Source organism: Anolis carolinensis, chromosome 4 (assembly GCF_035594765.1).
Source record: "Anolis carolinensis isolate JA03-04 chromosome 4, rAnoCar3.1.pri, whole genome shotgun sequence".
NCBI classification, from domain to species: domain Eukaryota; kingdom Metazoa; phylum Chordata; class Lepidosauria; order Squamata; family Dactyloidae; genus Anolis; species Anolis carolinensis.
The window spans coordinates 19,005,709-19,077,797 of record NC_085844.1 but is presented as its reverse complement, the minus strand read 5'-3'; the positions used below and the strand labels follow the sequence as shown (position 1 = coordinate 19,077,797).

The following is a 72,089-nucleotide window of genomic DNA, read 5'->3' as shown; positions in this document are numbered from 1 at the left end:
CGAATCCAACCTGCATGTCCCAATTGCCTTTATTTTCTATCACATTAGAAATCTTTGTGCTGTTTTCCTTCATTCAATGTGTATACAGCATACATCTACCGGATTTGTACAATTTTCTGCTATTGACTGAAATGTCTTTCTGTTGCCCATTGTAGCAATTCATGTTTTAAAATGCACATTGTTTGGGCCACGCTTTATTTCTGAGAAGGAAAATGTACGCCTTACCATCAAGGCAAACTCTTCACAAGAGTGCACAAGCTTTATCACAATAAATCTCAAGAGGTGTGAGGTTTTACATTTTACAATGGCTTCAGCAGTGGAACTCTCTGCCACAGAGTGTAGTGGAGGCTCCTTCTCTGGAGAGTTTTAAACAGAGGCTGGATGGGCATCTGTCGGGGGTGCTTTGAATGTGATTTTCCTGCTTCTTGGCAGGGAGTTGGACTGGATGGCCCAAGAGGTCTCTTCCAACTATATGATTCTATGATTCTATCCCATACAGATATGGAGATCTGCCTGCCTTTCATTGATACTGATGTGAAATCCTGGAAAAATTATAAACGAATCAACAGAATTTCTGCCCACATCAAGATTCTTCAAGTCTAAAACATTTAAGGCATTGTGAGGCAGAATACTATATTTGCAGAACATAGCATTATTGGGAATTAATACGTTCAGTCTATGTTTGCATAAGCTCATAGCAGTCAGAAACCTTTGTTCATTATCTGTGCTTGAAAAGTAACAATGCTAGCTGAATTAAAAAAAAACCTTTTTCAACCTCTCCTTGTGCCATCTGTATACAACATGTCGATTGGCACAAGCTAGGCTTTACAAGAAAGAGGACATATGTCAAAACTGACAACCCCAACTCAGGACAGCTACTGATTGTTCTTCATGAAAACCTGTATCTGTGCTTCTGTACACAAATGGTGTGTTATGATAAAGAATGAATAGAATTCCAGTGTGTTAGAAATGTTTGCCAACAGCAAAAATTCTTTGGCTTTAAAGAAGAGCTAGGGAAGTGGTTGTTGACCTACATTGATAGTGTTACTATAGCAACTGCAAAGGCATAAAGCAAATAACCTGAATGTAACTAAGGCATGGCATTTATTGAAAATTAATATTGATTCTATCCAATGCAGAGTCTTTAAAAAGTTTTAGAAAATCAGAGTTATCCTTGAAATGGCATATTGGCCAACTGGGTATTGATAAAGGTGTCTACATCGGTGCATGAAAGTCCAAGCTAACAACCAATTAATAAGTCTCAAAATGTGGACCACAGAATATATAAAATCTTTGAAAAATGAATGTATGTGTTGCCAAGGCTTGTTCAGTAGTGCCACATACTAAAATAATGTATGTTGGATTGTGTTAAAGGAAGAAGCCACATGATTTCACATGACCAGTCTCTTGACAAATGAATCAGAGCAATGAGTTTCATATGGCATATAAGCTGTTTTTCTGGTTACCATTGTATCACCTTTGACAGAGCTAAAGAAGTCATTGACAGCTGATTGCAATATACATATTTATATAGAATCAAAGAGTCATAAGAGTTGGAAGAAACCTTAAGGGCCATCCAGTCCAACCTCCCACCTTGCAAGAACACACAGTCAAAGCACTCTGGGCAGATGTTGATCCAACCTGTTGAAAAACCTCCAGGGAAGGAGACCCCACCACATTTGCAGACAGCATATTCCACTGTTGAAATTCAACAGATCTCATATCTTGCAGTTTGAATTCACTACTCCATGTCCTAGTCTTTAGAGCAGAAGAAAATAAGCTGGCCCTACCTTCAATACACTATGTTTTGAAACATTCAGATATGGCTATCATGTCACTTCTTAGCTTTCTCTACTCTTGATAAAATATGTCCATCTCTGTAAGTCATTCCTCATAAGGCTTTGCCTCCAGATCTTTGATTTGGTCACCCTGCTAGGAACACATCTCAGTTTGTTAATACTTTTCCTGAACAAATCCAAGATTATGTAAAGGTAAAGGTTTCCCCCTGGCATTAAGTCTAGTCATGTCCGACTCTGAGGGTTGGTGCTCATCTCCATTTCTAAGCCGAAGAGCCGGGGTTTTCCGTAAACACCTCCAAAGTCATGGGCCAGGATGAGTACATGGAGCACTGTTATCTTCCCACCAGAGCGGTACGTATTGATCTACTCACATTTGCATGTTTTCAAACTGCTAAGTTGGCAGAAGCTGGGGCTAACAGCGGGAACTCACTCCGCTCCCCAAATTCAAACTGCCAACCTTTTGGTCAGCAAGTTCAGCAGCTCAGCAGTTTAACTCACTATGCCACCAGGGGCTCCTAATCCAAGATTACATATTTAAAAAACCCAAAGAAAATGAGGTTAGACAGGACCATCATATTCCATTTATTTAGTCTGGGGTTTTTTTCTAGGTAGATGTCAGTTTCATGTCTCAAATTGTATTAAATACCAGTGGGAAATTTTTAAGTGAAATTAAACAGCAGAGAATCAAAGGACAGAAACATTACAGACCAGATTCTCTGGGACTTACCAGCTGCACAAGACTCCTGTCTTAATGCCCAAAGCATGTGTGTATCCAGATTAATTGCCCAGTTGGGACAGACTCACAGCTGCTGTGTGCTACCAGAACACCACAAAACAGCTGCCTGCCACCTATGAAAGGAACCTGTCTGATGACATTCCTCACTTCTCTTTATGTTTTTTTTAATTAAAAAAAAAGAACTTTGAACTTGATGCAACAACCATTATGGCTGATAGTAATGTGGATACATGGATTAGCATTCCATTAGATTCTCCTCTTGCAAAACAAAACAAAACCTTCACTCCTGGCAAGCAAATAAACAAACCCAAATCATGAAATGGATTGATGGGATTAAACTGCAGAAAAGTACTGTGAAAATATCCACCTGTTTGTCTTTCTGCGTTAGGAGTATTGGATTAGGATTCTGGGTTAAAATTTTCATAAACCACAGAAACCGATAAGCAATAGTGGATAACAACTACCGTTTCTTTCAGAAGAAGCAAACACAAGAGTAAATCTCAATGGATAAGGTGATCAGATAAAAATGAGGATCAGGCTCCTGCATGTTTACTAACTACACAAAAGAGAGATTTCAGCAGCTGTAATTTGCATGACAAGTTACACCTTTGAAATAAGGTGGGCCCGGTCTGTGGTGCAGGTGGGAGAGCAAGCCAGCTGCAATTAACTGCAATGAATCACTCTGACCAGGAGGTCATGAGTTCGAGGCCGCTCGGAGCCTATGTTTGTTTGTCTTTGTTCTATGTTAAAAGGCATTGAATGTTTGCCTATATGTGTAATGTGATCTGTCCTGAGTCCCCTTCGGGGTGAGAAGGGCGAAATATAAATGCTGTAAATAAATAAATAAATAAATAAATAAATAAGGTCATCTGCACAACTGGGCATGTAAAGATTCAGGAGCCCGGTCCTCCTTTGTATGTGACCATGCTACCAGTAGATTTGACCATATGACAGAAATATTTCTGTCTTTCGGTACATCTACACTGTAGAATTAATTCAGTTTGATATCACTTTAATTGCTATGGCTGCATGATATAGAATCCTGGTAGTGGTACTTTTACAAGGTTTCTAGCCTTCCCTGCCAAAATAAAAATGCTGGTGTCTCATCAGACTACAACTCCCATGATTCCAAAGCATTGAGCAATGAAAACTGAATTGGTGTCAAACCACATTAATGCTGCAGTATAGATGTACACTTTAGCAATGCCCCAAACATGCTTCCTATGTGACAAAATCCAAGATATATGTACAGAAATGTCTTTCCATGCCTTCAATTGAAGACTTTAATGTCACAAATAAAAACAGCATAATGATGTACAATAGATCTGAAAAGAATGAGATGAGAAGAAATTATGAGGTGAAAGAAAGGACTTTGAAATTTCACACAGCAAATGCAAACTCTATTTTTGAATCTCTCCCTTAAAGTAAATATTGCCCATCAAAACGATAGCTTCAAATTAAGCTTGTTCCCTGTTGTGCTGTCTTCTGCATCTTCCTTTATAAGATATTTTTAATTAGGGGAAAGCATTATAAAATGTGATGCACACAGTTCTGCAACCTGAAATGGTACAGTCTGCCCTACTCAGGTGCAGGTTATTATCTTCGTGACTGCATCTCTTTCTATTCCAATCTGAAAACATTGTTTTAAAATTGTATTATTCAGATTTTATGCTATATGTGTTGATGGGCGTTGGTGTTATACCTTGTTATGTGACTTGTTTTATACTTTTGTACCATTTTTACCAGATGTATGTTATATATGCACCCTGGAGTGCTTTGTAAGCAGCCCTGAGTCCGTTCAGGGAGATGGTGGCAGGATATAAATAAAGTTTATTTATTATTACTCCTCATTCCTCTGTTTGTGTCAACTACACCTAGCATCTCGATCAGGATTAATCAGGATTCTGATACAGATGAATGAATCTTAAGGGTCATGCAGGATGAGACCAAAGATCTATGTAAGGGAATATTTTTTCCCCTTCGGTGGCCTATCAATTTCTCAATGAGAAGTCCAACAGGAGGGCATTAGTTTGCCTGCACCCAACAAATGATCCATAGATACATACTGTCTGTGATACTAGAAGTGATGCAAGAATTTGTCCAGTCCTCTATTAAAACCAATTCAAGTTGACAGTTGCAAATACAGCTTATTGCAATGAACTGCTTCTTTTTAACTGTCCTGAACCTAACTACTTTCGCTTAGGGCAGTGATGGTGAACCTATGACACGCATGTCAGCACTGACACGTGTAGCCAATTTTGCTGACACGCGGTGGTCACCTCTTGGGTTGTTAAGTGTTTTGTGGCCAGACTTGGTGTCATTTCATCCAGTTGTTTTTTTGTTTACTCCGTCCTACAAATGAACAGTACATATATATATATATATATATATATACACACACACACACACATATATATATACACACACACACACACATATACATACATATATATATATATACATACACACACATTATTATTATATCTTATTATTATATTATCCTATTAATATATTTTATATCATTATATTATATTTTTATATTCTATTATTATATCATTCATTCTATTATTATTCTATTATTGTAGTATATTATCATATTATTACTATTATATTATATTATTATTATATTATTCATTATTCATTATCCTATTAATATATTTTATATCATTATATTATATTATATTTTTATATTCTATTATTATATCATTCATTCTATTATTATTCTATTATTGTAGTATATTATCATATTATTACTATTATATTATATTATTATATTATTCATTATTCATGACTATATTGAAACTAGAATAGAGAGAAATCAGTGTGGAAACTTTGTGAAGCTTAAATCGCAAGATTGTTGTACATGGAAATAACGGTAGTAAATAGTTTTTGATTTATTAAATACAGTTATATATTACACTTATACATTTTTGTTATTTAAACTATACATATTGCAAAATTATGGGTTTTTTTTTTCCTCAAAGTGACACACCACCCAAGTCGTGCTAGGTTTTTTGGCGAATTTTGACACACCAAGTGCAAAAGTTTGCCCATCACTGGCTTAGGGTATACCTGCATGTTACAATTAATGCCATTTGACTTCACTTCAACTGTCATGGGTCAAACGCATACCTATCTCTCAATAAAGTTCATATTTTTCCTTTACATAATATGTACATTTTAAAGCCAAAATTCCTTATCACAAGAAAGTAAAAATACAATGGATAGCTCTGTTTCTAGTTTGCATATTATTCCTGGAAATAATGGGTTTATTTAAACAGTTGAAATTGTTTTTATTTGAGATCTTATGATATCAGGTGGGATATAAGAATCTTAATGAATAATAAATGCTTTTTCTATTTCAAAAACTCAGACTAGACAAAAAGCTTCCATTATTCCACACCAATGCCTTTCATCTGAGAAATTATTCCTGCATCTTAACTATTAATACACTGTCATCTTGTATCCACTAGTAATCAAAAGAAAATATTTCCTCTAAATTGTAATATTATTTCATTACTAATAAGGTACCAAATCCAATCTGATATTGAAAGCTAAGCAGTGTTAAATTTGGCTAGTATTGGATAGGCTATTGTCCAAAGATCTTAGGTGCCATAGGCTATATTTCAAAGGAAGAAAATGGGAAAACTGTGTGTTTTGGAACAATTTCTCTCCATAAAGATGTTCAATGACCATGTTCCTCACAACCTCTGAGGATGCCTGCCACAGATGTGGTTGAAATGAGGAGAGATTGCTTCTGGAACATGGCCATACAGCCCAGAAAATTCACGGCAACCCAATGGGAAAACTGTTTTTGAGTATTCCCTGCCTAAGAAAACCCTATGAAATTCATAAGGTTGCTAGAAGACAGCTTGAAGGTGCCTTAATATAACCCAAATCTCCCTCTGCAGTAAAATTCAGAGCTTCTATTTCAGTTTACATCCTAGTTCAGAATGAAAGCTGTGTCCTATAGTGAATTATTATTGTATTATCACATGTCTCCTTCAGGCGTATATCGTGCAGTATCAGTCTTGCCTGCATTCCACTGTGGGCCAGATACTGCTATGCAGTCAAACAAGAATGTACTGTCCTGGTTTGGCACAGTAGGGAGTAGGTTGAACACTTTTTAAAAAGGCTCATGAAACCTGATATAGTCATAGATGCTCATTATAGCCACACCTACGAGGGTGTGTGAGCACCCATTTGAAGAGAGAGAGAGTAAGGTCTGTGGGAGGCACTTGAAATCTTCAAACAAGACTGGAGAACAGGCATTTGATTCACTAGATTGTTTTCTCTTTAAACACCTACAAATCTCCAGATATATCACTGACAGCCTCTCCCTCTTGATACTGAAATATAAATACAGTACATGCCCCTTATCCAAGGATTCAATATGAATAGCTTCACTTATCCACACTCCAAAAGATATCCCACCCTGGGTTTCTCTAGGTTCTCTATGGGGTGCTTTTAGCCCAAGTATGATCAAATACATACTTGGTCTATTGTATTCAGCCCAAATACAATAGACTCTCAATTAACCCGTTCCCATGGCAATTGGTAGGTGTTGGATAACGTAGTTTCTGGTTGCTTGAGACTTATTATTAAAAATAGGACTATCCCGTGCTATGCCACACCATAACCATTGCATTGACTTGATATTAATATTGAAATAATGCAATTAAAAGGAAATTAAGACAAATAAAGTCTTATTGTAATGCAGATTTTGTGCATTGCAAATACAGCTTTATGAATGCATATACATTATTTATTCATTTTTCGCTGGTTATTTGAGAGTTCTGGTTGTTTGAGTTCCAGTTAACTAAGAGTCTACTGTATAGGGTTCACTGTTATTTGTAGTTTCAAGTATCCATAAGGCGACTTAGAAACTATCTCCTAGGGCTGTGCAAAAAGTCATTTGTGTATCATATGTCAAATCTATATTGTAAGATTTGTACATACGACAAAATATTAAAAAATGTGGGCAGCACCCACACAAAAAACCTAAGAGTTGAAAGGATGTCTGGTTGGGTAAAGAAGAAGCCCTTCCGCACATGGCCAGCACAGGGAGAAAGATGAGACCACACTCATCACATTGAGGCTTTAATGTGGGCAGCCCCAGTATTCTGAAGCAGGCAGGATTCTGGAAAATGTAGTTTAGGATGGGTCCTTTTGAATTTTCTGCCACAGCAGTCCTCGTATTCCCAAACTACATTTCCCAGAATTCCTCTCTGAAAATTTTGGTGGGGAAAAACTGTGTTCATTCTCTAAAGGGATTTGAAGATAAAAGGGGATTGTTGGAAATTGGATCAACACTGAGAAGTAGGCAAAGTTGAGAGGCAGTAACTCCAAAGTTTACCTAATAGGTTTCCTGTTGTTGTTGTTCTTTCAAAGGCTGGATGAGCATCTGTTGGGGGTGCTTTGACTGTGCTTTTCCTGCCTGGGACAAAAGGATTGGACTGGATGGCCTCTGGGATCTTCCAGTGAAATAGTACTATTAAGTTTATTTTGATTAAAATTCCCTAAAAATCAGTGGATGTGAAAATCTTTCTGAAACTTGCGGAAAACTATGCCCCGGTTATGTTGTATCATTGAAAATAGAAATTCAAGAAGATTGCTCTTGAATTTTTTTTAAAGTTGTTTATAAAAACTTTTTTAATTTCCCAAAAATCAGTGGTTGTGTGAAACATCTGAATCTTGGGAGAAGGGGTAACAGTAGTAAATGTGTTCTACAATGGTAGCAAGTTTCATCCTGATGGCTTTAAAAATGAGGGAGGGAGGAGCCCTGGAAGTTTGCACAATAACATAATGAAAAAATAACTAAAATTTCATTACATTGTAATAGTTATGATAGAGAACCCACTCTCCTAGTGACCTAGTCCACAGATAATGCCATACATATTCTTAGTAAATCAAAATGATTTGCTAAGTCACACGTTTCCCCCATGAAAGCTCACTTCGATGTTGAAGGGCAGTCCTGCAATGATTATTACCTGTGCTCTCATTATTTTTGGCCATGGCCGCTCTGTTATTTTTTTCTACCCTCATGTATGTGAATATACTTATGTTTGCATAATATACAATGGCTATCCTATTTTGTCCTCTTCATGACAAAAAATGACAAATAGCACATTGTTTTAAGTACACCTTAGGAGAAGCCAGTAATTCATACCCATTTCCATGCCAGTCTAACAAATTTTGCCATCCAGATGTATCCAGACTTTTGACTTTAGTTCTGCCCACCTTTTTAGCTATTTCATTACTCTACTTAAATGCAAAGCTAGTGCAGAAGCATACAAACAAGCAAAGCAATCAAACCAGTAAATTTTACAGACCATGCACGTGCATATGTTGTATTTACATACCAAGAAAAACACTTATCTTGATGAGAAGCCAGCTTCTTCAGGTTTCACCACTCCCAAGTGTCCTCCAGACAACATTCCACCAATCTGAGCAACCTTGTAGCATTGCACATAAACCTACATCTGTGTTTTCCTTTCCTTTCCTTTTCCTTCACAATCTTCCTTTCCCCTTTCTGTGCTGTTTCAGTCTTTCAAAAATACCACCATCTAAGAATAGTCTACCTCTGAATGAATACCTGGAGGAAGTTATAGCATGGATAAAACTTAATCCAGGATCCAGGCAAGGTGGAGGTGCTTAATGTCAAGGGTCCTAACCTGGATTTGGATGGGGTTACACTTCCCTTGAAAGATTGCATTCACAGCTTGATAGTATTTCTGGATCTGTCACTGCAATTGACAGCATACATAAATGTCACAGCCAGGAGAGCTTATCAACTTTGGCTGACATGTCACTACCTAGTGTACTACTTGTTAAACTGTGGGCCTTGGCCCCAAATGGTGTCCCCTTAGCTCAATGTTGGGGGCCTGAAAAGTTTGGTAAGAGTACACATTTTCTGTACATTTCCCAGTGGGTGTATCGGACATTTACATGAATCTGTTCGAGCAGTATTTACAGTTATTCACTTTAGCACACACTAGTAATCTCAGACTAGACGTCTGTGCCAAAAGTTTTTCAGAGAAAGGTGTTATTGAAAAATCAGACTCCTCTCCAAAAAGATGGACTTGACATGAATTCCAAAATCAAATATTAAATTTATTTTATTTTACTTTACTTTTTATAGAGTTGTGCAATTCTGTAGTGGCATTCTTCCTCCCTGCCTTTTGTCTTATTTGCAGTAATCTTGCCAGGAGGGGCAGGAAAACTATATATTCCAAAAGAGATTACCTCACCTTTCATAAACAGATCACCTCAAGAGAGCTAGACAGGAAATGCGCACCCACTAACCCCAAGCTGAAACCTTTCCTATGTCTGTATTAAAAGCCCTTTAACAAAATGAGCTTGCCCACACCTATCTCAACATATATGTTTATTAACAAAGATAATTGGATGCGCTGAAGCCGGGTAACCATATCTGCGCTCATGCAATTCAGTGCTTATCTCCTGGGAAACTAAAATAATATGATATGCCTATGTGTGTAATGAGAGGTTTTTCTGGTTTCCCATCTAATGTGAGACTGAGGCCATCAGGAAGGGACAATGCCAGTCTGTGAAGGTAATGCCATGATATAAAATAGTTTTCCAGCTTCCTGAGGGGCTCCAGAGATGAGTTACTGCCAGGCATCAGTGCACAGATTAACACTATATACTTTTCATTTAACAGATTATATTTACATAAAAATTCATTGTGTTCTTTGAAGCTCACCCGTTGCGTAAACTGGACTGTGCAATTAATCTCATCATGGGCTGCTTTGCATATTGCCCCACCATATTCCAAAGGTTTGCACCTTTCTCAAGGCGGACCCTTCAAATGACTTCAACTTCAAACTCACAAATGATAGCTGTTTAATTTTCGTGACCACTGGTGACAATCAGGAGGAATTCCCAGCCAGCAAATGCCCAAATCCTAGCCTGGCCAGATCTTCAGCCAATCTGGGAAGAGTGTGGGTATTTTGAATGGCTGTCAAAGTGAATTAAATGTTCTGTACTTTACTATATGCTTTATTTTGGATCTTTTGCGAGCATAGACTCTGCATCTAACATCCTTTTGGGCCTGAAAGCAATAAATCTCTGTTCTTGTTGCCTTCGAACCCATTTCGTGTCTTGAATCTGGCTCATTGGCAGTAGCAAAGGACACTGGGCTCAAACCCACTTTTTGCAATTAGCTGAAATCACTCTTCAGAGAGAGAAGGAAACAGGCTATGCAACATTATCTACCCAGAAGCCCCTCTAAGTGCAAAACAGCATGGACTTTCAGTGTAAAGAACTGCAGGTTTATCTGGCTGAGAATAAGGCCTTACCTCCTCAGCAGGCGAACAGAAAGATGCAATGACAAATTTGCCTTCTTATATGTAACTACATTTTTATCTACATCCTACAATATAGTAGAGAAAGATGTAAAAAACTGCAAGAATTATATTAGAATAGTGTCCACAACATCAGGTATACAGCATTTGCTGTCTATGTGTTGTCAAAGGCTTTCATGGCCAGAATCACTGAGTTGCTGTGAGTTTTCCGGGCTGTATGGCCATGTTCCAGAAGCATTATCTTCTAATGTTTCACCCACATCTATGGCAGGCATCCTCAGAGGTTGAGAGGTTTGTTGCAAACTAAGTAAGTGAGGTTTATATATCTGTGGAATGTCCAGGGTGGGGGGAAGAACTCTTGTCTGCTTGAGGTATGCGTGAATGTTGCAATTTGCCACCTTGATTAACATTTTAATGGCCCACAGTTTCAAGGCCTGGCTGGTAGCTGCCTGGGGGAATCCTTTGTTGGGAGGTGTTAGATGGCCCTGATTGATTCTTGTCTGGAATTCCCCTGCTTTTTTTGTAATCAATTTTTATTAAGGGTTTTCAAAAGTATAAAAAAGAGAAGTAGGGCAAACTTAGGGACAAGGCTAGGGAAATGGAGGGGAAAATAGGGGGTAGGTTTGTACTTCAATTCTTCTTCTATGCAGTGCAATAATATGTTTTAAAGTTCTTATATGTATTTAAGTTTTGTCTATCTTCACCCCTTTTCTTCAGTCTATTTCTGGGACCTTTCCTTCTTTCCATGTTTTGATTTTTTTTCAACTACCCTGCTTTTTGAGTCTTTGCTCTTTATTTACTCTTCTGATTTTAGAGTTTTTTAAATACTGGTAGCCAGATTTTGTTCATTTTCATGGTTTCCTCCTTTCTGTTGAAATTGTCCACATGTTTGTGGATTTCAATGGCTTCTCTGTATAGTCCGACATAGCAGTTGTTATTTATGACTTTGTTATCTATGATGCAAAGACAAACAAACTAAATACAAACAAAACTAATAAACAGGGCTTGTTCTTTGCTCTGTATTGGATATATGTATTTGGTATGAAATTGTCAAATATCAAACTAAATGTATCTAGATATTTATGCAGATAATGCACAATGCACTCACCTGTCCACACTTGCTTGTTTAGACCTGCTGATGGATTTGATCACTGATTGCATTTTGTGTCTTTATTTGGAAAAGTAATCACTACAACCTATGTTGACCAACAGAGGAAACATTCATGTTTTTTTAAAAAATTCTCTTCAACATCCCCCGCCAAAAAAAAAAATTGAATCCAAGGCTATCACAGCCCTTTTGGGAAGGACCAGCTTAGAGCAAGAAGTGGCAATTCTGGAAGCCTTTACATTTTTACTGCAGGCCTACTCAGCCATGAGGAGAGGTGGGTAAGGAATAAAATTATTATTGTATTGTCAAAGGCTTCCACAGCTGGAATCACTATGGTGTTGTGTTTTCTGGGCTGTGTTTTCTGGGCTTCATTTGAAGCTGGCATCTTCAGAGGATCCCCTGATGCAGGCGAAATGTCAGGAGAAAATGCTGCTAGAACACAGTAATCCAGCCTGGAAGCCACACAACACCCCATCATCATCATCATCATCATCATCATCATCATTATTATTATTATTATTATTATTATTATTATTATTATTATTTTGGTGGATTTCAGTCTCTAATATCCCCTGGCAGCTAGAAGGGATGCTTGCAAATGTAATGCAAAAACTGGAAGGTAGTGGGATTTAGGGAGGTTGGTGCTGGTAGGATTGGAAGAACAGTAAAACTGGGTCACTGTGAGTTTTCCAGGCTGTATGGCCATGGTCCAGAAGCATTCTCTCCTGACATTTCATCCACATCTATGGCAAGCATCCTCAGAGGTTGTGAGGTTTGTTGGAAACTAGACAAATGGGGTTTATATATCTGTGGAAGGTCCGGCATGGGAGAAAGTACTCTTGTCTGTTTGAGGCAAGTGTTAATGTTGCAATTTATCACCTTGATTAGCATTGAATAGCCTTGCAGCTTTCTGCCTGGGGTAATCCTTTGTTGAAAGGTGATTAGCTGGCCCTGATAGTTTCTTGTCTGGAACATGGTCCTACAGCCTGGTAAACTCACAGCAACCCAGTGATTCCGGCCATGAAAGCCTTCGACAACACAACAGTAGGACTCTTTCATAATATTTATTTTGAAGAAATGGGAAATGACAACCACCCATTGGTAAGCTGAAAATCAATTGTTGTTATCCCTTGCTTTTGTAGGTGTGTTTGTTGCAGGACCAGTAAGTTTGTCTGTTTTGCTATTGTATCCTTGTTCGCTTTGCTACTGTATTATTACTATGTATCATTTTTTCTGGTTTACGTTATATAGAAAATATAATATTGTAACATTTTTATTGAAGAAGCAAAGTCATCTCTTTTAATAATGTTTTTATCTCTTACTTTAATAATCATACATTTATTATTTAGGAACAACAACAACAATAATAAATTAATAATCTTAGGGCCCTTCCACATAGCCATATAACCCAAAATATCAAGGAAGAAAACCCCACAATATTTGCTTTGAACTGGGTTATCTGCCACATATCCCAGTTCAAAGTAGATTCATTGTTTATTCATTCAGTCACATCCGACTCTTTGTGGCCTCATGGACCAGAATTGGTCTAGGACAGTGATGGGCAACCTTTTGCGCTTGGTGTGTCAAAATTCACCAAAAAACCTAGCATGACTTGGGTGGTGAGTCACTTTGAGAGAAAAAAAAAACATAATTTCGCAATATGTATAGTTTAAATAACAAAAATATATAATTGTAATATATAACTGTATTTAATAAATCAAAAACTATTTACTACCCTTATTTTCATGTACAACAATCTATGGTACCTCTTGCAGTTTCCATGCTGATTTCTCTCTATTCTAGTTTCAATGTAGTCATGAATAATGAATAATATAATAATAATAATATAATAGTAATAATATGATAATAAACTACAATAATAATAGAATAATAATAGAATGTAATGTGCATAATTACCATGGAGTAAACAACAAAACCACTGGACCATATCACACCGAATTTGGCCACAAAAGACATAGTCATCCAATCAATCTGCATGCGGCAGCATGTCAGCAAAAATGGCTAGGCGTGTCAGTGCTGACACACATGTCATAGGTTGGCCATCACTGGTCTAGGGTGAGAGAAGAACTCTTTGTCAGTTGGAGGCCAGTGTGAATGTTGTAGTTCAGGGGTCCCCAAACTAAGGCCCGGGGGCCAGATGCGGCCCATCGAAGCCATTTATCTGGCCCCCATGGCACAAGGGCAGAAGGGGGTTGGGCTAAATGGCCCAAGGGGTCTCTTAATAATAATAATAATAATAACTTTATTTTTATACCCCGCCTCTATCTCCCCAAAGGGGACTCAGGGCAGCTTACATGGGGCCAAGCCCGAATAAAAACAATAGCAATATAAAACACAACAATAGACAAAAAACATGCACACGCTCCTCTTCCAACCCTTATTATTATTATTATTATTAACATTGAGGCTGGGTGGCCATCTGTTAGGGGTGCTTTGCTTGTGCTTTCGATGCACAAAGGCAGAAGGGGATTGGACTCAATGGCCCAAAGGGTCTCTGCCACCCTCTTTTGTTGTTGTTGTTATTGCTCGGTGGCCAACTATAGTCCGGCCCTCCAACGGTCAAAAGGATCGTGAACTGGCCCCCCGTTTAAAAAGTTTGGGGACCTCTGTTGTAGTTAATCACCTTAATTTCCTGGCTGCGGTCATTTTCCCGCCTAGAAATATAAAGTCTGTGACTGCCTCCACATTTCCTCCCTCTGCCTGAGTCCACACTGCCATATATCCCAGTTTGAAGCAGATAATGTGGGATTTTATTCAGTTGTGTGGAAGGAGCCTCGCTGCTAAATGAGCTGTCCCGCATTTTACTTTCTTCTTTGCAAGGGAGACCTTGTGACAAGCCTTCCTGAGGTCCAGGTGTGCAGAAGAAGGCCAAGGAGGGAGGGAGGGGGAGAGCAGGTGAGAAAAAGGGAAGGCGGCAGGAAAGGTGGCGTCGGGCGGAGCAGAAAAGGAGGCGGAGGAGGAGGAGCCCGACACAACGCGCCCCTCCACCTGCGCCTCTCCTCCCTCCCTCTTTCTTTCTCTCTCTCTCTTCTTACCTTCCTTCCTTCCTCCCTCGTCGGAGGCCACGTCCGGGGCTTCCTTCCTTCCCTCCTTCTTTCCCTGTCGCCATGCTCCCTGCCCGCGGAGGAGGGGGCTCCATGCCGCCGCCCCCCAACGCCACTGCCCACTACCCGCCGCCCCGCATCACCCTCCCCTCGGGCCTGGAGATCCTGCGCACCTACTCGGGGGCCTTCATCTGCCTGGAGATCGTAAGTCAACGCGGCAGGGAGCGATACAGACGCGCAACAAGTGGGAGAGAGCGAGAGCGCGCTTTGGGTGCACCCTCTCTGTGCATTGATTAAATCCTGCGCCTTTTTGGCACCGCTCGAAGTGGCGTGGAGTCTGGAGAGTGGTAGCTCGACGTGGTCTTCAGCCATGGCCGTTCAACAGAGTAGATCAGGCATGGGCAAACTTGGGCCCTCCAGGTGTTTTGGACTTCAACTCCCACAATTCCTAACAGCCGGTAGGCTGTTAGGAATTGTGGGAGTTGAAGTCCAAAACACCTGGAGGGCCCAAGTTTGCCCATGCCTGCTGTCTCATTGCTGATGAGGTCCTTCAACAGCCCTGCCTTAATGCTTTGTAATCCTGGGAGTTGTAAATTGAATAGGCTTTTAGCCTTTTCTGCATCTATTTTGACGCGGCTTTCACTGTTCTCTTTCTTCAATTGCACAATTATCTTCCCCCTGAATTTCAGTACCCATTACTCAAACTATTGGTAGTTGATGCTGCTGTTTTTATGTTATTGTCTCACTGCAATGTTGTTGATTCTACTAAGATATGTTTTAATCTATGTTTGGCTTTAATTTTTGTTGGGTCTGATTTATCCGCATGTAAGCCGCTCGAGACCCTTCGGGGAGATGGAGGCGGGATATAAAAATAAAGTTATTATAAAAAGGTAGTGACCAACTCTGGGGGTTGGTGCTCATCTCCATTTCTAATCCAAAGAGCCAGCGTTGTCCGTAGACACCTCCAAGGTCATGTGGCCGGCATGACTGCATGAAGCGCCGTTACCTTCCCGCCAGAGTGGTACCTATTGATCTACTCACATTTGCATGTTTTCGAACTGCTAGGTTGGCAGAAGCTGAGGCTAACAGAGGAGGAGTTCACTCTGCTCTTCGGATTCAAACCTGTGACCTTTCGGTCTGCAAGTTCAGCAGCTCAGCGCTTTAACATGCTGCACCTCTGAGGGCTCCAAAATAAAGTTATTATATGTTGTTGTTATTCAATGCCATAATATCACCAGACTTGTCATTTTATATTACCTTTAGGGTTCTTTACCAAACTACAAGTCTCTGTAATATTGAACCATGGCAATTAAGGTGGTGCCAAGCTTTATCATTTCAACAGCATAGATGCATCCTTTGTTCTGCTCCATGCCAAGCCTTCTTGTGTTCACCCAGGGAAAACTGTGCAAAAATTTATCATCTTGAGCACCTATTACTCACAAGGGATAGGATGGGTTGCTATGGGTTTTCCGGGTTGTATGGCCAGGTTCCAGAAGCACTCTTTGGCCGAGGGGACTAAAGATCCTGTAAAGCTATGATTCCATAGCATTGGGCCATGGCAGTTAAAGTGCTGTCAAACTGTGTTAACTCTAGAGTGTGGACGCACCCATAGAAATATAGTAACCACCTTGTTTTGTTTTACTTTGAAAGCAGGCATCCAAGTATTCTATCCCTTGTGTTGTTGAAGGCTTTCATGGACAGAATCACTGAATTTTCCAGGTTGCATGTCCATGTTCCAAAAGCTTTCCCTCCTGATGTTTCACCACATCTATGACAGGCATGCTCAGAGGTTGTGAGATGTTGGAAACTAGGCAAGTGGGGTTTATTATATATCTGTGGAATGTCCAGGATGGGAGAAAGAACTCTTGTCTGCCTGAGGCAAGTGTGAATGTTACAATTGGCCAGCTTGATTAGCATTGAATAGCCTGGCAGCTTCAAAGCCTGGCTGTTTCATGCCTGGGGGAATCCTTTGTTGGGAGGTGTTTGTCTTAGGTAGACAAGAGTTCTTTCTCCCACCCTGGGCCTTCCACAGATATATAAACCCCACTTGCCTTGTTTTCAACACCTCACAACCTCTGAGTATGTCTGCCATAGATGTGGGCAAAACATCAGGAGAGAATGCTTCTGGAACATGGCCATACAGCCCAGAAAATTCACAACAACCCAGTAATTCCGGCCATGAAAGCCTTCAATAACACAAGGGATAAGATACTTGGATGCTTGCTTACAAAATAAAACAAGAGGGTTGCTATGTTTCTATGGGTGCATCCACACTCTAGAGTTAACACAGTTTGATGGCACTTTAACTGTCATGGCTCAGTACTGTGGAATCATAGCTTTACATGCCAAACAGTGGTAATTCCTCAATGTATCTCCCAGGAATCCATAGCATTGAACCATGGCAGTTCAGTTGGTGTCAAGCTATATTATTTCTATTGCATAGATTCAATACTCAGGTTCTTGACTACTCACCATATTCTTCCTCCGGTAGCTAGGTATATGTTTTCTTCCTCCCTTCTCTGTCTTATGTAAAAGGGGAAAAGATACTACAGGGTCCATCAGACTAAAATTCTTGACGTGTTTTCTCATTTTCCTGCAAAATCTCTCTGAGCTCTTGACACATCTTCTTTGTTGCAGTTTCAATTGTCTTTTTCTGATTTACATGCTTAGACATCTTTCCATTTTTCAAATTAAGATTACTTTCCCGAAAGCATAGGTTGTGGATTTTTAAAAACTGTCTTGACAGTTAACAGATAGCTAGAGTGGTTTAGTCCTCATTGTTAGACTGCAGATTGACCTGGGGTTGAGATCTTAATTGGAGCCATGTCCTCTCAGTCTAACCCTACCTTACAAGGGTGTTTTGATGTTGTTTGGCCATCTGTTGGAGGTGCTTTGAATGCAATTTTCGTGCTTCTTGGCAGGGGGTTGGACTGGATGGCCCATGAGTTTTCTTCCAACTCTGTGATTCTATGAGGAAGATATGAGCTCTAGGTGTTTTGCACTGAGGTTAGTGGAGCAAAGCATGCTATGATCAATAAATAGACACCACTTTTAATAACTTCCCATTCCTGTTTTCTTTTCCAGCCAATCTACTTCTCTTTTCTCAGCCCCACAAATCCTACTTTGAGCTCCTAACCCAGAGGTGTAATTTATGCAATCCTCCAGAAGTTAGCAAATGGCAACTCCCAGCAGTCCTATCAGCATACTGGCTAGTAAAGGATGCTGATATATAGAGTTCACTAACATTTTGAGGACAACCCAGTTCCCATTCATTTGACCCTTCCCATTGAACTCTTTGCATCAGTCAGACTTCCGCAACCCAGTGACCTCCAAATGGGTTGGACTACAGCTTTATTCTTTGCAAGGGCAATGCTAACTGAAGATGATGGATCCTGTGGTTAGCCAATTTGGGTGTCAGGTTGGGGAAGTGCCTTTTGGACTCCCTCTTCTCACTGAAATAATCAGACCAAGCTGATTTGTATCAATTCCATAATTCGGCCATGAAGCCCAGTAATATAATTGTTTAATTTTTTAAAAAATGTATTGTACATTTTAGTTGTATTTTATTTTAACTCATATTATGAGCTGTCTTGAGTATCAGATTGGTACAATGCTGGGATATAAATGAAAGAATTCAAATGAAGCAGTGATCGGCACTCAGTCCATCATGTATGAATGGATCTTCTGTCCAAATCTTGCTATTTTATAAGTGAGAATCAATCTCACCACAGCAGGGGTCCCCAAACTTTTTAAACAGGGGGCCAGTTCATGATCCTTTGGACTGTTGGCGGGCCGGACTATAGTTGGCCACTGAGCAATAATAATAATAATAATAATAAAAAAAAAAGAGAGTTGGAAGAGACCCTTTGGGCCATTGAGTCCAATCCCCTTCTGCCTTTGTGCACTGAAAGCACAAGCAAAGCATCCCTGACAGATGGCCACCCAGACTCAATGTTAATAATAATAATAATAATAATAATAATAAATGTGCCATGCCAAAAGATCTCAGCCAGCATTTAGAAACAATAGACATTGAAAAATTACGATCTTCCAACTGCAGAAGGCCACCCTGCTGGGATCTGCGCGCATCATCCGAAAATACATCACACAGTCCTAGACACTTGGGAAGTGTTCGACTTGTGATTTTGTGAAACGAAATCCAGCAGATCTATCTTGTTTGCTGTGTCATACTTATAATAAAAAAGCGGGTTGAAAGAGACCCTTAGTCCAACCCCCCTCTGCCTCTGTGCACCAAAAGCACAAGCAAAGCATCCCTGACAGATGGCCACCCAGCCTCAATGTTAATTAATAATAATAATAATAATAATAATAATAATAAAAGGGTTGTAAGAGAAGAAGAGACCCCTTGGATCATTTAGCCCAACCCCCTTCTGCCCTTGTGCCATGGGGGCCGGATAAATGGCTTTGATGGGCCACATCCGGCCCCCGGGCCTTAGTTTGGGGACCCCCTGCACCACAGCATGCATATAAAGTGTGTGCCTTTCTACTCCCTACAAATCTGTATGGTTTTTTCCTACATCCATCTCTAACCCTTTTCTGCACCACATCTTCCTTTATCCCTTTCCACTTAACCTTAGCCAGTTTTGTTTACAGCAGTAATTCCCAATCTTTGGGCCTCCAAGTGTTTTGGACTTCAACTCCCAGAAATCCCAGCCAGCTTACCAGCTGTTAGGAATTGTAGGAGCTGAAGTCCAAAACACCTGGAGGCTCAAAGGTTGGGAACGACTGGTTTACAGCCTATTTTTGCGATCAAAATCTTGTATGCTATCAAAGATTCATCTCATGTAGGTAGAGCACCTGAGTTGCCACCTTTTTCAGTCCAGCAAGGTTCCTCCTGTGTGACCTGCAGAAACCCTGGGAGTTAAAGCTTTTGGAAGATATTAGAAAAGCAACACTTTCCAGTTATAGAATTGTTAATGCCACAAAATATTTAATGGGATCAACTTGGTAACTTAGGTTTTGTGTCTGAATCTCATTTCTTGCTTGAAGGGATGAAATCAGTTAGCCGCCCAATGTTTTTTGGACTACACCTCCCAGCATTCCTCACTATTGGCTATGCAGATCTGGGCTGTTGGGACCTTTCTTAAACACACCTACATCACCGAGACACCTCTTACGATTATAACTCCATCTGCTCCTCCCTGACTTGATTCTTCTTCTGAATCATCCATTCTTTTCTTTAAAGTTCATTATCTTCCTGTTATTCAGTAGTCATAGTAGCAGGATGCAGCCCTCCAGTCCCTATTCCTGAGATCCTTAGCTGCTGTACTATTGGAAAATCTAATGTAGAAAGGCTGTCTGGTGGCACATAAAATAGGTCAACCTGATTCAAATGTGGTCACACTGAGATTCCAGCCTATTTTCTTTTCAATTTTATTTTCAAGCAATCATTCTCAAACATGTGACAAGTACAGTTTCATAGGGTTTTCTTAAGCAATACTCAGGGGTGGTTTGCCATTGACTCCCTTTATCATCTGATATTCATTCACAATCCTTCATCCAAGTACTGACCACCACAATCCCACACCTGACTGTGCTTAACTTTCAAGGATCTGGTCCCTTCAGTGGGTGTTGGCAAAACTTCCCCTGCTACTAAGTAGTACCATATTGTACAAATGTAAGAACAGGCATTTTTAAAACCTTATGACAAGGCTGTCTTTTTACAATGAGTATGTTACTTGAACAAGTGTGCCATATAGAATGATTATCTTAAGAAGTAATATACTAGTTTCTAACCAATTAAAGTGTTTATGATGTATTGGAGACATCTAGCTATATACTCTTTTGCCTTGCAGGATGATACTGAGTTGGGACTGAGTAAGGGATGAGGAAGTAATTACGGACATATGTGATTTCTTTTTGGCTGCTTCTGTGAGAAATTCTGAATGAGATCATCTGCTTAATAAGTTGAATTGGCAAACCGAAGGGAAATTTCTGGGAATAAGCTTCAATGAATGCAATTGGATTTAGTACACAAGATTATGGTGTACATAGAATTTATGACATATCTTCCAACAGATGAAAACCAGGACATGTGGCCAAGCAACATAAAAGTAGGTTCAGATAGCAGATGTTATCAGTGAGGAAAAATATAAAATCTTAAAGGACTGCAGCAGTTTGCTTTTGCCTTAGCCTGTCAAGATTGTGTTTTCTCCTCTCTTTCCACTCAGGCCCTATGTAAAGTTAAAACTGCATTATATGGACAGTGTAAAGGTAAAGGTTTCCCCTGACGTTAAGTTCAGTCATGTCTGACTCTGGGGGTTGGTGGTCATCTCTATTTCTAAGCCGAAGAGCCGGCGTTGTCCGTAGACACTTTCAAGGTCATGTGGCTGGCATGATTGCATGGAGCGCCGTTACCTTCCCGCCGGAGCGGTACCTATTGATCTACTCACATTGGCATGTTTTCAAACTGCTAGGTTGGCAGGAGCTGGAGCTAACAACGGCCTCTCATGCTGCTCCCGGGGTTTGAACCTGGGACCTTTCGGTCTCCAGCTCAGTGCTTTAACACACTTCGCCACTGGGGCGAAGTGTGGATTCATATAATACAGTTTAACTGTGTTGACTACATTGACCATATAATGCAGTTTCAAACTGCATTATATGGCAGTGTATATGGGTTCTTAGTTTTTTTAATGCAGATTACTTGGGCCCTTGTAACTCTGTTAAACGGGGACAAATGTGGAAAGTGGAAGGAGGAGAAAAAAACCAAGTCAGTGGCTGAAAATGAAGGATAACAGAAGAGTAATTGGGACAGAAATCAGAACATTTAGAGGGAAGAGAGTAAGCTTCTGCTCATAAAGATCAGGACAGCATCTCTTCTGTGAGGTAGAAAATATTTTTTTCTTTTTGTTTGGTTAGTAGGATTGCACATACTCAACAAATGAGAAGCAAAGTTCAAATGTTTTGAGGGTACAAAATATAAGCACCTTTTTATGCATGGGAGTGGAGGTAGTTGGGAAAGATAGTAGGATCTTAATTAGGGCCAGGAAATGCAAAGAGAAGACAGCATTGCTACACCTGTGTTAAATGGGAATTTCAGCAGTTATAGACTGTTGGGTTTACATAATTTATAAGTGGAGGATTACAAACTGAAATAGGCCTAGTCATAAATCAAGTTGGAAGTTGGAAGTGCAGCTGTAAAGGAGCTAAATAAAGTCCTCAAGTATAGACATATTACTGAATACGAAAGTCAGAGCCATCCATATCACAATAATTCCAGTTTGTATGTGCAGTTGTGAAAGCTGTACAATAAAGAAAACTGACAGGAAGTTCAACTTATTTGAAATGTGATGCTGGAGGACAGTTTAGTATATTCCCTTCAGTGTCAAAAAGACAAATAAATGGGTCTTAGGGCATGTCAAGCCTGAACTCTTCTTAGGAGCAAAAGGATGAAACTGAAGTGATGTTGCTTTGAACATAGGATGAGATGATGTGAATCTTTGAGGGAAATCATAACGCTTAGTAAAGTGGAAGATAGTAGGAAAGGAGGACGATCACAACACAAGTGGATTGATTCAAGAAGTAAGCCATGGTTTGAGTTTGCAGTACCTGAGCAATGTGATCAGTAGCTGGGAGACTTGGATGTCTCTCATTCATTGGTTTCTTATAAGTTGAAGCCAACTTATTGGCAAATACAGTAACAACAAAGCTAATCAAGGAAGCAGCACCTCTTGAAAATCCTTCTGCTACACAACAGTTTAAGCTCCTTTTAAATTTTACTATTTGCTCATTGGTTACATTTATACCACTTTTCCTCCAGAAAGCTCAAGGAGACTTTTGTGGCCCTCTGCCTTCCCACAAATCTGTGAGGTAGATCAGGCTTGGGACCTGCCTATCTTCGTGATTGCATCATCCCCTACGAACCTCCACAATCTCCCAGATCTTCTGGGAAGGCTCTCCTCTTGCTTCCGGCCCCGTCACAAGTGCAGCTGGTGGGGACGAGAGAGAGGGCCTTCTCGGTGGTGGTCCCCTGGCTCTGGAACTCTCTCTCCAGGGAGATCAGGATGGCACCTACCCTGTCCATCTTTTGCAAAGAGCTAAAATCGTGGCTGTTCCACTGTGCTTTTGATTAGATGGTTCCCCAGAAAACTTTACCCCAGCTATGACCCAAAATCTAGTCCTGGAGTCCCAAACTAAGGCCCGGGGGCCGGATGCGGCCCATCAAAGCCATTTATCCAGCCCCCATGGCACAAGGGCAGAAGGGGGTTGGGCTAAATGACCCAAGGGGTCTCTTCTCTTCTAACCCTTATTATTATTATTATTATTATTATTATTATTATTATTATTGTTATTGTTATTATTATTATTATTATTATTATTATTATTATTGACATTGAGGCTGGGTGGCCATCTGTTAGGGGTGCTTTGCTTGTGCTTTCGGTGCACAAAGGCAGAAGGGGATTGGACTCAATGGCCCAAAGGGTCTCTTCCAACCCTCTTTGTTGTTGTTGTTATTGCTAGGTGGCCAACTATAGTCCGGCCCTCCAACAGTCCAAAGGACCGTGAACTGGCCCCCTGTTTAAAAAGTTTGGGGACCCCTGATCTAGTCCTTTCCCTTTACTCCTGTTTCCTACTCAGAGTTATAGTGTTCTACTTCATATTGCCCTCTATCCCTAATTTTTGCCATCTGACATTTGCACTTTATCCATCAGCTCTGTCCTCACAACTGATTTGCACCAGCCTGCTCGCCTGAGCCTAGAAACTGTTTACTGTTTCAGGCCACTAGTTGTTTATTGGATGGTTGTTTTATGCTGTGTTATGTTGTTGTCTGTTTATATTGTGTTATGATGCTGTTTATGAATTTTAAGGTGTTATATTTTAACTATGTTGATCGGGCTTGTCCCCATGTCAGCCGCCCCAAGTCCCTTCAGGGAGATGGAGGCGGGATACAAAAATAAAGTTGTTGTTGTCGTTGTCAGACTAAGATAAGTTGACTGACTCAAAATCAATTTTTTTTCATGTCAGGAGCGACTTGAGAAACTGCAAGTCGCTTCTAGAGTGAGAGAATTGGCCCTCTGCAAGGATGTTGCCCAGGGGATGCCTGGATGTTTTTACCATCCTTGTGGGAGGCTTCTCTCATGTCCCCGCATGGAGCTGGAGCTGATAGAGGGAGCTCATCCGCACTCTCCCCGGGTGGGATTTGAACCTGGCAGCTTGCAGGTCAGCAGCCCAACCTTCAAGTCACAAGGCTTTAACCCACTACTCCACCGGGGGCTCCATCAATCAATGATTGTATGGCTCAATGATGACTAGAATCTGTATCCTCCATGTCTAACCATTACGCTGCTCGTGCCCCTGTTTACTTGACCTGTTTCCTAACACAATATTGAGTCTGACTAATGGAATGTACAACTCTATTAAACCTGAAGACAGCTGTCAAATATATAGTTAGACACTCCTAAGAGCAGTTATCCCCGATTTCACTTACTCATGCTCAAGAGAGAATTGGTCTCTACAGGAATTAGCTGGGTCCTCCAGGCAGTGCTTCCTCCAGAAATTACCATAGTGTTGTGTTGAAGAACCTGCCAAATTCCTCTCTAGAAATCTCTAGGTCCTTCCAATGTAACTTGATGGTAAGCTTGGGCTAGAAGTGAGGTAATGTAAGGGCATTTGTTCATATACATAGTTTCCCATTACCATGATCCAACTGGGAACATATCTCTTGTGGAGATGGGTGTCTTACTATTTGTTGTCTGCCCAAGATTCTTAAATGTTGTGGGCCTTTGTGCACTGGGACCGTTAGAATAGAACTTGAAAGAGATACTTTGGAGGACTACAAAATCAATGAACCTTCCAGTCAGCATATCCATAAGAGTAACTAAAGGCTTGACATTTCAGAGTGGCAAAATAACCAATGGACAAGTATAAGGCTCACTTCAGTTGTGTCTAAAAAGATGATCACAGTTAAAGGCACACAGCCCCCTGCTTGCAATTTAAATATCTCACTATTGGCTTTAACTTCTCTGCTGTAGTTTCATGCTTTCCTTTTCTCCATTGCAACATAAACCTAACCAATCGGGGAACAAATAGTAAGCATTTTGATTTTCCAACTCTGTTCCACAATGTGATTTGGCAGTACACCATGATGACTGAGGGACAACAAAGTGACATAGCCCTTCTTGGCGTGGGAGGGTGAGGGCAATTCTCTGTTGCTGAGTCAACCAACCTAATGTTCCCTGCCTTGCTGCCATGATACCTGTTACAGTGTGACTAGGATCTCATTAGTCCTGTTTCCTTAGCAACAGGGACATGTCTTGTTTGCATATATCCTTCCAAGCCTTCATTAGAAAAAACATGAAAAAAATGTGCAGTGGCTATGAAGAACAACTAGAAAAGTGAGCAAGCATTACCACTGCAAAATCTGCCCAATTTCCTTTTCCTAACATTCCTTGTATGTAATTTACTAAAAGACCTAAGATTGATTATTACCCTACAGTCAGAGCTTACCCTTTCTCACAACATAGTTATAAAGTTAGGATTGCACTTTAATTGGCTCCATTCTATGCAGTCCTGGGATTTGTAGTCTGTTGGGGCACTAGAAATCTCTGGCTGATAATTCTATACATCTTTCTAAACTGTAAACCCCATAGGATAAAAACATGGTACTACAAGGACTAGGATCCATATTAATACAGTAAGATCACTGTAGCTCCAGGGAATATGATCCTGGTTGGATTGCAGTTATCTGAAAACCACAGATACAACTGAGTGCTATTAAATTATCTTGCTTCTGGTCCCAGGGTATCTGCTCAAGAAACCTTACTGTGTGCAACCCCATCCAGGATGGGCTGCTAGCTCAATTCCTAGACCTGAGAGCCACTGTCTTATCCAGGTTCAGCTTAATTTTATTAGCCCTCATCTGGCCCAGTACAGCATTCAGGCACTCGTCCAGCACCACATTAGCCTCAGTTGACTCCAACAACAAGGAGAAGTGGACCAGACTGTGATGAGCAGTTCAACATTCATTATGAATTCACTAATTGACTTCGTTGCTTTTCTTTTGTGTCTTCAAGTTGTTTCCAATATATGCTGACTCTAAGATGAACTTATCACACCATTTTCTTGGGAAGATTTGCCTTTTGTTCACCTTCCTTTGAGGCTAAAAGAGTCTGACTTGGCCAAGATTACTCACTGGGTTTCCATGGACAGGCAGGAATTCAAACCTTGCTTTCTGAAATTGTAGTCCAATGCTCAGCTATACCACGCTGGCTCCTCATGAACTTCATATGGAGAAGAAAAAAACCTATCTCAGGGTTTTCTCAGATTTGTTCAGAGGGGCTGAGAGAGTTGATCATATTTAGAAATCAGTAGAGTTAATAAATTCATAAACAAATCCATTATTACAACCATTTTCCCCATGAATTCTTGTGTCAGTTTTATTAAAACTTTGAATTAAGAGTTTATTGCCAACTTCAGTAAAGTGTAAGTTCTGATTAAATTTCTAGCACAATGCTATACATGTATATTCATGAATAAGTGTCATTAAATTCGCCGGGGCTTCCTTATAAATAAGTTGAAAACCTTGTCGCCTTAATCTTTTTCTGCCAAAGGGTGTGTTAATTTCGTTCTGTTTCCAAACCATTTATTTCATGATGCTAACAGGTGTACCACCCTTTGCCCATGCTGGAAACAGTTGTGTGTAATTTATAATACAAACATATTTGTCCCATATTTGCCAATGTGCTCTTTCTGTTTTTTATTTAAACAGTTGAACTAATTTGTGTTTTGTTTTTGGATCTCACACCTCCAAAGAAGGAAGAATGGCAATTAAAGACCTTCTTGTAAACAAAGAAGACTAATGCAGCTTGTTATGCCACCTCCACCCCATGGTTCTCCATGTCTATTTGTAATGTATGTGTTTAAGGCAAGATGCAGCTCTCCATGCTTCTTGGACTGTAGGTCCCATGAAGTCTCACCAGCATCGCCAATGAAATTACGACAGTTGAAGCCCAGCAAAATTTGAAGACCTGTGCTTTGCCTATCCCAGCTCTAATGCAGGTCTCAGGAACCTTTAGCCATCTAGATCAGTGCTTTTCAGCCTTTGGTCCTGCAGTTGCTTTGCACTTCAGCTCCCAAAATTCCTGACAATTGGCTATGCCAGCTGAAACACTTGAAAAATTTCAGGTTGAGAACAACTAATCTAGACTATAATGATTTTTATATGTACGTATTTGTATCCCACCTTTCCCCCAATTTGGGACTCAAAGTGATTTGTAGCAGTTAAAACATTCAAAAACTCTTCTCTTACAGACATTAAAAAGGAACTCAAACCAGAAAAATCAAACCAGATCAAAACATAATAAAAAGAAAACAAAAATAAACAATTCTGTACATTATGTAAGCCCTGTTCCTTTTGAACAATCAGTCTCCAAAACCATGTCAAAACAAGGACATCTCTGTCTACTTGCAGAAAGATAGAAAAAAAATGTGCCAATTTAATCTTACAATGAAAGTTGTTCAGTAGCCTGAAAATAACCACCAAGAAGCCCACAATATTTTTGGTTGAAAAAAGGAGGTGTGACTATTATGTGGTAAAAAAGGGTGCCTTTGTTCGCCGGATTCTGGATTGGTTTTTTAAAACTGTTTTACTCCTGGAACGAAAAGGAGGGAGGGGAGCTCAGTGTTTGTTCAAACTGTCTTTAGAAACGAATGGAGTTTCTCAGTTTTATAAACGCCTGCAATTTTATGCAAGGAAAGAAAAACCATTTTGGGACCCCAAAAATGGAGGTATGACTATTATGTGAGGAAATGCAGTATATCTACCAGATGTATCTTTTTGGGTGACAGTGTTGGAAATGTAATAACACTTCACTACAAGGAAGGAAGGATACCTCACAGCGGGCAGTGGTAATAGTTAGACACTTTGGGTGACCTGAAAAAAGTTCCTTCTATCCTGAATCTCTGTGATGTAAACTGATATTCTTAGGGATGTTTTCTCCACCTCTTCTTTTTCCCACGAGTTTATTCTCAACTTTCCATGATATAGCTAGCTAGCTTCTGTCATGGAAGATTGAGGGTAGACTATCTTAGAATGGAGATCCTACAACAAATCTTAGTTTCTTTCTCCAAGCCATTGGTGTGTTTGCTCCTCAAATATTATTTCTAATTGCTGAAGGTGGGGCAAAGGGAAGGTGCTTTTCAGAAGATCTCAAAACACAGGCAGGCTCACATGGGAGAATCAAGTTCTTCAGATTACTTGGACCTGAGCCCTATAAGGCTTGGTAGATCATAACCAGTACTTTCACTTGTAACAGAAAATTGAGCGGTGGGCAGTGGTGCTGTTGCAAGAAGAACGTTGTTTGCTCTTTTTAGATAACTTAAGTTAGCAATCTGGCTACAGTCCTTTGGACCAGCTGAAGTTTCTGAACACTCCTAAGAGGCAGTTCCACATATACCACCTCATCACACAGAGACAAGGAAGTACCCTAACATGCTGCTAGAACGCTTCCTTGACAGAGCCCACCAGAAGTCATCACATGATGTAAGGCTACTTCCAGCGGGGCTCCTTAGAGGAAGCATACTGGCAGCCTGCTAGGACACTTCCCTGAGAACACAGGAGGCTTCTCGTGTTCTCATTAAAAAGAATGGGGAAAGCTAGGCAGTGATGCTTCCTCCTGTGGGATAAGGTAAGGGGTGCAGCAGGTGATGCGGGGCATTGGTTTTCCTCTGCTGCCCCACAGATTTGGGCCTCAGTGTGATAAGTTCCATAGTCTCCCAATTCTTAGAAGACCCAGGTAGCACGGCCAAGGAAATTTGATTATTTATGTAATAGGATAGCCAAAATCTCTGGAAGACCTAAGCTCTTCAGATCTGCTCTACTGAAAAGCCTCTAACAACAGAGATAGGAATTATGTGGCCCTTTGGATGCTGGTGAAATGCAGCTCCCAATATCCCTAGTAGTATAGCTAAAGGTGAGGAATGCTTTGAGACCCGTATGATTTTCATTTCTATTACAGCAACAAAATACATGAAATTATTGTTGAATCCTATACTTCGCCCCTGTGGCGAAGTGCGTTAAAGCACTGAGCTGGAGACCAAAAGGTCCCAGGTTCAAACCCCGGGAGCGGTGGGAGCGGCCGCTGTTAACTCCAGCTCCTGCCAACCTAGCAGTTCGAAAACATGCCAATGTGAGTAGATCAATAGGTACCGCTCCAGCGGAAAGGTAATGGCGCTCCATGCAGTCATGCCGGCCACATGATCTTGGAGGTGTCTACAGACAATGCCGGTTCTTTGGCTTAGAAATGGAGATGAGCACCAACCCCCAGAGTCAGTCATGACTGGACTTAATGTCAGGGTAAACCTTTTACCTTTTTACCTATACAGTACATCTGTGTTATTATGTAACTTCAAGTCACTTCCAACTTACAGCAAGCATAAGGCAAATCTATCTCAGAGTATTTTTGAGGAAAAGAATATCTGACTTGTCCAGGTTCATCCAGTGGGTTTTCATGACTGAGCCAAGATTTAAACCCTGGTCTCCAGAGTCGTAATTCAACATGAACTACTAAATCATACTGACCCCCCCCCCCCCCAAATTATGGGGCTTACTCTAGGGTAGTGGTTCACAACCTGTGAGTCCCCAGATGTTTTGGCCTTCAACTCCCAGAAATCCTAACAGCTGGTAAACTGGTTGGGATTTCTGGGATTTGTAGGCCAAAACACCTGGGGACCCACAGGTTGAGAACCACTGATCTAGGGATAGATACAAAGCTTTCCTGCTGTGGAGTTAAAATGAAAGAGGAAGCACAACTACCTTCTTTATAGCATTCTAAAGGCAGCAGACAAGAGCTAGTAAAAGTAAAATAAATGTTTGTAATCTGTTTTAATTTTAGTTTTCTTAGCATGACCTTTATGTTTTCCTCAGCTGTGTGCTGAACAGAGGGGCTTAACATGATTTTGCTTCCTCTTGTGCAGAGAAATTGATAGGGAAGGTTTCAGTTACTGGATAATTTGCTGCCACCTGTCTATTAAAGGGACATGGACCCTTTTCTGTTACACCAAACAAAAAACAAACAAAACAAAAAAAAACCCACACCCAACCTGATGAAAGTGTTGGTCCAATTGCTGAAATGGAGACAAAAACATTTTAAAATTCACTGAAAATGCAAAAGTGTCATTGAACTTGCCAAATGAATCATCAAAACAATCTAGTGAAAGTAACTAGTAAACATCACATGTCTCACCCCAGAAAAGTTACTCTTTAATTTTTTGTTTTTTGTTTGAAAATTAATGTTAGTATCATTTTATGAAAAGGACCATGTTACAGATGGTATATGTACAAGCTTTGCTTTTGTCAAGGGTAAAGAACCGAGTCACAGTGTTCCAAATACAAACATTCCTAATACATTCCAGAAGATTTCTCCTTCTTTTATGACAGTATTCTTTGTGGGTTTTATACACACGTGCATAAAAAGCCAATTTATTTTCAGCTGTAAACAAAATTATTTCCTCTTCTCCCCCTTCCCCTTTTTTATGTTCCTTTACAGCTTTTTGGAGCCATAGTCTGGATTTTAGTCGCTGCCACCAAAGTTCCTTTACCGTTGCTACAGGGATGGGTGATGTTTGTGTCGGTGACGGCATGTTTCGCCTCCATCTCCTTCCTCTGTGTGTTTCTCTTCAGCTACAGAGAAAGAATTTCTATTGATTGGAACCGTGTGGTAAGCATTTCAAAGGCACTTAAAAAAAAGAAAGGGGGGATATATACATTGCAGTGCAATATGACAATATTTTAAATCTCTGGGTAGATTCTTGGTTTTGTGATGTTTGATTAATGCTGTTCTGCTCATTAAACTAGCTAGACTTAAAATGGATTTGACAAGATGCATGTTGCCATGATTTTACTCCACTCTATGCCTTTAATAATGGGGACATGAGAGAAGCCTCCCACAAGGATTGTAAAAACGTCAAACATCCAGGTGTTCCCTGGGCAATATCCTTGCAGACGGACAATTCTCTCACACTAGAAGCGACTTGTAGTTTATCAAGTCACACCTGACACGAAAAAAAGTTATCTCAAGTCCATTGTCAACCATCTTGGGATCTATAATTTAACAAGTTTCTGATAATTCTCTGCAAGGGAGTTCTAGTATCTTTGTCAGAGATTTCTAAACTCTCTAAACTACAGATTTCATAAATGGAGCCATGGCAACAGGAACAAAACTGTGCAGATGCATCTCCCATGTTGTGAAAAGGCTCTTTTTTTTTTTTAGTTCTGTATTTTAAAAAGTATCACATCAGAGTGGGCTGTTCTGGTTTTGTTTCTCTGGTCAGCTGTAAAGTGGGTTTACTACAGCTCTGTGATGCATTGACTTTCTTTTCTCTGCTTTGCACAGTACTGTCTTTCCTCCTTTCTGATTTATATCACATACCAGGGGAGGATAAGCAAATAAGGCCTTTGTTTATGATCCTTTTGCAAGTCTGGACCAATGAGAGGGACAGATATTTACAGAAGTGGTTTCATGTGTTTGATTTGGAATCACATAGATTTGGTGCAGTGAAATGACTACCGTTTTAAACTCTAGCATTTTGTGATAGAAAATGAGAGAATTCCACCTACAAATCAGTCGCTGTTCCAACAAATGTGTCAATCATCCCACTCTCTTTCACCAATGCCATTTGTTCTGCTTACTCAATCGACTAATTAATCAATTGACGTTTCTTTGTATAGTTCTGGGAGGCAAATGCAGCCCTCACAATCTATTAATAGGCTTTGGTAAATTCCTTTCATTAAAATAATAATTGTTTGTGTGTTTGTATTTCTCCCTTAATGACAAATCTCCCTCTGCTGAATATGTGCCATTTTTTTCTTGGAAAAAGGGTTGTTTTTGCATCGAGACTGGTGACATGCAAATTTGGTTTATGAATGTTGATTTGAGAGGTCTCATTCATGCTTATGCAAGCTGTAACAAGATACGTCAATCCATGACTATACACTGATCTTGGGGCTTATAAATGTTACTCTTTTGGACAATATCATGCCACCTCGGGAATTCTGAGAGCTGTAGGCTTTTCAAAAAGTAATATTTCCAAGTTATACCTAATGTGTCTAGGAGTGGGTCTGTTGGTCTTAACAGCTTTTGACTATGAGCAAACCTATGAGTAGTAATTTGCATACTGGTGAGAAAGGGGGCACATTTTGCCATTTTATGGAGCATTTCTTATTGTTTACATCGCTATTCCACCAAATACGGTGCCAATCTCTGACACACAGGGAGAAACACCTGTTCAGTCCCACACATGAAATAGTTTATTAAGACCTGATCTAATCCGTCAAAAAAGCCTTCTGTTTTTAAGGTGAGGCTTTGGCAAGAAGCTCTGTAGCAGACAGGTCTGGACAAGAGTACAGGATAGGCGTGGGCAACATATTCCTCATTGTTGCCTCTTCTGGCAAAGCTTGATGGGAATTGCAGTCCAACAGCATTCCTGATCTATGATATACCAGAAGTCTTGTGAGTGATTGTGGAGAGGAGAGGCCCACATGTAAAAGAGTTAAGAATGTTACAACACCAGTGGATGAGGAATGCCACTGGGAATTGATTTTCAGTTGTGGATAAGCTTGTCAACTTTTTATACATATCCATAATATTGCATTGGTTCTTGCCTGCATGTCCCTTTTTTGGAGGGGAAGCATTATAAGAGGAGAATTGGGGTCCATGTAGAATTCATGCAGTCTGACACCACTTTAACTGCCAAGGCTCAAAGCTGTGGAATCCTGGAAGTTGTAGTTTGGTGAAGCACTAGTACAATTTTTCAGAAAAGGTGAAAATCCTTGTAAAACTACAACTATCGTGATTTTGTATCATTGAGCCATGGCAATTAAAGTGGTATCAAATTACATTGATTCTATAGTATAGAATTAACGTAATACAGTAATTCCAAAGGGCCGCAGAACCTTACAATAATCCTGTACTTAAAATGTTGTTGAAATGTAGGCATTGCATTCAGGGTTGGATTCTTTTTTAAATTAAGCCTACAGTTCTTTCCAGCTTAAATATGAAGGCATTGGCAGGCTGAAATGGATGGAGGCAATTTCTTTTGCCAGTTCAAAAACAAATTGGTGCCAACTCCTAAGCTATCCTTAGTTGGACAACATAGAGTTGGCGTTTACTTATCTTTGTCTAATGCCGGATGCTGAATGAGTATGGATTAGGACAAGCCCAGACCTGCTTGTGGTGTGACTTGTCCCTAAAGCCTTATCTTAAAAATTGAAGAGCTGTTTTAGTGGATTAGACAAAGAGCAGCATTTTTTTTCTCAGCAGTGTCCATCTCAATGCTTCTAGTTAGCCAACAGGTAGTACAGATTGAAGTTGGTTTTCCCGGCTCCAGATATTCCAAAATATCTTCACAGTGCATTGGCCTTTTACAATATGTGGACAGCAGTTTGGTCAGTTCTGTTCCAATAGTTTTGTGCTTTGAGATGACATGTTACACAAAGGTAATAAACCAAGGGCTTATGTCCTTCTACCAGAGGTTTCTCTCCTGGCTACAAAGGTCTTGGGATTTTGCTTCTACTGGTGACAGAGAACTTCATTGTAAGAGTTGCCAAAAGAGGGAGGAAGTTCCAAGTCAGGGCAACTGGGCAGAGGAAATGAGATAATCTGCCTCCTAAATCCAGCACACACTGTACTACTCATAAGGCTGTGTGTACTTCCTTCATCCGTGAAGGTGACAGACATTTAGGCAACGGAGAAATACAGTAGAGAGCCCAGCAGGCTAGAATAGGAACGGTGGTTCGTTTCGTCCATATTTCTTACAATATGCTTATTATGCTCTGTGTTTTAGTTGGTCTTCCTTAAAAGGACCCCAGCTCTGCTATGTAAGTGTATTGATGAGAAAAGATTTTTTTAAAGTTGTTCAACAAACTAGTTGGCTTCTCTTCATTGATGTTTATGATAGTCTAGCTAAATTCCTTTTTGTATTATGGCAGGGAGGGATTTCATATGACTGCTGAGTTGCAAGGACAATGAACTGCATCTCGGTTTTTAAAAGTAATTATTTTGGGATAAAAAGGTAAAGGTAAAGGTTTCCCCTGATGTTAAGTCCAGTTGTGACCGACTCTGGGGGTTGGTGCTCATATCCATTTCTAAGCCGAAGAGCCGGCGTTGTCCATAGACACCTCCAAGGTCATGTGGCTGGCATGACTGCATGGAGCGCCGTTACCTTCCCGCCGGAGCGGTACCTATTGATCTCACATTTGCAAGTTTTTGAACTGCTAGGTTGGCAGGAGCTGGGGCTAACAAGTGGGCGCTCATTCCGCTCCCGGGATTCACCTTAGTTTCACTATAGGCTGGAGTTGACTTGAAAGCACACAACAAAAAACATTGCCACTAATTTCTAATGTTGGAAACAAGGGATGGGCTGTCACTGAATCCAAAAATTTCCTGTACCAATCTCTCTCTGTTTTGGAGTAGATGTAGTATCATTACATCACATTACATGATCTTTCAAATAAAATCCTAGGAGGCCATGGCTCAGCAGCAGAGTTCTTTGAGACATTTACGACTCAGGTTCAGAGTTAATGATTTTGAATTTCTCCCATATAAGTGCATGTCATTCATTCTTTGTTTCTAGATGTCTCTAATTTACTTGGGTTCCTGAAACCCTAAATCTGTGGTCCCAACGTTTGTGATATTAGTACATGGCATAGAAATGAGCCAACAATGAGTTGTGGTGGCAAAAAAAAGCCAATGGGATTTTGGCCTGCATAAATAGTAGTATGGTGTCTAGACCCAGGGTAATCAAGCTACCCCTCTTGGGCCTTGGTCAGACCACACCTGGATTGTGGTGTAGGCTCCTTCTTTGGAGGCTTTTAAGCAGCGGCTGGATGGCCATCTGTTAGGGTGCTTTGAATGCAATTTTTCTGCTTCTTGGTAGGGGATTGGACTGGATGGCCCACAAAGTCTCTTCAAACTCTGATTCTATAAAATGTTTAAAAATAATATTTTTAATTTTTTTCTGATTACTACTGTAGCATTTTCATTTCATGTACTCCTTATACACATAGCCATTCAATGTTTGTTTATAATTTAGGGCATGAAATAAGATTTGTGTACATTGAACAAACATAAAGCAGAGGTGTAGCTATCTTGGCTTTCTATGTGGACAGTTTTGGATTTTGTAGTATTTTGGATCTTGAATTCTGGATAATGGATGCTCAGCATCTAATGCAAATGTATTTTCTATTCCTAATTTACAGTTGAAGGCACATTTAATTTTGACATCTTTATCCATAATGAAAACCAATTTATTTTGCCCAATGGAACGAAGGATATGGAACACATGGCCCTGCAGAGGTTAATGGGCTGCAATTTCTATCATCCTTCACCATTGGCTGCTTTGGTTAGGATTGATGGGAGTTGCAGTCTAGCAACATGTAGAGAGTTACTGTGTTATCCACCTTTGCTAAAAAAGACCAAGTGCAGATTTTATCTTCAACTCAAACTAATTCTGTATTTTCTTTTCAGGATTTTCTTTATCATGCAGGGGTCTTTGTCTTTTATTTTGGAACATTTCTTCTGCAAGCAGCCACCACCTCTTTGCATTCTTATCCACTGAAGATCAGCTTCCACCAAGCCACCAATAACACCACATATATACCAGTTCTTAACGAGCACGAATACAACTTGAGCATAGCAGCTGCTGTAAGTATCACTCAGGTGCATTCTGAACTCATTTTGCTTCCAAAATAAATAACTAAATAAATCAGGGAGCTAAATGATGAGATAAGAATCTCTATGGGTCCCATTTTCTTGTTTTGCTCTAGTAGGGGGTAGAGGTAGGTTGGGTGAGGCTAGAACTGCAAGAACTTAACTCCAAGCAGATCACTCTCTAGTCTCTTCCTAAACATTAGGATGAACTTTCTGATGGTAAGAGCTATTTGGCAGTGGAACATGCTTTGAACTGGATTACATGGCTGTGTAGACTCATGCAATCCAGTTCAAAGCAGATGTAGTGGATTATCTGTTTTAATAATCTGGATTATATGGCAGTACAGAAGAGGCCTATGATCTATGATTCTAAAGTCTGAATCCATGACTTCTGCTCCAATGCCAGATTCCTTCTTCCAGTCTACTTCTCCTTCTTCTTGAAAAGCAAAGAAAAGTTATGTGTTGTTTGAATGGGTGAGTAAGCACCAGAGAATGTAAGGGCCCTGTGTAAAGACTGGGGGTAGTTTCTTAAGAGATGCTCTCTCTCAGGGTTCCAATTCTAGCCAAAGGAACTCTTGTCAAACATGTTGTCGAAGGCTTTCATGACCGGGAACACAGGGTTTTTTAAATAGTTTTTTAATACTGGTAGCCAGATTTTGTTCATTTTCAGTTTCTTCCTTTCTGTTGAAAGGAACAACCAAACACAGCACCCAAAAACGAGTCAAAGAACATGAAAGGCACTGCAGACTAACTCAGCCAGAGAAATCAGCCATAGCAGAGTACTTGATGAACCAGCCTGGACACAGTACATTATTTGAGAACACAGAAATGCTTGACCACTCCAACAACTATCATGTCAGACTACACAGAGAAGCCATTGAAATTCACAAGCACGTGGACAACTTCAACAGAAAGGAGGAAACCATGAAAATGAACAAAATCTGGTTACCAGTATTAAAAAAACTTAAAAATCAGAACAGTAAATAAAGACATGGGAACCAAGGGCAGCTAACAAACTCTAAACAAAGGATGCCCCCCAGGCAGGAAGCTAGGAGATGAAGATATTCAATGCTAATTGAGGTGATTAACTACAAAATTCACACTGGCCTCCAACTGACAGAGGTCTTCTCTCACCCTGGACTTTCCACAGATATATATAAACCTTCCTTGCTTAGTTTCTCCATACCTCACAACCTCTGAGGATGCCTGCCATAGATGTGGGTGAAACGTCAGGAGAGAATACTTCTAGAACATGGCCATACAGCCCAGAAAACATACAACAATCTTGTCCAACAGTCTCAAGCTCAGGCTTAGACCTGACCTTGGATTCAGCATCACTTTGGCATGACTGAGATAGTTTTTTCTTGCTCCTCTAGTCTTAACTATGCAGGCCAAAGTCAGGGGTATGCTGACCTTGGAAACATCGTTTATTTGAAAGTGCAAGAATTGCCCATGTTGACTTGGGGATACTGAGAGCTGTTGAGGGCACTGAGGAATAGAAGATTTTGGAGTGGAATAGTGGCCTTCTGCGCCCTCTTGGAGGGTCAGTGCAGCCTTCTAACCCCAACAGCTGCCCCTTCTGGGTTTAGACCAAAACCTGGGTTGAATATACTATACTTCTAGTAAAGGAGCCACTAGATTTCACTCCCCTCTTTGGTTCTCTATCACCATGTTGTGCAGGCTGTGAGGTATGATTTAGACACAAAAGAAACAAAGAACTTAACAGTAGGACTGTTATTTAGGATGCTAAGAGAAGGACTATCTCAGGACAGATGTAAAAGCATTCCAAATAATATCAGTCCACCTTAAAGTTGGGAATCATATGACTCTCCAGATGTTGTTGAATGACAACCTCTAGCATTCGTCACCATTGATGGTGCTGACTACAGCTGCTGGGTGTTGCAGCCAGTAACTTCTGACAGGCTTTCCAAAGAGGAGAACACATGAGCAAGGAGATATCCCAGGTGTCCCTACCCATTTACTTCAACTACTACCTTTTAAAGGATTTCTTGGTTTTTAGTACAAATCAGTGTTGAACCATTATTCACTTTTAGCATCTTTTGAAGCATTCCTTCTGTTATTTTAGGAGACAGTTTGGTGTCTTTCATTTTAATGAGGATATTGTCATCCATATATTCTTGGACTTCAACTCCTAGTATTCTTTACCATGAGCTGTGCCGACACAGGTTGATTAAAGTTATAGTTCAGCAGTATTGAGGAGGACTGCAGAATTTCTACCCCCGGTCAAAATGAAACCATGCACAACATGATTATGATAATAATAATGATCACCACCACCATCATCCATATAAGGAGCCCCTGGTGGTGCAGTGGATTAAAACCTTGTGCTGGCAGGACTGATGACTTGAAAGTTGGGTTGCTGACCTAAAGACTGCCAGTTCAAATCCAACCTGGGGAGAGTGTGTATGAGCTCCTACTATCAGCTCCAGCTCCATGCAGGGACATGAAAGAAGCCTCCCACAAGGATGGTAAAAACATAGAAAACATCCAGGCGTCCCCTGGGCGATGTCCTTGCAGATGGCCAATTCTTTCACACCAGAAGAAACTTGCAGTTTCTCAAGCTGCTCCTGACATGAAAAAAATCCATATAAAGCTTCCATGAACATGATACTTTACAGATATAAAATGAACAAACAAACCCCTAGTTCCTTGCCAACAGACTTACAGTCCAATTAATGCATGGCGTAGTAGTGTGGGAGGAGATTTAAGTTCAGCAGAAACTGCCTCTTTTTCTCGTCCTCCATGGGCAGGGCAGTGGTAGTTGAGATGGAGGAAGGATGTTTCCTCTGCTTAGATATCATGGAATTATGCCTTCCCTACTTATTTCCCTATCCAGCCAGAACAATGGCAGTTGAAGTAGAGATTAAGGCTTTTCACTTGCTTCTGGTCTTAGGCATGATGGAACTGTGCCTGCCTCTTCTTCTCTACTTTTGCAGGTATTATGAGACACCCATTACTAGATGATGAGAATTCTGTGAGAACCGTGGCATAGGAGAAGTATGTAGGCAGCTCAGTTGGATGTGGAATTCACTTTGCTTTCTCCTCCCCCTTGCAGATTTTTGCTTTTGCAACAACAGTTTGCTACGGATGCAGCACAGCCCTTGCTTTGAGAAGATGGAAGCTATAGCACTAGAAGAGAGAAAGACACCTGGAAAGCATCCCATCTGCTTTGTGTGTTTGTTTGGATGATCAAACGGGATTCAGCCCACTTCTCAAATAAGAGTTGACGTTCCAAAGGATGTTTGGAGTCCATTTATATTTTTCTAAAAATGTTCATATGCAAAGAAATAAACTCCATGCATAATTAATACCTTTTTTTGACAGGGGAAAAACATGTTTATTGTAAAGCTGTGTCAGATGTGCCATTCTGCTTTAATGGCCTCATTTCCAAGTTGCAAAAATGGAGCAACAGCATTTTGGGGCCACTTTTTTAAAAAAAAAATCAGGAGAACGCCTTAGCATTTTGGGACTATGGACAAACATGATGGGAGCAGCAGGGACCTTTGTGTGCAAGTTTTTCTTTTTAAAATGCTACATTGCTCATTGCCATTAGCAGTTGTCACCTTCTCCCATCCCAACTTCCATAATGTTACATCCAAAGCCTCATTACATATGAGGAACATGGTGCCAATCCATTATGACCCCAGTTTTGTTACCTGATGCATAAGCAGAGAAATTTGTTAAAGAGAAAACACACACATGAACCATTACTGCTTTCAACATTTCCTCTCTCACTTTTTCCTTTTCTCCCCATATTCTCTCCATTTAAAACAACATTCAAACAATTTAAACATCAAGAAAAAAGTGCGGTGCTGGATATTTCTGCCAGCTTTGGTTTATTTATTTCTCTGGTTTTTGGCTCCTTATTTTGATTGAACCTACCAGGAGCATTATCTTCTGCTACAGATAGTATTATAATAAAGCTGAGTGGGAATAATCATTAATAGACAACTCAATTTTTGGTGCTAAACTAATGCTTGCAGGATATTTTAAGAAATCCATGCAGATGTGTTGCGCGTTGCACACATATGCAAACACAGGGAGGCAGCTATAAAATACTCAACTGCAGACTTATTTCAGGGAGAGAGTATGGCTTGTGTGGAACACGGTTTGCTAGGTCTATCGTCACAATTCTTGTCACACCTTTACTAACATCTCGTGTTTTTGAACCCTGCTTAAATATGATATTTCTCTTCTGTTTGATTGATATTGCCATGAGCCTGAGGCTTTGGAGATCTAAAATCCTGGCAGCCCAACCAAGTGAACTTGCTGAAATGACTAGCAATTACTGAATATCAATTGGTGGATTTCTCCATTTCCTAACACTTTGCGCTTGATGTCTATGCAGCTAGGTTTGTAGGGTTTTGTATTAGTAATCCTAATGTAATCTCATAGGAATCCAGCTTTCATTTTTAAATGGCAATTTCTGAGAAGAGAATGGAATACTTAATAATCATCCACTATGTCAGTCATTCTCAACCTGTGAGTCCCCAGGTGTTTTGTCCTACAACTCCCAGAAATCCCAGCCAGTTTACTAGCTGTTAGGATTTCTGGGATTTGAAGGCCAAAACATTTGGGAACCCACAGGTTGAGAACCACTGCACTATGTACAGGGGTCTCCTTGGAGTTAGTAAAGTATGGCATGTCACCTGTAAAACTCATAGCACTTTATGGACAAGGTCATTATAATGACTTTGGTGAATAATTATAGAAAAGTGTGTATCACTGGCAGAGAACAGAAGTGTCCCTTTGTAAATTATTTTTGATGTTTTGCTTGGAAACAAATAAGTGTATCTCTATTCAACGTGAAATCATTTGAATTCGGCCTAGTTCATGGATCTCAAAACATTCTCAAAGCACAAGTTTTACCAGTTTGGTTTTTATTGAGGCACTAACCTAGAAAAATGTGCTCTGGGTTCAAAACATTGTTAAACCTTTTTATTTTTTACACTTATAGACTGAGCCAACATATTGAAATCCCCTTTTTAAATGGTTTGCTTGCTTGAAGTATCTAGTATCAGCTCTTATTTACATATTGCTAAGATAGCATATGGTTTTCAGTCCACAAAATGAACCCATGTGCTGAATTAACATATATATCTTACTTTGATGTATGCTATGCAAGTCTTGTTGAAACAATCTGGAGTCCAATCCCAAGTTTTGTAGGTAAGATCTTGCATATGCATTTTTTTCTATCTGTGCCAATGCTTATTAATCTTGACTTGTGATTTCCAGTTTATAATACCGACATCTGCTCTTTAAAACAGCTTTAGATATTTAATATCCTATTGCTTCTTATGTTAGCTGATTTCATTATAGCAAATATATTTATATTACAGAACACATCTGATGCATTTGTGTTTTGAATGTGGAAATGTGCATTTGTGGCTGACTGTTGTGTGGATTTGCTTCCTGTAATCATAAAAGTTTGCACTATTTTATATTTGAGGCTCCAGGTTCTTGAATCAAGCGCTTATTAAGCTGGTGTTACATTGGTTCATTCTTCCGATACAAGTCCATGCAAGCACATATAAATAGATCAGGTTTTTTGTAATTTCTCACCTCGTTGTGTAGTAAGTTCCAGATCAAATCAAAGGTGTTAGCAATAGCAAGACTCGGGGGTTTTTTTATCGTGTCAGAAGCGACTTGAGAACATACTGCAAGTTTCTTCTGGTGTGAAAGAATTGGCCATCTATAGAGATGTTGTCCAGGGAATGCTCAGATGTGTTACTATCCTGCTGGGAGGCTTCTCTCATTTATCTGCAAGCTAGAGCTGACAGATGGGAACTCACCCCATCTCATGGATTCAAACCAGAAACCTTCAGGTCAGCAATCCAACCTTTAGGTCAGCAGTGCAGCTGCCGCAAGGGCTTAATTCATTGCCCCACTGTGGTTCTAAGACTAAGAGTGCAGCTACACTTTGAAATCAATGCAGTTTGAAACCACTTTACCTGCCATGGCTCAATGTTATGGAATCATGGGAGTTGTAAAAATACAACTCCCATGATTCAGCCTTCTCTGCCAAAAAGTCCTGGTGTCTAACCAGAGCACAGCTCCAAGGATTCCATAGCATTGAGCCATGACAGTCAGAGTGGTTAGTGATCTCCTGAATCCACACATGCAAAATCCCATTCAGAACTGATTATTTTTAGATAGAATGGTACCACTAAGGAATATAATTATTGATTGCTACCCAAATTATTTGACGGATTTTGAAGACAAGTCCCAACTTGTGAACATCTTAAATATAACAAGTGAACATCTTAAATATAACACTTAGCAACACCTTTGTAGCCAAATTGATGGAATGGTTGGTTCTCGCAGAAGCAGAGGAAGCAGGAGGACATTTTTGCTCCCTGGCTTCAGGTAGGATTTGGCTAAGATTTGGCTAAGATTTTAAACTGAGTTTGGGCTTGGCTCCTGTGGTCAAAGTCTAACTGTTGTGTGACTGTTGTGTTGAAAGAGAGCCAGGTACTTAAGTTGATTGACAGCAGGCATTGTCCCCTGTTAATTGAGTTTCTGGGAAAGCTTTATTTGCCAGTGTGAGTTTCTGCCAGAGCCTGATCCCAGAAGGGCAGTTGGTTCTGGCAGAAGCAGAGGAAGCAGGAGGACATTTTTGCTCCCTGGCTTCAGGTAGGATTTGGCTAAGATTTGGCTAAGATTTTAAACTGAGTTTGGGCTTGGCTCCTGTGGTCAAAGTCTAACTGTTGTGTGACTGTTGTGTTGAAAGAGAGCCAGGTACTTAAGTTGATTGACAGCAGGCATTGTCCCCTGTTAATTGAGTTTCTGGGAAAGCTTTATTTGCCAGTGTGAGTTTCTGCCAGAGCCTGATCCCAGAAGGGCAGTTGGTTCTCGCAGAAGCAGAGGAAGCAGGAGGACATTTTTGCTCCCTGGCTTCAGGTAGGATTTGGCTAAGATTTGGCTAAGATTTTAAACTGAGTTTGGGCTTGGCTCCTGTGGTCAAAGTCTAACTGTTGTGTGACTGTTGTGTTGAAAGAGAGCCAGGTACTTAAGTTGATTGACAGCAGGCATTGTCCCCTGTTAATTGAGTTTCTGGGAAAGCTTTATTTGCCAGTGTGAGTTTCTGCCAGAGCCTGATCCCAGAAGGGCAGTTGGTTCTCGCAGAAGCAGAGGAAGCAGGAGGACATTTTTGCTCCCTGGCTTCAGGTAGGATTTGGCTAAGATTTGGCTAAGATTTTAAACTGAGTTTGGGCTTGGCTCCTGTGGTCAAAGTCTAACTGTTGTGTGACTGTTGTGTTGAAAGAGAGCCAGGTACTTAAGTTGATTGACAGCAGGCATTGTCCCCTGTTAATTGAGTTTCTGGGAAAGCTTTATTTGCCAGTGTGAGTTTCTGCCAGAGCCTGATCCCAGAAGGGCAGTTGGTTCTCGCAGAAGCAGAGGAAGCAGGAGGACATTTTTGCTCCCTGGCTTCAGGTAGGATTTGGCTAAGATTTGGCTAAGATTTTAAACTGAGTTTGGGCTTGGCTCCTGTGGTCAAAGTCTAACTGTTGTGTGACTGTTGTGTTGAAAGAGAGCCAGGTACTTAAGTTGATTGACAGCAGGCATTGTCCCCTGTTAATTGAGTTTCTGGGAAAGCTTTATTTGCCAGTGGCACCTTTACTAACTATCCTTTGCAGTACATACAGGAAACAAAGCAACATAAACAAATACACAAAGACGTGGTTTGTTGCAGTCTGCACATAAAGTGCGTGCATATTACTTAACTGTACAAAGATCCCACTTGGCCACCACGCTCACCAAGAGATGCAACAAAAGCAAAACATTCCCATCACATGCACCAGCTGTGGCATGTTCCGCTTTTTCACACAAAAACTAGACAACTACATCTGCTCCAAATGCAAACAGATGACTCTGATGGAGCAGAGGATCCAACAGCTCGAGCACCGTATTAAGACCCTTAAGGACATTCAGGCACTCGAGCTCTTCTTGGACACTACACAACACGCTGCTGTAGATCAGCAGCCTGCATCACACCAACACCACCAAGACCATGATCAGGAACCTTATGGGGAGATCAACTCAAAGGTAGACAACCCTCAGGCTTGGAAGGAGGTCACCCATAGAAGGAGACGCAGGACCAGGCAGCCTCCACAGAACTCCTCTGCTCAGCTGCATTTACACAACAGATTTGAAATTCTTACATCATTAACATACAATCAGGAAACACATCTTGTGGAGGACCACAGTTTCTTAGATACCACTCAGTGGACCATCCTGGATCAATGCGCAGGGGATAGACCTGACAGGGACAGTGCATCACCACAGTCACACTTATGTAATCATGCAAATGCTCCACCCCCAATCATAGACCAGGAGCAACAGGAACATCCTTGGGAGAGTAATGGGCTCTCGGATGTATCTCAATGGATTGTCATTGATGAATGCACTGGGGATGTTGAGGAGGAGGACAACACTTTACACCTACATGATTCACTTCAACAGGAACACTCTTCAGGGGACATACACACTGTCTTGCACAAAAGGGACCCTGTCAATCCTCAAAGGAAACAGGTCTTGGTAGTAGGTGACTCCCTCCTTAGAGGAACGGAAGCCATCATTTCCAGACCGGATGGGATGGCTCGAGAAACATGCTGCCTCCCGGGGGCAAAAATACACCATATCACTCAGAGGCTCAGCAGGCTCCTAAAGCCCCATCACCCTCCCCACCTTATGTTGATTCATGTAGGTACCAATGACACCGCTAGGCATACTTTTCAAAAGATCACAAATGATTTTCGAGCTCTGGGAACAAAGCTAAAACTGTATAATGTACATGTGATCTTTTCATCCCTCCTCCCCGTTGTAGGACATGGCTCTACAAGGGCCGGAAAAATAGTACAGGTCAATAACTGGCTCAGAAAATGGTGTCAAGAGGAGCATTTTGGCTTCCTTGACCATGGTCTACTCTTCCAAGAGGATGGACTACTGGCAAGCGATGGGGTGCATCTCACACAAGTAGGAAAACATCTTTTTGCACACAGACTCACAAACCTCATCAGGCGCACTTTAAACTAAATCCACTGGGGGAGGGGAACAACAGCCTGGCGAACACTATATTACCCACGACCACAGGGAACCGCCGTAAGGCTAAACGGAGGGCTGCACAAACACAGCAAGGACCAAGTACAGAGAGCACAATAATCCCAAATAAACAGTTCGAGGGGAGGTCACAGGGGCTTACATGTCTTTACACTAATGCTCAGAGCATGGGAAATAAGCAAGACGAACTCCAACTCCTAGCACAGCACCACACATACGATGTCATAGGCATCACTGAAACCTGGTGGGATGACTCCCATCACTGGAATTTAACCATTGAGGGCTATAACCTCTTTCACAGAAATAGAACAAAGGGGAGAGGAGGGGGAGTAGCTTTATATGTCAAAAACAGTTACGTTGCAGAAGAAATGCAAGACTGTAATCCGGGAAACCAGCTTGAAAGCATCTGGATAAGAATCAAGGGAACCGGGACTCAAAAAGATCTTGTCGTGGGTGTCTACTACAGACCTCCGAGTCAGGATGAAGGACTTGATGAAGCCTTCTGTCAACAGCTGACCAAACAGGCACAAAGAAGAGATATAGTAGTCATGGGCGATTTCAATTATCCCGATATCTGCTGGAAAACAAACTCAGCCAAGAGTACAAAGTCCAACAAATTCCTCACTTGCCTTGCAGATAATTTTATGGTCCAGAAGGTAGAAGAGGCAACAAGGGGATCAGCAACTCTTGATCTAATCTTAACAAATGTGGAAGACCTGATCAATACAGTTGAAGTGGTTGGATCCTTAGGGGCAAGTGACCATGTGCTCCTGCAGTTTGCAATACAAAGGAATGCTGAAACTAAGACAAGTCAAACACGCATTCTGGACTTTAAGAGAGCTGACTTCCAAAAAATGAAGGAATTACTGAGCGGCATTCCATGGACGCCGATATTAAAAAACAAGGGAGTTAAGGATGGATGGGAGTTTTTCAAAAGTGAAATACTCAAGGCGCAAATGCAAACAGTGCCAACAAAGAAGAAAAATAAGACAAGTGCAAAGAAGCCAGAATGGATGTCCAAAGAACTTCTAACTGAGCTAAAGCTCAAAAGTGACATGCACAAGAAGTGGAAAAGGGGAGAAATCACCAAAGAAGAATTCAAACGTATAGCCAACTCCTGTAGGGAAAAGGTTCGCAAGGCTAAAGCGCAAAATGAGCTCAGGCTTGCCAGGGACATAAAAAACAACAAAAAAGGTTTTTTTGCTTATGTTGGTAGAAAAAGGAAGAAAAAGGAGGCGATAGGGCCACTGCAAGGAGTAGATGGGGTGATGGTGACAGGGGATAGGGAAAAGGCAGAACTGCTTAATGCCTTCTTTGCCTCGGTCTTCTCACAAAAAGAAAGCCATCTTCAACCTCAGCAACATGGAATGGACGAAGGATTGGGGGAAATCCAACCCCAAATAGGGAAACAAGTTGTCCAGGAACACCTGGCCACTCTAAACGAATTCAAGTCCCCAGGGCCAGATCAGCTACATCCAAGAGTATTGAAGGAACTAGCGGAAGTTATTTCAGAACCACTGGCAATCATCTTCGAGAGTTCTTGGAGAACAGGAGAAGTCCCAGCAGATTGGAGGAGGGCGAATGTGGTCCCTATCTTCAAGAAGGGAAAAAAGAACGACCCAAACAATTACCGTCCGGTCAGCCTCACATCAATACCAGGCAAGATTCTGGAAAAGATCATTAAGGAAGTGGTCTGCAAACACTTAGAAACAAATGCGGTCATTGCTAATAGTCAACACGGATTTACCGAAAACAAGTCATGCCAGACTAATCTGATCTCTTTTTTCGATAGAGTTACGAGTTGGGTCGATACAGGGAATGCCGTGGATGTAGCATATCTAGATTTCAGTAAGGCCTTCGACAAAGTCCCCCACGACCTTCTGGCAAACAAACTAGTAAAATGTGGGCTAGACAAAACTACGGTTAGGTGGATCTGTAATTGGCTAAGTGAACGAACCCAAAGGGTGCTCACCAATGCGTCGTCTTCATCATGGAAAGAAGTGACAAGTGGAGTGCCGCAGGGCTCCGTCCTGGGCCCGGTTCTGTTCAACATCTTTATTAACGACTTAGACGAAGGGTTAGAAGGCACGATCATCAAGTTTGCAGATGACACCAAACTCGGAGGGATAGCTAACACTCCAGAAGACAGGAGCAGAATTCAAAACGATCTTGACAGACTAGAGAGATGGGCCGAAACTAACAAAATGAAGTTCAACAGGGACAAATGCAAGATACTTCACTTCGGCAGAAAAAATGGAAATCAAAGATACAGAATGGGGGACGCCTGGCTTGACAGCAGTGTGTGCGAAAAAGATCTTGGAGTCCTCGTGGACAACAAGTTAAACATGAGCCTACAATGTGATGCGGCAGCTAAAAAAGCCAATGGGATTTTGGCCTGCATCAATAGGGGAATAACGTCTAGATCCAGGGAAGTCATGCTCCCCCTCTATTCTGCCTTGGTCAGACCACACCTGGAATACTGTGTCCAGTTTTGGGCACCGCAGATGAAGGGAGATGCTGACAAGCTGGAAAGCGTCCAGAGGAGGGCAACTAAAATGATTAAGGGTCTGGAGAACAAGCCCTATGAGGAGAGGCTTAAAGAGCTGGGCATGTTTAGCCTGCAGAAGAGAAGGCTGAGAGGAGACATGATAGCCATGTACAAATATGTGAGGGGAAGTCATAGGGAGGAGGGAGCAAGCTTATTTTCTGCTGCCCTGCAGACTAGGACACGGAACAATGGCTTCAAACTACAGGAAAGGAGATTCCACCTGAACATCAGGAAGAACTTCCTCACTGTGAGGGCTGTTCGGCAGTGGAACTCTCTCCCCCGGGCCGTGGTGGAGGCTCCTTCTTTGGAGGCTTTTAAGCAGAGGCTGGATGGCCATCTGTCGGGGGTGCTTTGAATGCGATTTCCTGCTTCTTAGCGGGGGGTTGGACTAGATGGCCCTTGAGGTCTCTTCCAACTCTACTATTCTATGATTCTATGATTCTATGAACCTACAGTGGACTCAGTTCAGAGATATATTTCCTAATATTTGCATTTGAGCTATACAAACCTGAGCAAACCTTTAAAATCAGTGGATGATTATGTTGATACATATCATCCATATACATATCCAGATATGTAGTTTTGAAACATCTTGAATTAAAATAATATGCCTGTATAAACATGAAAAATATAAAACAGAGCTATCTTGTAAACAATAACTTCCAGCGGGAATGAAAAGCCATTTTTTGCCAAAGCTACTTAAGGGTGAAATTAAGAGTCATTGAAAGCAGCGAGACCTTGTTGTTGTTAGCCACCATCAAGATGACTTTGATTATTTTCAATTCATCTCATCTTTCTAACTCAAAAGTTATTTTTAGAATATATTGTGCATGTGCCATAATTTGTATGGGTAAGAGGGGGATAGACGAAGAAGAGAGAAAGAGCAAACAATCACCAGCTTTTCTTCCTGGAAGTGAAAAATGTGTTTGCGGATAAATTAATTGATGCCCAGTTGCTGAGCTCACAGCAGGAAAAGGCAATGACCGTTTAAACTGCCTTGACCTTTGGCAATGAACATTTAGATGCAAAAATATTTCATTTTGGGGGGATGTCAGGGTGAAAGCTCTGTGGGAATATGATTTTATTTCATAGTTCTGTTTCCAAAGTACAGGTTGCATATCCCTTATCTAAAATGCTTGGGATCAGAAATATTTTGGATTGTTTTATCCATGTTTTGGAATATCTGCATGTACATAATGAGATACCTTGGAGATGGGACCCCAGTCTAAACATGAAATTCATTTATGTTTCATATTACACCTTAGACACATAGCTGGGAGGCAATTTTATACAATATTTTTAATTATTATTTTGTGCATATGAAGCAAGGCTTGTGTAGACGGAACCATCAGAAAGCAAAGGTGTCTTATCTCAGCCCCCTAGGTAGACAATTTTGGATTTTGAATTATCTGGGATTTTTGGAAAATTCCAGATAAGGGATGCTCAACCTGTGCCAAAATATTTGTGCCAATAAGATGGTGATTTTTTTTTTTTTTAGAAATCTTTAAACTTACAGATTAAAAGGCATGAAGCAAAAGTAAAGGGAGAATACAATCAAGCTGTTTTTCTGTGAGCCATACTAGCTAGAGCAAACTTGAGACTTCAACTCCCACAATTCCTAACAGCCTTTGGAAATGTCCAAAGAAACTCCTCTGAAGCTAGAACAGTATATTCCACTGTTGAATACCTCTTACCATCATGAAGTTCTTCCTAATATTTAGGTGGAATCTCTATTTCTCTAGGTTGAATCCATTGCTGCATGTCTTAGCCTCTGGATCAACAAAAACAATCTTGCTCCATCTTCAATAAGGCAGCCTTTCAAATATCTGAATATGGCTATAATCTCACCTTCTTCCCATAAACCTCAGTGTGCTATATACATGCTATGCAGCCTCAAGAAAAGGAAATGCTAAAGTTAACAGATGCTAAAGTCTTACCTGCTCCCATGTCTTTGGCTATGAAGTAGGGAGTGAACTAGGACCAGATGCTCTGTGTCATATCACAATAGTGACGGGGTGACAAACGACACGGCCGCTGCTGTCAGCCATATCCCACTGCCTCCACAACAATCAAATTGGTGGCAACACTATTTCAGATTCCTGCAGAGGTGGGCTGGATTCACATCGTGTTTCAAAGTCCTGCTCTTGGCTATATTCAGAAAGGATATGCCAGAAAAAACTTGGTAAGTGCATTTGTGTGTGTGTGTTTTCAAGCATTGGTGGTCAAGTAACATTTTATTATCTTTTAATAACAATAACAATGTTGGTACACACTGCACAGTGATGCACACTGATTTTTTTTTTTTACATCTTTGCATCTTTTTAAACACATACACAGGGGTTCCCATGCCATATGCTTTAATGGAAGTTACCTCCTGACAAATTATTTTCCCCCAGTAAGAAATTGCTATGGGCCTGAGCCCAAGTTTTGGGCCTCCAGGTGTTTTGGACTTCAACTCCCAGAAATCCCAGCCAGTTTACCTGCTGTTAGGAACTGTGGGAGCTGAAGTCCAAAACACCTGGGAACCACTGGCTTAAACTGAACCTTTCTGACACATTTCAAGGCCTCAGGCCTCTCCTATACATGCTCAGAGAAAGAGGTGGGCAGGAAGGAGGAAACACAGTCATTTTATTCCATTACAACAGTGATCAAGGCACAAGTGGATGACATTCAGGGGTTTTTTGTTGTTGTTTTTCTTGCAGGGATGAGTCTGCCATGCAAGCAGAGGCTACACAGGGAGCATCTAAACTAGAATTAATTCAGTTTTTGCACCACTTTAACTGCCATGGTTCAATGCTATGGATTCATAAGAATTGTAGTTTGGTATGGCACCCGCACTCTTTGGCAGAGAAGGCTAAGACCATGTTATCCTACAATAGCAGTTAAGGGTGCATCTACACTGCATTCGTTCTATAGCATAGATGCACCCTTAGTGAAGTATATTTAACTGAATAATTGATACAAGAATCTGGACATCATTTTTGAAGAGCAAGAAAGCAAAAAAAAATTCTAACAGCTATAACCAATTCCTTTAGGGACTGGGATTATAGTACAGTCCCATTTGAAAGTACCTTTCCAGGCTTTGGGATGAAACCTGAAAATTAAATTAGTAGTGTGTCTTCCCATTTAGCAACATTAGATGGCGCCCGAACCTTGACTGACATTTCACCATGCACATTCTCTAGTTTTGTTCATTTTGAATATAATCAGCTGGAGAGTACTGCTTGAGGAGCTGTGCTGTTGTGTTGTGAATCTTCTGCCTGAAGTGTGGTGCTTGCAGTGCCTTCATGCACAGTGTTCACCTCATGATTTTATCCATTGAAGACTCATAGCTCAATACATTAAAGTTGTATCTGTGATATTAAATCTTTATTAAAGGTCAAACTAGGCATAATGTCATTTGCACAATTACGGTAAGTAACGTGTGTGTGTTTTAATTCATGGCATATGTATGAATTTACACATTGGGAAGTGGGCAATGCAGCAATGACTTCAAATTACAGGAAAGAAGATTCCACTTGAACATTAGGAAGAACTTCCTGACCATAAGAGCTATTCAAGAGTGGAACTCTCTGCTTCAGAGTATGGTAGAACCTTCTACCTTGGAGGCTTTTAAACATGTTGGATGGTCATCTGTTTGGGGTGCTTTGTGCTTTTGCTGCATGGCAGGGCGTTAGACTAGATGACCCATGTGGTCTTTTCCAACTCTGTGATTCTATGGGCACTTATCTAGTGGGTTTTTTTGGGGTGGGGGTGAGGGGCAGATTGCCATTAGGCAAACCAACAGCCTGACCAGTGCAGAGTTATTTTTTGCTAACCTCCCTCCACAACAGCAACATGGTGAAAAATCTCAGTTTACTTTTGAACTTGGAAACATAGCTAGATACTTCTTCGATTCCGTTGCATTTTCCACCAGCAACAGGGTGTTAATAGGGGAGCCATAGCAAAGTTTCACTTGTGAAAGTCCTCACTATACTTGGCCATAGTGGGACATCAGTGGGACCAAAGTCCCATGTTCATCACTAAGTAAGTAAGTAAGTAAGTACCTGTATATACTCGAGTATAAGCCGAACCGAATATAAGCAGAGGTACCTAATTTTACCACAAAAACTGCGAAAACTTATTGACTCGAGTATAAGACGAAGGTGGGAAATGCAGCAGCTATGGGTCAAATTCAAAAATAAAAATAGATATTAATAAAATTGCATTATTTGAGGCATTAGTAGGTTAAATGTTTTGGAATATTTATATAAAACTAATTCAAGATAATAAGACTTTAGTAAGATAAGACTGTCCAACTCTGAATACCTATATACTGTTATATGACAACAGTTAAATAGCGATATATGGTGGAATTTGGTGCCCCGGAGGCAAAGTGGGTTAAAGCACTGAGCTGCTGAACTTGCAGACCGAAAGGTCCCAGGTTCAAACCCCAGGAGCGGCGTGAGCAGCCGCTGTTAGCTCCAGCTCCTGCCAACCTAGCAGTTCGAAAACATGCCAGTGTGAGTAGATCAATAGGTAATGGCGCTCCATGCAGTCATGCCGGCCACATGACCTTGGAGGTGTCTACGGACAACGCTGGCTCTTTGGCTTAGAAATGGAGATGAGCACCAACCCCCAGAGTCAGACATGACTGAACTTAACATCAGGGGAATCCTTTACCTTTTTTATGACAACAGTTAAATAGCGATGATGATGATGATTATTACGTATTATTATGTATTGGCTGGAATCACTGGGTTGCTGTGAATCTTTTGGGCTGTATGGCCATGTTCCAGAAACTTTCTCTCCTGACGTTTCGCCTACGTCTGTGGCAGGCATCCTCAGAGGTTGTGAGGTCTGTTGGAAACTAGGCTGGGGAGGTCCACCAGAAAGATAAAACTCCCTTGCCTAGTTTCCAACAGACCTCACAATCTTTGAGGATGCCTGCCACAGATGTGGACGAAACATCTGGAAGCTTCTGGAACATGGCCATACAGCCCGAAATACATCAACCCGATGATGATGATGATGATGATGATGATGATGATGATGATGATGATGATATTTACCTACTTCTTTTTGAGGCAGAGTACAATACAGATAAAACATAACACTATTGAAATGCATATACCAAAATACATACAACAAAGAGCAAATACAAAAAATATACAAAATCCAAAAAATTAAACTAGCCGTAAATTAAACCCAGTTTTAAAACATATGTATTAAAAACAATAAATAAACAAGTCAGTGCAGCCTGCCTGAATAAAAAGGTTTTAGCCTGCCACTGGAAGGACAGCAGGGAGGGGGTCATTCTGGTTTCCCTGGGAAGAAGGGAGTTCCAGAGTTGAGGGGTAGCCACCAAGAAGGAAGGCTTTGTCTCGTTCCCACCAACCGGGTTTGAGATGGAGGTGGGTCCAAGAGAAGGGCCTCTCCTGGAGATCTCAGGACCCAAGCAGGTTCGTACAAGGTTATGCGGTCACCTAAATAGCCTGGACCTGGACTGTTTAGGGCTTTAAAAGTCATAACCAGCACTTTGAATTGTGACCAGAAACAGACTAGAAGCCAGTGGACCTGCTGCAACAGGGGAGTTCCTCAACCTGGCTGCAGCTCTTTGGACCAGCTGAAGTTTCCTAGCAGGGGCAGCCCCATGTAGAGCATGTTACAGTAATCCAGGTGGGATGTAACTAAGGCATAAACCACCACAGTGGACAGATCTGGCTTCTGAAGGAACAGGTGCAGTTGGCACACAAGTTTTAATTGTGCAAAGGCCCTCCTGGCTACTGCCAACACCTGGGCTTCCAGGTTCAGTGCTGAGTCCAGAAGGACCCTCAAACTGCAGACCTGTGTCTTCAAGGGGAGCGTGACCCCATTCAGCACAGGCTGGATCCCTTTTCCCTGGTCTGCCTTACGACTGAACAGGAGTATCTCTGTCTTGTGTGGATTAAGTTTCAATTTGTTCGCTCTCATCCAGTCCATTACTGATGACAGAGACTGGTTTAGGGTCAGGACAGCTTCCTAGGCCCTAGGTGGAAAGTAGTAGATATCTGCATATGGTTGGCACTATACTCCAAAACTCCAGATGACCTCTCCCAGCAGTTTCATGTATATATTAAACAGTATGAGAGACAGCACAGAACCCTGTGGAACCCTGTGGGAGTTTGAATAGGACCCCCCCCCCCCCCAGCACCACCTTCTGGGAATGGCCCTCCAGGAAAGATTGGAGCCACTATAAGACAGTGCCTCCCACTCCCAACCCAGCAAGATGACCCAGAAGGATACCATGGTGAATAGTACAGTAGAGTCTCACTTATCCAACATAAACGGGCCGGCAGAACGTTGGATAAGTGAATATGTTGGATAATAAGGAGGAATTAAGGAAAAGCCTATTAAACATCAAATTAGGTCATGATTTTACAAATTAAGCACCAAAACATCATGTTATACAACAAATTTGACAGAAAAAATAGTTCAATACGCAGTAATGTTATGTAGTAATTACTGTATTTACGAATTTAGCACCAAAAGATCATGATGTTTTGAAAACATTGACTACAAAAATGCGTTGGATAATTCAGAACGTTGGATAAGTGAGTGTTGGATAAGTGAGACTCTACTGTATCAAAAACCACTGAGAGATCCAGGAGAACCAACAGGGACATGCTCCCCTTATCTAGCTCTCTGCGTAGGTCATCCACCAAGGTGATCAAAGCTGTCTCTGTTCCATAACCAGACATGAAACCGGATTGAAATGGATCTAGATAATCTGCTTCATCCAGAAATCCTTGGAGTTAGGAGGCCACCACATGCTCCAGAATGTTACTAAGAAATTAAAGGCTGGACACCAGTCAATAGTTACCCATTATAGAGGGGTTCAGGGATAGCTTTGTAAAATATAGATCTCACAATTGCCTACTTTAGTCAAGTTGTAACTGGAGGCATTGACCACCACCTTCACCCTTTCTGCCAGTCCCCCCTGGCCTGTTGATCAGCCAGAAAGGGCAAGGATCTAGAAGACTTGTAGTATCTCTCACCTCTCCAAAGATCCTGTCCACATCCTCAGGCTGCACCAAGATAGCAAGAAACCTGCCAGTTTAACCTCTCTCGGAAGGGAATTACGGAGCCTGGGAACAGCTACCAAAAAAGTTGTCTCCCGTGGTCCCACCAGATGTATCTCTGAGATGGTGGGACAGAGACAAGGCCCTTCACTAAAGATCTCAAAACACAGGAAGGGCAGAGTCATGTAGGGGAATAAAGTCTTTCAAATAACTTTTAATGACCACTCAACACAACTGGTAACCACATGGGTAGAATCATGTCTTTTTTGGCCCACCATTTGTTTTGAGTTCAGAGGAGAAAGTACCAATAATGACCATTGTGTTATTTACACTGGCCATTCCCCAAACTGCTGATATAATGCAAACATTCTGAATACAAAGTAAAACTTGTAATGAGCATCATGGGATACAAACAGTTCCCTTTCATGATTCAGAGCTATGGCAATAGAGCAGAACTTCCTAATGAATTCTGAAAGCAAAATTCTTCAGCCAAAACTCTTTACTCTGTTAGAGTAGTATTGAGTAGTTACTCTTCATGCATATATGCATTTGTAAGAGAGAGTCTAAAACAGACGAGTTTCTCCTTCTTTTTCTAAACTAACTTTAATTCAATTGTCCTGAGGTTGCATGTATAGAAGAATAATGTACATGCGCACACACTGAAATCTAGAATTTTAAAAATAGTCTTCAACGTTTACTTCTTCTAGTGCACTCCAGTGTGATGGAGTGGTTTGAAATTGGATTACAGTCCTGGAAACCAACATTCAGACCCACTGGGTGACCTCAGATTCTCAGCTTCAGAGGTACACAAAATTTATTTATTTACAGTATTTATATTCCGCCCTTCTCACCCCGAAGGGGACTCAGGGCAGATTAAAACGAACACATATATGGCAAACATTCAATGCCAACAGACAAACAACATATATAGACAGACACAGAGGCATTTAACATTTTTTTCCAGCTTCATGATTCCGGCCACAGGGGGAGCTGTTGCTTCACTGTCCACTAGTGGCTGTACTTCTTCATTCCTTTCCTCGTGTTTTGCTGGCAGTTTTTATGATGTTGTAAATTAGTTAAATTAGCCTCCCGCATAAAGCATACCTAAATGTCCCTACTTGACAGATACAACTGTCTTTCGGGGCTGCATAGGTCAACAGCAAGCCGGGCTATTTAATGGTCGGGGGCTTAACCCGACCTGGGCTTCGAACTCATGACCTCTCAGCAGTAGTGATTTATTGCAGCTGGTTACTAGCCAGCTGTGCCACAGCTAGCTAGTAACAGCAAAAGCAAACCCACTCTAAACAAATCTTGTCAAGAAACCCCAGTGATGGGTTTTCTTGGCAAGCAGCCTTGTATTGAGCTTTAAGAGAAAGGCAGGGTATAAAGTCAATAAAATAGGTTCATCATAGGGTCAAAATACCTTAGAAATTACTTGAAAGCTCACAGCAGCTTAAAATCTTCGTAATTATTTGATTTTCTCCCTGAACTCATCCAATCAGTCCAAGGTCTGTTCATTCATATAGAAACTTAGGCTGCAAAGTTTTATACAACTTCAGTATTGCAACTATGGATTAAGTAAGAATACATAGCCATACTGTAAAACTATGTAAATGCCATTTCAGCCCACCCTAAAAGTCAGAACCTGGATCTGTGGATGGTGGTACAGATGCAAGCAGAAGGTTATTTTCTCCTACCATACGTGGTAGACCTGAGATCGTGGTAGGAACAAGAGAAAACTATCCTCGGAAGATCTCAAAACCCCATACAGGGAAATACCATATTTTGCATGTGTGATTCTAATATAGTCACCACTAAATTCCTTGAAACTTCTGGGAAGTCAGTAGGTAAATCCCCATTTGTGTAACCAGGAGTAGTTTCATAGCTCAAAGCACAATGAGAATTGGATCAGGACCAACATCTACCTACGCAATTAGGATTCCTTGTGATATAACCTCTTTTTATGTGCTTTGGGAGTATATGGAAATATTTTCCATGGAGATATTAAACACAGAAAACTGCGTACAACAGATGGAACATCATTCCATCCACTGTGGCTGTTTTTAGAAAGATCATTGAGCAGGTTGCTGATGGGATTCCTATGTCATTTGTCTTTTTCCCAAGGTAAACCTGGGGTTTTCATTTTTGTAAGTGTTTCACAAAGGAAAACTATGACTGCAATGTTGTAACTCTAAACAATGTTTTCCAGTTGTCATACATGCCAATAGCATAATGTTCTCACCAGAGATGTTGACACCTGTGGTCTCAGTCTGGCCATTCTTTGTTCAGAAAAGATACAAGACTTGGCAGCTCAAATCTCCATCTTCGTCTCTCCCTCTTCCTCCACCTGTCCTAGGTAGGATTTGGGGAGATAGTAGAAGAAAATGTAGTGGTTGGTAAGCATTTCTCAAGCATGCATACAGGGCATACTCACACATACTCTTTTATAGCTTGCATATGTTTTGTATCTTGCATATCTTTTATGCAAGCATATACTGTTTCCAAAAATGTTCCTAGAACACTAAGAACAGATCCAAGATCTTTTTGGAAGAAGTTCAAGAATGCTCATTCAACCCTAGCAATATGGAAATATTTCTTACAACTCTAAATCTCACCAGGAATGGAAATTAGCAATTCTTCAGATGTTGTTGAACAGCAGATCCTATACAATCCTGCTTGGGTCAGATCTCACCTTAAATATTGTGTCCAGTTCTGAACATCACAACTGAAGAAGCATATTTCTAAGCTGGAATGTGTCCAGAGAAGGGAGTCCTATGAGGAGAGCCCTAGAGAGATAGTTATGTATAGTAGGTTAAGAGATGATATGATAGTAAAAAAAAAAAAAAGGTAAAGGTTTTCCCCTGACGTTAAGTCCAGTCGTGACTGACTCTGGGGGTTGGTGCTCATCTCCATTTCTAAGCTGAAGAGCCGGCGTTGTCCATAGACACCTCCAAGGTCATGTGACCGGCATGACTACATGGAGCGCCGTTACCTTCCCACCGGAGCGGTACCTATTGATCTACTCACATTTGCATGTTTTCGAACTGCTAGGTTGGCAGGAGCTGGAGCTAACAGCGGGCGCTCATTCCGCTCCTGGGATTTGAACCTGGGACCTTTCGGTCTGCAAGTTCAGCAGCTCAGTGCTTTAACACACTGCACCACCAGCAGGGGCCCGATGATATGATAGCTATGTTTAAATATTCAAAAATATGTCATATAGAAGATGGAGCAAGCTTGGTTTCTGCTTCTCCAGTTATTAGGACATGGAAAAATGGATTAAAACTGCAAGAAAAATATTAAGAGCTTCCTCACAGTCAGAGGTGTTCAATACTGTAATCTCCTTCTTTGGATATGTTAAACAGAGGCTGGGTGGTTATCTTTCAGGAGGGCTTTGATTGCACATTCTTGCATGAGTTAGATTGGACTCCTTATGCTCTCTTCTAACACTATGTTTCTATTATTCTACAGTCCATGATGAGGAATCCATTGAGTGTGTGTACCTGGCTCTGAAACCAGGTATATACTGGGGATTTTGTTATTGTACTGTCCACCTCGTTGCCTCCCTCGCCGAGTTCATGGCACTGGTCTCAGAGGTGTTGTAGGTGTTACCCTAGACTTTTGTTTCTGGGTGTCTTTAACATACCACTGGAAGCCATTTTGTCAGGTGCAGCTCGGGGCTTCATGGTACCCATAACAAACATGGGTCTATCCCAATTGGTTTCTGGACCTGTGTATTTGGCAAGTCATACACTGATGCAGTTTTCAGCTTAGAATATACGGATCCCTGGGCAGAGGTGATCAATATATCTGAGTTGTTATGGATAGATCATTTTCTGGTCAGGCCCGTATCAGAGCTACAACCTATCTATTAAAATGGTCTGCCCTCTAAGTCTAATGGTTCCTTTGAGATTCCAGTACACCTTAGAGGAATCTATGATTGATCTCACTAATGATCCTATTGAATTCCTGGTCAATAAGTGGAACCAAAATCTAACCAGGGCTATTGGCACGAGTGCTCCCAAATGTCTTCTCTGACCCGTTAGGAATCAGACTCTCTGGTATACAGAGACTCTCAGGGAAATGAAATGGGAAGGATGATGACTAGGGCACAGATAGCAGAAAACTCAACTTTTATGCAATGAGACATGATATAGAGAACATCTTCACTCCTATAAGGTGGCAATACATGCAGCAAATAATGCTTTCTTCTCTGCACGTATTGCACCTGTTAATTCACGTTCAGCTGAGCTCTTTGGCAGCCAGATTGGTTACAGGAACATCCAGGAGTGAACATATTACACCTCTACTGGTTGCCAATACTAAAGTCACTTTACTGGTTGCCAATTAATTCCCAGGCAAAGTATAAAGTATTGCTTTTGACTTTTAAAGCCCTATATGGTTTGGGTTCAGAATCTTTACAATGTTCATGTGTTTTCATTATGCTGTAACCTGCCTTGAGCCATAAGGAGAGGCAAGTACAAAATAAATTTTATTATTATTATTATTATTATTGACACAACGACGTTGTATGACACAGCAAACAAGATAGATATGCTGGATTTCGTTTCACAAAATCACAAGTCGAACACTTCCCAAGTGTCTAGGACTGTGTGATGTATTTTCGGATGATGCGTGCAGATCCCAGTAAGGTGGCCTTTTGCAGTTGGCAGATCGTAATTTTGTCAATGTCTATTGTTTCCAAATGCCGGCTGAGATCTTTTGGCACGGCACCCAGTGTGCCCATCACCACTGGGACCACCTGCACTGGTTTCTGCCAGAGTCTTTGAAGTTCAATCTTGAGGTCCTGATAGCGGCTGAGTATTATTATTATTATTATTATTATTATTATTATTATTATTATTACCCAGTCAGTTTTAAGTATAAAATTTAACCTCCATTTTACCTGTTTGCATTTGTTATGTGCATTTTAATATTGTTTTGTTCTACCTCTCTGTTTTAACTATGTTGTACCCCACCTCGAACCACAAGGAGAGGAAGGTAATAAATAAATAGCTGTTGTTGTCATTGATATAATTCTTTATTATATTTCTTTTCAATGGAAGAAACAAGTTATTGTAGCATTTTCCCCTATGAGGAAAGTCTTTGAAAACTATGGAATTTACAAAGAGAGGTGGGAGATGGCGCAAGATGGCGTCGGAGGGCAATTTGGAGAGGAAGTGGGACCAGTGCTTGGCTGACTCCGCCATCAAGCTGGGTGCTGGTTTTGGCCTGGGCATTGTCTTTTCAGTCATCTTCTTCAAAAGGAAAACCTGGCCCATCGCGTTCGGCTCCAGGATGGGCCTGGGCATGGCTTACTCCAACTGCCAGCTGACTTCCAGGCCCCACACCTCCTCCATGGGAGATTTGTCAAGGAGCAATGACAGAGGGGAAGAAAGCAAGACTTGGGGTCTCGTCTTCCCAAAAAGGTCCAAGCGCTCTGCTGACTGCTGCCTTGGGAAGCGCCCACCCGTTCTCCGGAAACAAATCGCGTTTTGTATCCAAAGCCAGGAAAAGGTGCTGTTCTGGGAAATAAAACAAAAAAGATGAAATGCACACACACACACACACACACACACACACACACACACACACACAAAGAATTTACAAAGTCTATCCACAATGTGGGTTTAGTTTATTCTACACTAAAATCGCACGGGGCTGTTTTGCATAGAAAACAGCCTTTTCTGCACAGAAAATAAAATTCCTAAACAAATCACACATATGTGACTATTGTATAGAACAAGTCCACAATTATAGCATTTTTGCACAGGAAATAATACCTCCTGCATGAAAAATTATATTTTTGAGGGGAAAACCCACATATGAATTTTGGGAGCCCCGGTGGCACAGTGTGTTAAAGCACTGAGCTGCTGAACTTGCAGACCGAAAGGTCCCAGGTTCAAACCCCGGGAGCAGCGTGAGCGGCTGCTGTTAGCTCCAGCTTCTGCCAGCCTAGCAGTTCGAAAACATGCCAATGTAAGTAGATCAATAGGTACCGCTCCGGCGGGAAGGTAATGGTGCTCCATGCAGTCATGCCAGCCACATGACCTTGGAGGTGTCTATGGATAACTCCAGCTCTTCGGCTTAGAAATGGAGATGAGCACCAACACCCAGAGTCAGACATGACTGGACTTAACGTCAGGGGAAACCTTTACCTTTACCTTTAAGTCCTGAACTGCAAATATCCTCATCTGTCCAGGCTTCTTCTCGTCAGGCTTTCTCAACATTCACAAATATATATTTAAAGTAGTCTTGCCACCCCCAAGATATTCTTTCCATGCCTGGTACAACTTTGGAACAATGAATTTCAATACAGTTTCTGCATCATCTTCAGCATGTCTGGATCTGTTCATTGTTTGGATGAGAATTGGCAATATCTGTCTACGTTGGAAAAGCATGGAATTATAAATCCTCCCCTCCCCTAAAAACCCTAAAGCTCAACTATCATTCAGTCCTTTACAATGATTCCAAGTTCCCCTTCTCTTTTTCCTCCAGTGATCCAAAGGAAGAAATCTTATCACCTACGCTTTAGTGTTTGCAGCCAAAATATGTACAGGCAGTTCCTGAGTTACAAACATCCAACTTATAAATGACTCATGGTCAAGAATGGGGGTGAGACAACAGGAAGTGAGAGAAATCTACCCATCCAAAGGGAAATTCACACCTCGAAGAGTTATCATGGGAAAAGGTGTCTCCACTGAAGCTGTATCACCAATCCTTGTTTCCATAACAAGCCACATTTTTCAAAATCCAATTATCACAGGGATGGAAAGTGAGGTGAAATCTTCTGAACAGGGGCACAGACAGCAAAACAAACACCATAGGGGTGTTAACCCTTCCCTATGCTACACAAAGCGATATATTTTTGGCTGGAGTTACACTTAAAAACGTACCTTTCTGACATACAAACAATTCAACTTAAAAAAAACCTACAGAACTTATCTTGTTCGTAACTTGGGGACTACCTGTATTATTTTATACAATGCAATCCCAATATTCATTTATTCATGATATTTCTATCCCGCCTTTCTCTACCCTGAAGGGGACTCAAGGCGGCTTTACATAAAGGCATCCAAGGACTGATACATGTAGTTTCATTTACTCATATCTGACAAATGTCTAGGTGTTTTCTATGTCCTCTGGGTATTTCTATGGTATGCTTCCCCCAAAGGTTGACCATAGCATTGTGCTGAAGGACCTAGTGATGATTAGAGAGTGTCTTTTTAAAGTGTTCCTTAGGTTCTCCAGTGAACCTCTATGGTGTGCTTCCGTTGGAGATCATTCATTCAGTAAGTTTTTCTATTACCCACAGTTTTGCATACACATATGAACAACATATCTGCCATGGATACGAGAGTGTGCTATCCTTTACAGCACCAATCATAGATATTGCCTTGTCTTGGTCAGAAATGGGGGTTATCTTGTTGCAACATTTTGACTTTTGCCATTACACACCGTCTCACTCATGAACTAGCACTACAATGTTCACAGGCTACACGAAGAGAAATGATGTGCTCTCAATGACATCAGTACTTCAGATAGATGCAGCTGTCCAGCCAACTTCTCCCATTCACCACAGCTTAGAGTGGAGATGAATAGTTTCTTCTTATGAGTCGGACTCAATTATAATTGCTGCCGTAGATAGCTGGCAACCATTAGCAGATGAGAGAAGGGTGGGGTGTTATGAAGAAACAAATCCAGGGAAGTCAAAAAGCAAGAATTAAAATATTTCCTATTGCTAAGATCTGAAAAAATATTGACTGTTCCAAAGGCTTAAATGTTATAGTGTGACCCTTGTGGTTTTCTCCCCAGCATCTCTCCAACTATTTCCTTTGATGAGTTGCCTGTAGTGTAATAAACTTTGGCAAAGAGATGGAAGGAAGAGAAAAAAAAACATACAAAAACTCCAAGCAGCTGGTCTCTTTGAAAGCTACGAACAAGTTGAATGGAAGTATAATTTGAAAAAAGAGATGTAGGGTGCAATCAATTACAGCAGTCCTCAAGTGATGAACACGATAGTTTCTGTAGATTTGTTTGTAAGTTGAATTTGTATTCAAGTTGGAACATGTACATTTCTTAAGTGTAATTCCATATATATGTATATGTATGTGTGTGTGTGTGTGTGTAGTATTAGCTTTGGCTTGCATAGGGAAGGGTTAACAGCCCTGTAGTGTTTATTTTGCTGTCTGTGCCCCTGTTCAGAAGATTTTACCTTACTTTCTGTCTGTGTGATAATTGGATTTTGAAAATTTTGGCATGTGTGGAAACAAGGATTGGTGAAGAAGCTTCAGTGGAGACACCTTTTCCCATGATAACTCTTTCAGGTGTGAATTTCCTTTAGGATAGGTAGATTTGTCTCACTTCCTGTTGTCTCACCCCCATTCTTAACTATGAGTTGCTTGTAAGTTGGATGTTTAAAACTTGGGGACTGCCTGTACTTACAATCCCCAGGCAATTACATGTCTCATCCTCCTCTCAGCCTGGGGAAGGCAAGCACCTTCCCTAGATTTAGAGGAGAGCTGTGGGAAAAACACACTGCTGCCAAGAGCAGCGTGTCTCTTCCTCCTCTCAGCCTTGGGATGGTGGGCCATCTTCCCCAGGCTGAGAGGAGAGCCAAGAGAGAAACATGCTGCTGTCGAGAGCTGTCCAGAGAGCTGTCGGCAGCTTCATGATTCCTCCTCCACTCAGCCTGGGGACCTGGCAGGCCACCATGTCCCCAGGCTGAAAGGAGGAACCCCCAAGCGCCAAATGCCCCCCTCATGCCACCCACTCATGCTAAATGCCCCACACCTGCACCAACTGTCCTCAGCCTCTGTCCACTCCCACTCCAGACCGCCTGCCCCACCCTGGTCCGTCATGCGGCCCCCATTCAAAAAAGTTTGCCCATGCCTGCTCTATGCAGTTTATTTATTTATTTATTTCCGATATTTCTACCCCACCCTTCTCCCCAAGGGGACTCAGGGCGGCTTACACAACTGGCAGGATCACTACCAGTATATCATAATACAATAAAATAATAAAACAGTTAAAATAGTTAAATAACATGATAAAATACAATATATAAAAAATTTAACACAACGCCGAATATATATGCCAGTCATCCATCAGACCTTGTGCAAGAGCCTTAATCCAATCCATGTCAACGCTAACTGAGTTCATTCATTAAACGCTTGCGCACATAGCCAGGTCTTCAACTTCTTTCTAAACCCCAGAAGGGATGGAGCCTGCCGGATGTCACTGGGGAGGGAGTTCCACAGCCAAGGAGCCACCACTGAGAAGGCCCTGTCTCTCATCCCCACCAACCGCGATTGTGAGGCAGGTGGGATCAAGAGTAGGGCCTCCCCGGATGATCTTAAGGTTCTCGTGGGCTGATAGGGGGAGATGCGTTCAGACAGGTAAGTTGGACCAGAACCGTTTATATGTGTGTTTTGCATTTCCCTACCTGGAACACATGGAAAACACTTTGTTTTTTGGGTTACACTGTAAAACCTCCATATGTCTCTTCAAATAAAACTGGAGGTCTTGTTTGTAGCACAACACTGTTGAAACTCTCTATACCTTGAATACCTTGAAGTTATTGGTTGGGATCATGCAACAGACAAATAGTTACAATGCATCTCCTGTTCTTATCCCCAAGGTCCACCTTAATATTCCGTAATGAAGTTCTGTGGCATTGACAAGCTGGACACTGAAAGATGATGCACCCAACTGCAACCCCACTCCTACAAGAAGCAGCACAGCAACTAGAAGCAAAGTCCCCTGCAAAGTCCTGCAACAATGCATCGGCACACCACTGTTCACTGGAGGGAAGAGACTGGGTTCATCATTGTTCAGTGCATCACTCACTAGCAACACAGAACCCTGTTTCTCAAAGCAGCTGGATTTTAGGTGTGTTTTGGTGGCATTTATTATCAGGCCAATAGTATCATGGTTATAAATACGTATGAATAAGAAATGGATATGAGATCTACAAGGACTAATCTGATGCCAGCTGTAGTCCCTTCATCAATGCAGATCATAACTTTTTCAAATTGTCAGGGTGCTCACAGTTGTAGTGGTCAATCTATGTTTTGGTAAATAAATTCTCCGCTCTGAGCTAGGAAAATACTTGGATGTCCACCATGAGTGACATACTGGAAGTCTTAGCAGCGTGGTAGAATCTGTCACAGCTGTGTCGGGGGGGGGGGGTATCATATTTTTTCTTTCTGTTGTTTTAAGGCTTTTTTTTTTTGGTTTTGACCAGGTATTCTCCATAAGCATGCATTTAAAGGGTGAGGTTTCTACTGAACCACAGACTTGCTTGGGGGCAGAGCTAGCAACTACTATAACTACATAACTGCTGCCTCAGCTTTTGAAGCTCTCTCTCTGAGAGCCAGATTTCCAGTTTAAATGGGTTAAAAGACTAACTCTGGGGTGGACACTCTGTTGTAATCTGCATTCGATGTTAGTCTTCTTGCCAGAAAACTTAATTGGCTGCACTTCCAGCAAGTCCAAACTGGTGGCTCTCTTGGGGGAAAAGGTCAACATATAGCAGCTACAGGTTGCACCATGAACTATTGGAACATCTTGATAGCAAGAGTAGATCAGCATTGGAACCAACTGCCCTCAGAAGTGATGAGATCTCCTTTTCTTGGTCTCTTCAAAAACCGATTAGACAGCTACCTGCTAGGGATGCTGTAGCTGGAGATTTGCATTGAGCAGAGGCTTGGACTTGATAGCTCATGAGACCCCCTCCAGTCTTAACTTAGGAATTTCAACTTAAATTAATTTTGAGGTCAATCTCAAAGTTTTTCCTTAAACATGAGCAATTCTGAGAAAAGATTGAAAAGTGAATGCAATTTCCCAGGGAAAGTTTCCCACATCCTCAAATAATTAGTAGCTAGGGGAAGGAAATAAGAATTTAAATGTGATTTGAATAGCAATAGTAAGAAAGAGATATGACATATTTCTCCTCTGAGAGGTTGGCAGAAGTTATTACTTTTGTGCCTTGGGGAAAGAGTAATTCTTTGAATTAACGTCTGTGTCAGTTTCACACCCATTTCATGTAGTTTTGCTATAGGCCAGCTCAGCCATGTGCGGAAGGAAATGTCCATTGCTTCTGGAAATGCACGTTGGTTGGTTGGCCAAAGGCCAATGTGTGACTTCACATTTTTCAGGTGCAGTTCTACAGGGCTAAACTAGCATGGCTGCAGAGGTTTATCAAGGTGTAAATACATCCGGGACAGCTGTATATTTAGCCAACGGGTTGCTGACTTGAACTTATTTCAGTTTAGCCGAAACTTGGCTAAACTGTTAACAATAGTTTCACTGCTACCCTCAACTGTTACAATAGATTTGCTGACTACTGATTTGCCTCTAGGTACAAAAAGCCCATATGCTCCTAGTTTGTGGAACACTTCCCCATAGAAACTTTGGTTGCCTTCTCTGTTCCTTGATTGATAGATAGACTTTTTCTTATTTATTCAAGTTGGGTATCCCATATCCAAATGACTGGGACCAAAAGTGTTTTCAATTTGCAAAGCCTGTATTTGCATATAGGTACATAATAAGATATATTGGAGATGCTTCATATCCACCTTTTACATATAGAATGAAAGTGATTTTATACAAAATATTTTACATAATCGTATGTATTAAACAAAGCTTATTTACACTGAACCATCAGGAAGCAAAGGTGTCACTATCTCAGCTACTCGTATAGATTTCAATTAAGATATGCTTAACCTGTACAGTCTTTAGGGCATTAATTGCTGGTTGTAGAAAGGTTTTTGAAGAGTGATGCAGTATATTTCTTATTTAGCTTCATCGTCCTATATTTAAATACTACTGAATGGCTCTTAAGTCAATACTGTTTTGGACAGGAGATTTAGTTTACCTTTTACTACTGATTTTAGCTAAACCATGGGGAAATAATTCTGTTTGCCCCCAAATTTTCCCAATTGGTATTGATGCTGCAGTGACCCTGTTAATACAACATACACCATATATATCATGTTGAGATTGCCATAACTGACCACATATTTATTCCTGTCAAATTCACATCACTGCAGTGTCAATAGGCTCCATATAAAAGTTTGCCCAAACACAAATCTTTGAAAATGCACCTGCTTTTATAACTATTATGAACTACTTTGTTATTGGGAAATTGGACCCACAAATTATGAATTATACAAAATTATGTGAAATGGTTACTACTGCACCGCAAGACCCATTGTGTAAACTGGACTTACCCTATTGTGCCCCCCAGAACTAACCCATTGAGCCCACAATGAACTCTTTTGCATATTACCACATCACATTCCTTTCTGGAGGGAGACATTAAACAGACTGACATTTCCAATGACAGATTATTGAATTTTCAGCTGCCAGTAGGAGCCAATCAATGAAGCTGATCCACTAAGTTCTCAGCCAAATGGAATGCAGATCCTAGCCAGACTGTTTCTTAGCTTATCAGGAGGTGACATGGGTTTTCTGAATAGCTGTCAAAATAAATAGAAATTCCCTGTATTTTCCATTGTGATGTCAGTACTTTAGAGTGCTTTTCTATACTGACAATCTTTCTAGCTAGGATGAATAAAAACCTCTGCTTTTGCCTTCTATCCATCCATGTCCTTCTGAACACTCTGGACTTTTAAACCCGCTATTTCACAGGTACTGAAATCACACAACAACTTATTCAACTGTAATAAGGGTGCAATTCTCGATAAAACTTTCTGAAACGTGTAGCTGTGAGTACAGCAGCAGTTTTCTGAGTTCATAGATTTTGCATCTACAAATTCAACAATTTGTGGCTTGAAATAATTTTGTGTTCCCCACAAAAGCACAAACCTTAATGTTACTATTTTATACAAGGTACATCATTTTATATAATATTATTTGAACATCCAGATATCTTGGTATTCTAGGACCAAACTCTGGCAGATACCAAGGTCCCACCGTAAAGATTACACATGCTCATATTTGTTACCAACAGGATTCTAGCTAGACATTCCATGAAAAATTAGACATTGTTAGGCCAGAATTCTCCCTTTCATGGAAAACTTCTATACATCAGTGTTGGTACATGGATATAGTCTGTTCCCACCAGAACCAGTCCTATCATTAGGCAAAGTGAGACAATTTTCATGGGCAGAAGAAATTGGGAAGTGGAACTGAGGCTATGAAAGAGAGAAAAGAATATCATACAATTTGCCCTGTACCTGCTCAATACAACTATGACTTGCTCTGTTGCCTTAAATGGGGCTAGAAGATTTTTTTTATCATCGGTGTTGAGATAAGTCATTTCAGTCAGCCCTTGTACATTGGAATGAGAAGGGGACTATATTGCATCAGGCTGCAAAATGTTTAGAAACTGTCTTGGGTCTATGTGCAACCAATGTGCTGATGATGGCAATAGGACTCACTTGTGTGTCCTTAAAATTGCCATCACTCTTTCCTTGAAAAGGGAAATCGAGTCAATATGTGAGGTGGATCTGGAGTAGGCCTGCATAGAAGTCGCATAGATGATGTTATTCTTCATGAGCTGCCAACAGTCCAAAGAAACCCACATTTCTTTTCCTTTTTCTTCAGCCACCGGATTATGTCTCCTCAAATTACACCCTCTTCCAAATGAAAATGGCATGTAAGTGCTTAGATTGGAGCACCTTTTGTTTAAAATAGTTTCTAGTTATCGCAGCGGTTTTGCAATATGGCCAAAGGGTGTTTTCCCTGGAGAACCTGATGTGCCTTCATTTATTGACTTTGAATCCCAAATATTTAGGAGTACAATAGCTGAAAGTAGCAAACTATTTCCATGAGAAAAACCAAAGGAAAGGGAACCTTGTCAACAAAAGAAGGAGCAATCTGATTGAGGAAATGCATTTAATGATATTCATGGTAATATATGGACTGTTTGGTGGTGGGTTTTTCCAGAAAAAATAAAAACTTATCTCAATAAATAACAAAGCAGGAAAGAGATGCCCAGCAATTACTCCACTTACCAATAGCAGAATATATCCACATATCAGTAAACTGATTGTAAGCATCATAATTAATTTCACTTTACTGAGCAGTGTAAATAAATCAATTGTATCTTCATCGTGAAAAGATATAGTTTCTGCTACTGATGGAACAATGGTTTCATAAGTTAAATCATCCTTAACATCACCACCATCATCCCTCCTTTTCTTCAATTTGTTTAGCAACGTTAACAGTCCTTTATAGAGCGGACAGCATGGCACTGGCATGTTAAGAGGCGTTTAAGAATTGGGTCCTTCAGATGTGATGGAATATGCTGTGCAATTGTCAATACTGTTGGAGAATCCTTGAATCTTGACCTGTCAGTCAACTTTTGTACACATAACAGGACGGGTGCCATTTTGTTCTTTCCCTTAGAAAACCAAGTGTCTGGAAAGTAGTGACAGAAATAGAAGCGTGATAAAGGTATATGCCACATACACATGTCATCTTTCTGGGAAAGGAAAGGCTAGAATCCTTTCAGCCCAGCAGCTATTTACTCCTGAAGTGAACTAAGAAATGAGCATTATAATTTTTCTTATAGCAAAAAAAAATCTCAATATGATGCCATTTAGAAGCCCTGCTCTGGACACTCAATCCTAGGTCTATTTCATTCTTTGCCCACCCAAGGACCAGAACGACATGATCATTGTTCAGCTGAAATGCTCTCCTGGTTTGTTTGGAGTTCCTGATTTTATGATAGATTGATAGCTTGGCCAAGTCATATCTGCTAACAGCCAAGGAGTGTGCTTTTCTTTTCATTTCAGCATCCAAGAGATTGTTTTCTTTTACTCTGGATTATTGATCATGGCAGACAAGGCCGTATCCTACCCTTGTTGGGATGGAATGGCATGGAAAGGAAATTGAATGGCTGGCACTGATTTCAGCCCATAAAAAGGTGTTTGATATTATGGAACCAAAGCGCGGGACAAAGCCCTTGAGATCTGTTATGTCCAAGCATCTGTTATGGGGGCAGAATCTCTAAATTTAAACCTTCGCTGGAAGGAGGTTGCATAATATTCATGTCAATTTGAAACATATGCTACATTAGGTTAACCTAGATAATTTTAAAGGATTACAGAGCAATAATATCCATCTTTATTCAGGAGTAAGTATCAAATCAATGGAAACTAACATTTGATGCTTACATGTCCTCCTTGTGGCCTTCCAATATATCTCTGATGGTGTTAGTATTTGCAGTAGTGACTATTTTTTTGATGTCCCTCTTTCCTCCTAAACCAGAACTCAAAGCGGTTAGCAAATCAAGACAACTACAATATGTGAGTTGTTATAAGAAGCAAAAAAATTCAACATTAAAATGGTATTAAAACAGTTTAAAACAAGGAATTAAAATTTTAAAACAATACAACCAAAACAGAAAAGAATACTCCCTTGGCTATGTATGGATTATGCAAATATGCAAATATACCCAAAGTAAAGAGTTTTATTTGCATATTCATGTAATCCATAAATAGCCAATGTTTTCCTTTTGTTCTAATTGTCCACCTGCACTTCTAAAAAGTGAAGCTGCTAAAGAAGGGAGAGGTGAAATGCCAGCCAGAAAATGTGTGCATACAAATATCAAATAGAGAAAAAAGCAATAGTGACCAAGTGACAACATGGCTTAGGTGACCACTCACTAACCTGCCCCACTCCCCTCCCCATCCCACTGTGATCCCAATTTGGAGGTCAAACCACATGTTTCAAATCTCCAGGTCTTCCCCAAAACAGATTAGTAATGTGAAGGGATTTTACTAATCTCCTTAAAGCCCACAGACATCAAAAAGAAGTGTTTCCATATTGGAAGGAATAAATGACTTGTGCCAGGCTGGATGGCCTTTGTCACCTTTTCCAACTCAATGTGTTCCTAATTCCAAAAGGACTGGGATGGAGGTAAGAATGCACTATTTACCTTATGTACATTTGACTTAAGTACGGAGATCCTCTGGAGAGTTTTTTGCAAGTTGCAGAACCAAATCAATGAAGTCTTGCCAATTGTATCAAGCTGCTGCTTTAAATAGCTGAACTGAAGATCTGTACATAGTCCTTTCCTCTTCCCTGGAGCTAAACCTCCAAAACTGAATGTGCACGTTTGTCTCCTGTTTGGAGATGACCCATGAAAATTGTAACTCACAGTAGGCTTAGCCATCTGTTCACCTTAATTTTATTTTATACTTTAGTCCATTTTGTTCTCTGCTTTGACCTTAGATTGAGAAAGATATGTTCCCAACCTGAAGCTATGGATATAACCCAATGCCATTAAATTACCCAACATCTACCACCCCATCAGACGAGGGGTTTCTCTGTCCTACTGTGCTGTTGACATGCTGCTGTGAGTGAGTACACCCAGTAGTGTGCTGGCAGCTTACTAAGAGGGAGCCCTGGGGATATGTGTGACTACCCATATCCTCATTGAAGAAGCCGGGGACAGCATGGAAGGAAGCCAAGGACAGCGAGGAAACATTGTGGGATCACAGCCCATAAGGGGATGAAGCTGGGGGATGCCCCATGGTTTCCCACACTGTCCCCAGGCTTTAGGACTTCCATGTGATGAGGTCCCTAGTCTCAACTCAAGGATATAACAAATTCCTCAATGGGCCATCCCCCCCACCCCACCCCACCACCCCAAGTGTGGGATTATGAAGTCGAAAGCATTTCCCTTCAATATTCAATCTAAATAGTTATCTGCTGATCTAGCAACTCCACATGTAGCTTAGACTTCTGAATCTTTGCTTTTATTTGTTGAAGCAGCCATGTTTTCTCCCAGTTGACTTCATTTGGAAATCATAATATACCAGGGTTCCAGGGGAACAATGCTTTACAGTTCAGGGGGCGCATCTCGGTTCACCACTGCAAGTAAGAGTAACTAATCACAGACCGGTCATCTGTAGTTGCTTACCATGACGTCAGGATGCAGTGGTCTGATATGTGCCAGATTTACCATTGTGCTTGGGTGTGCTTAGCACAGGGCCCCGTTGGCCATTTTTTACAATGGGTTTTGCTTATGTTATACAATTCTAAATTTGAAGGTAGAGTCTCACTTATCCAAGACTCACTTATCCAAGGTTCTGGATTATCCAAGGCATTTTTGTAGTCAATGTTTTCAATATATCATGATATTTTGGTGCTAAATTCGTAAATACAGTAATTACAACATAACATTACTGCATATTGAACTACTTTTTCTGTCAAATTTGTTGTATAACATGATGTTTTGGTGCTTAATTTGTAAAATCATAACCTAATTTTATGTTTAATATTATTATTTATTATTTACAGTATTTATATTCCGCCCTTCTCACCCCGAAGGGGACTCAGGGCGGATTACAATGAACACATATATGGCAAATATTCAATGCCAATAGACAAACAACATTCAGTTTTAGACAGACACAGAGGCATTTTTTAACATCTTTCCAGCTTCACGATTTCCGGCCACAGGGGGAGCTGTTGCTTCACCGTCCATTGATGGCTGTTCTTCCTCTTCTTTTCCTCGTGAGCAGTTTTATGGTGTTGTAGATTAGAGATTAGCCTCCCGCATAAAGCGTCCCTAAATTTTCCCTACTTAACAGATGCAACTGTCTTTCGGGGCTGCTAGGTCAACAGCAAGCCGGGGCTATTTTTTTTTTTTTTTTATGGTCGGAGGCTTAACCCGACCTGGGCTTCGAGCTCATGACCTCTCGGTCAGTAGTGATTTATAGCAGCTGGTTACTAGCCAGCTGCGCCA

The 72,089-nt window shown here is 40.9% G+C and overlaps 1 protein-coding gene and 1 pseudogene across 1 annotated transcript; both read left to right on the top strand.

Annotated features, from left to right (window-relative positions):
• The first annotated feature begins 14,920 nt into the window (after positions 1 to 14,920).
• mal2 (mal, T cell differentiation protein 2) lies at positions 14,921 to 41,160 on the top strand. The gene is made up of 4 exons (XM_003224822.4): positions 14,921 to 15,236; positions 30,539 to 30,709; positions 35,516 to 35,692; positions 38,775 to 41,160. Exons 1-4 carry the CDS (start codon positions 15,096 to 15,098, stop codon positions 38,844 to 38,846), a joined length of 561 nt encoding a protein of 186 aa, XP_003224870.1. The 5' UTR covers positions 14,921 to 15,095; the 3' UTR covers positions 38,847 to 41,160.
• An 18,340-nt stretch (positions 41,161 to 59,500) lies between these two features.
• LOC100564072 (MICOS complex subunit MIC10-like) lies at positions 59,501 to 59,758 on the top strand (annotated as a pseudogene).
• Positions 59,759 to 72,089: the final 12,331 nt, after the last annotated feature.

Excerpts from the sequence above, each read along its gene's own strand:
- mal2 (XM_003224822.4), top strand. The coding sequence starts at position 15,096 with ATGCTCCCTGCCCGCGGAGGAGGGGGCTCCATGCCGCCGCCCCCCAAC. Across the intron at positions 15,237-30,538 it reads CCTTCATCTGCCTGGAGATC|CTTTTTGGAGCCATAGTCTG; the intron begins GTAAGTCAACGC and ends GTTCCTTTACAG. Across the intron at positions 35,693-38,774 it reads ACTTGAGCATAGCAGCTGCT|ATTTTTGCTTTTGCAACAAC; the intron begins GTAAGTATCACT and ends TCCCCCTTGCAG.